Raw genomic sequence first — 56,157 nt, forward strand, 5'->3', positions numbered from 1 at the left:
GAAAGTCCATCTCCCATAGACTCAATTAATGGCAAATAATTCTAATTTTTAAAAATGATTTCCTTTTTCTCTGTAATAATAAAACAGTACCTTGTACTTGATCCCAACTAAGATATAACTTAACTTATTGGGGGCAGAACAATCCAATTGGGTATATTCAATATTTAAATGATTTTCAGTAGGCTTACTGTAAGTTATGGAGATCCATATTATGGAAAGATCTCGTATCTGGAAAACCCCAGGTCCTGAGCATTCTGAATAACAGGTCCCATACCTGTATATATTATAATAATGTTTCTGAAGCAAACGTGCATTTTTTTTATCAGTGCAGAACAGCAGTACATTACATTATTTAAATACATATAAATGAACATGGTGTTAAATGAACGTGCCATAAAAGCATTTACACAGAAAGTTTCCTTGCTTGAACTCTAAGCTCCAAATTTAGCACCATTTATTAAAAAAACATGATCACTTTAATTATAAATACCTCCAGGTGTTGAATTCAGCCAAATAGTAAATCCTCCCCCAAAGATCCTTTCAAATACTGGAACAAATCTGAACTGTAACGTACGTGTTCATATTGGAGTAAAAACCAAAAGCAAACCACAACCTCTAAACAGAGTCAGACTGGGCCATGGGGAGAGACATCCCAGTGGCTCCCGGCTCTAATGGGCCCCACCATCCTAGATCTATGCTCGAATGTCATCTGCCCAGTGGCAAGATTTAAACTATGAGGTGAGACTGTCGAGGTTGAGGTTGTTTTCTCTGGAAAAGAGGCGCTTGCGAGGGGACATGATTACTCTGTACAAGTACATTAGAGGGGATTATAGGCAGATGGGGGATGTTCTTTTTTCCCATAAAAATAATCAACGCACCAGAGGCCCCCCCTTTAAATTAGAGGAACGGAGCTTCCATTTGAAGCAGTGTAGGTGGTTTTTCACAGTGAGGGCAGTGAGGTTATGGAATGCCCTTCCTAGAGATGTGGTAATGGCAGATTCTGTTAATGCCTTTAAGAGGGGCCTAGATGAGTTCTTGAACAATCAGAATATCCAAGGCTATTGTGTTACTAATATCTACAGTTAGTACTAGTGGTTGTATTTATAGTTTATGTATGTGAGTGTATAGATTGGTAGGTGTGGGTTAGGTGTGCTGGGTTTACTTGGAAGGGTTGAACTTGATGGACACTGGTCTTTTTTCAACCCTATGTAACTATGTAACTCATGTGACAGATGTTATTGATGGCTGTGGTCAGGACAGTCAGTGGCGCTTATGGCTCTTGAGGTCAGGTCCTCCTGTAGGACCAAACTGACATTGCCTGTTGCCTTTATTTTTATATTGCTTAGAATTCTAAGGGCTCTAAGGGTTTGTATTTAATTTGGCTATAAACTAAGAATTATTTGATTCAGCCAATTCCTGGATTTGTTTCATCCCCAGTCAAGTCAAATGAATAATTTTCAAACTTGTTGTTAATGGCCCTTTAAGAAATCCTACCTCTTATTTATTTGTGAAAACACCCGTCAGCATTATTTCCATACTTTCAGTATTATTTACAAGGCAATTTTATTTCCATAATTTAACAGAGATGTAGGTAAGTGGCAACATTGTGTAGATCCAAGGATGTAATCCAACTTGCCTAAGGCACAGAGAAAGCCCAATGGTTAAAACATATTTGCTTTAGAAAAATGCAGCTGGAGGAAGGTGCTAAACTGTATGAAAGAGTGCCAGATTAACTTAACCCCTACGCTCTTGCAATGACTGGAGCATATTAAAAACACATGTTTTAGTTACTTACATGCTCCTTTCTCTACTCTGCTTTTAACCCATGTCATTTTATTAGTTGAAAGATGAAAGGGTTGAAAAATCATTTCCATTATTAAAGGGCATGTAACAAAAAAATGAAATGCATTTATATGCATTTAGGCCTAATGTGCTGTTCCCCTTCACTGGTGAAAAGTGTGTGTTTGCTTCAGAAGCAGGTTATATAAATAAGCTACAATGGAGACATGTGGGCTGCCACTCAAGGGCTATAGGGCTCACCTTGTAGAAGAGAAAACAGATACACTGTGGCACTTAGGTGGAAATTATTTCACTCGTGGTGTTCTGCACACCTAGGGGCACATTTACTAATCCACGAATCCGAATGGGAAAAATTCGAATTGGAAACGAACATTTTGCGACTTTTTCGTATTTTTTGTGATTTTTTCGTCGCCGTTACGACTTTTTCGTAAATTGTCACGACTTTTTCGTAGCCGTTACGACTTGCGCGTATATTGTCGTGACTTTTTCGTATTGAGCGCTCGTAAACGGCGGGCAAAACTTTCAGACTTTGTATGATTTTGGAAGCCTCCCATAGGACTCAATGGCACTCTGCAGCTCCAACCTGGCCCAAGGAAAGTCACGATACTGAAGCTTGAATGAATCCGAAACTTTTGTACTTGGCGCGATGGCTACGAAAAAGTCGCAACAATTCGCGCAAGTTGTAACGCTACGAAAAAGTTGCGACAATTTACGAAAAAGTCGTAACGGCTACAAAAAAGTTGCGACAATTTACGAAAAAGTCGTTACGGCTACGAAAAAGTCACGACAATTTACGAAAAAGTCGTAACGGCTACGAAAAAGTTGCGACAATTTACAAAAAAAATCGCAAAATACCAATCATTACGGAAAAAACGTATTCCGACGCTTTTCGTACGTTTGTGGATTAGTAAATGTGCCCCCTAGAGTATGAAAACTTGTATCTTATAAATTGGACTGTTGCTTCCAAGAAGTATTTTATTTAGTTTTGTACAAAACAGTATAACATTTTTACTTTATGGTGTAAAAGTCTCTTAAAGGGGTTATCCATGTTTTTGTTAACATTGTTTAACAAGTACATATTGGCAAAATACATATTTTGTTAATAGGGACTTTTTAACAGAAATCACCAGTTTTATTTATGTCTTAAATATGTTGGGTACTGTGCTGAGTGGAGGAGGTGGGTCGCTGACCCCTGCCTACATAACTCCCTTGCAGAGATTTGCAGATGCTTCTGTGCATTTCTTCCTCATTTGCATTGCATGAATCGCATTGGCAGCAAATTGTTCATACAATGGTAATTAGCCAGAAGGAAGAGCCACTTGCTTACATAATGCATCCCACAATAGTAGACTATAGGGAAAAAACAGTATACGGTTTCTGTGCTACTCCACCACAGGCATTGTTTTAATCTGACAATGTTTTCTGCACTTTAGGAAATTGCTGCAGGTCTCGCTGCAGTACAGAAACCTGTGTTCCCACAATGAATACATTGCTGTCTGAGTTTGGCAGCACTGTATTCATAAGGGGTGGATGGGGAGACATATAGCCTGTATAGCAGGCCTTGAAGTGTGCCCCTTAGAGCTTTTGCACTTGTTTTTGGGGTCTCTGAGATGACCCCCTATTAAACCAGTCTTTAACATTTAAATTTTTTGAAATGTTTACAAGTTGAATGAGAATGTAACTTCGGTAGGGTGTTACTGACTCCACTTGTATATTCTCTCCATGGCAAAGTACCACTTGGGCTGCAGGTACAGGTTCAAAAGGGCCCACAGCTCAGTCATAAAGGGGAAATTACATACTGGGATACTAGAGTTTTGCCACTATCAGTCATTTTTCCAATACCTGGGATGAAATTGTGTGCTCATCTAATGACAGGCTTTTTGCCAGCCCCTATCCTCCTGATGTAGCTAGCTTGTTCCTTTCGGGATATAATCACCATGTAGCCATGGTAAAAGGGCTGGTCTGGTAAGCAAAGTGAACACCTGTGATATGTTCCATTACCTTTATCCATGAGCAAAATGATTTTTAGGAATAATATCAGTCAAAGAAACATGGGGGAATAATTTTGCTGTACCCCCTCACTTCCTGTTTTTGGACAGGTCCATTTTCCTGAGCAGGGCATAGAGGGAAAGATGCTTTCCTTAAAAGAAACAGATGTTGCAATTTCATATATCATTTTCTCTATCAAGGTATGGAAGCTCTTATATATATGTCTGCAACTGTTACATCATTCCTTTTTTCAGATAATGACGCTATATTTTTTAGAATTAGTGGCCCTTTAACCGATTAGAAGAAAGTGCATTCCTTTCCTTGTTAAAGAGTCTCCATTATTAGGATCATAAACATGTGAATCTGGTTTGTGGTCATTTCAGCAAATTGTGTTTAGTGATTTCTCAGATAACAGAGCTTCATATTTCTGTGGAATTCCCATTTGCTGGGGAACTGCTGCTGCTCTCCTGATTGATATACGAGGGCAATGGCACGTTTCCATTTGACATTCTCTTTACCTCACTCTTCTATTTAAACGTCTGCTCCAAGTTCCCTTTCCCCCCCCCTGTGTTTGGAAGAAAGAAATAAATAAAAGGAAAGCAAAGTGACGGAGAGAAAGGAACAACAGCATTGCCCGGATATTCCAGCTTCTTGCTTTGCAGAACTTAACATGGGAAAGGAGACTGTGGATGCACACTTCTGAGGTAGGTGGCAGAGAGAATCCATTCACTACAGTGGCAGAGAAGTAAAGTTGTACAACAGCTGGGGGCCACAAATTCCATTTCACTAACATGGTATCAGCAGGCTGCTAAGTAAAAAATATTTAATTGTTATTCCTTTCAGGTATAAACAGGGATTAGTAACGTATCACTTTCATCGTGATAGACTGTATTTGTTTTAATTATTATAGTCTATGAATTAGTGGGGAGACATGATATTTGCTTTATGCACATGGATTTATTATATTATGGATATATGCTCTGTATGTTGCTTTTGTACATTTTTTTAAAGTTAACTATTGGTTGCTGATGTGGCTACCGCCATCTGTCATTTAACTGCTTGAATACTAGTGGTTTAAATAAAGGAGTTAAGGAATAGCTGTTATAACTACAAGCTGACTGTGGTCCTGCTTATCTGCCTGAATATCTTGGATGACACTAACAATAGGCAACACTTTATTTTAAGCTAAGCGTGTCATATTGAGCGGCATCACTTTTAATTTATACAATAATATTTATATTAATGTTAGGGGAGCTTGTCATGGATTCATCTGCACTGGTTATGGATTAGAGGGGATTTCACATATGTCTGTGATTGGCTGCCGGCTACGAGGAAATCTACAGTGTTTGTCTTGGCAGTACCTCAGAGGAGTATATTTAGTAGTGGTCTTTAGTTCATGCAGCACAACAAATGCTGAAGTGTGAAGTGGCCAGTCAGTGTATTTCAGATAGGGATGCTGAATTCCAGGTATTAGACAGTCCATGCAGAGAGGATGCATAGTATGGAAGACATCTGAATTCTGTTCCTCTTTCCCAGAATGTCACTAGCGTGATGCAGTGTGTAGGAGGAGAAAACAGCACTCTGATTAAAAATACAACTGGACAAAGTATGGGAGTACGAAACCTTTTCCGAACACTTTCTTAAAAAAAAACAAAAAAACAAAAGACGGTAAGATACTGCTACTTTTGTACATTTTTTAGAATAATTCAACATACTAATGACAATTGTTTAACAAATGCCACTATAATTTACAGAATCAGGCGCTGACTTTAATTAAAGCAACATTTTAGCTTGCCACTGAAATCTGCATGTTTTGGGAAATTAACATTTTAATGATGAGTTGTGCTAAATTTAGCTTGATATGACCATTAATATACTTACTGTTTGGTTTTAGCCCAGCTTAACCCATTGATAAGATTTTGTGTGCTTATCTAAATGGTCCATAAAAATAATCCCGGCTGTGACCTGTGTCATTTAGAAGAATTCCAATACGTTACAGCATAACCTGAACATGTCCTTAGAGATGTATGTATATGGTATCTCATACCAGAATTTTCAAAAAATGGCATAAGTCTGTTGATGTGAATCTGTTTAGGCTTCCCGACTGCAAAAATAGAGTACAGTTTTTACAGTAGAAATTGTAATGGATTTGGTGATACAGTACTCAGGCTTAATATAAAATATACAGCATAATATAATGGTAAAAAGCAAAAATGTTTTTAAAAGTCATACACACACACATCTATATATATATATATATATATATATATTTATATATAAAACATAACACATATATATAGTTATTACATAAGAAGACCATGTAGCTATATTTATCTTAGTTATATGCTGCTTTGAATTCAATTGTCTTCTCAAACACAGACAAAGGCATTAGCAATAAAACACTGGCACTGTTGGTGATAAATATTTCGGACTTTCCATTGGATGCATAAATTCTGATAATACCAAGATAAAAGACCAGCTGTAGATAGATTATTCCTGCCTCCCTGTGGGTGAGCAGCTCTCCTGGATTTTCCACAGATCTCCAAATGAGTGTTGTCAGAGCTCGCTGTCTGGTCTGATTCTGATCAGCTGTTATTTCCTTTTTATGTGTGTGAGTGTGTGGAACATATTAACATTTCTGTATAAACATGCGCTATGTTTGGAATCCCTCTCATGCCCCACCTCTAACTTATCAGAACAATAAAGAAAGGTTATGAGCCCTGTGAGCAGCTGTCTGTCTGTACGTGCTCGACATTGAACTGGTTCACTAATGGGCAGCACTTCAATCGCTTCCACTCTAGCTGTGTACTTAATAGGCCTGCATGGTTTGTCTCATTCCCCACTCAACATATCTTAATATCCTGTTAAAATATATAGTGGAATACTCTCTTATGTACAAATATACAGGTTCATTTTGTCCTATATGTGAATCAGGGTGGGGTGTGTGTATGGGGGGGGGGGGTCTGTTCAATGTGCAATCTTCTATTTGTTCTTATTCCATTCGTATCATTTACTGACAATTTCTAGATGTAATTCAGCAACAAATTGTAATCTACACCCTCTCAGAAATGAGATATAGATAAGGTATATATATCTGTCAGTAGTTTTAGGGGCAAGGATTTAGCTTCCATTCTGTCCTGATGAAGGTCCACCCTGAAGCTTTTATCTATAGGTAAAATAAAATCAGTCATGTCATGTGATTTATGGTTTCCTTCTGTTGTTACCAGGACTAAAACTTACCCCCTCTATTTCCTTTAATGGCACTGAGTGCAGCAACAATTTTGTTAAAAGTAATAATATAATTTCTTACTTCACAGTCATGATGCTTACATTCCCTAACAAGATCTGACATTAAGCGAAGCAAGGACTGTAGCAATGCAAAAGAACGCCACTGTATATAATAAAATGCACAGCAGTAGCTTAATCCCCTTGGCAGTGCAATTACATTTCTAAGTAAATGAACATGTCGTTGCATTTTCTAGATTGTAAATTTCAGTCATGAAAGATTTCAAAGTAGAGTTTCCTGCAGATGTTTCAGATTTGGGGATCGATGCAACTGGAAACCGGTGGGCTTTGCCTTACAAAGTGAATAAGGATAATTGTGTTATTCATTCAGTAAGAGTGCATCTCTTATTGTTTCATACCTAGGGTATAGCATGCTTGCATGTTAGCAAGAAACCAGGCAATATGCAAAGTAGCTTGTATAATTTTGCTACAGGTATGGGATCCGTTATCTGGAAACCTGTTATCCACAAAGTTCTAAATTCCAGGAAGGTCACTCCTATAGACTTTATAAATAAATAAATAATTGTAATTTTTAAAAATGATTTCCTTTTTCTCCGTAATAATAAAACAGAAACTTGTACTTGATTGTAACTAAGCTATAATTAATCCTCACTGAAGGCAAAACAATCCTGATGGGTTTAATTAAAGTTTAAATGATTTCTTAGTAGACTTAAGGTATGGAGCTCTAAATAACAGAAAGATCCCTTGTCCAAAAACCCAAGGTCCTGAGCATTCTGGATAAAAGATCCCATACCTACTAATATTGTGGTTAAATTGAAACTTTTGTTTGCTGACTTATTACATGTATGGTTTTCATAGCATAAAGTACTGTTCTAAAAATGTCCCCATAAGTCTTGAGTAAATTTGTCTGTTTTGCCCTTCTGTATGTCAGTTTAATAACATACTAAATTATAAAAATAATTTAGTGGTACATATATTGTGCAGTTACATAGCTATGCTGACAAACTGTGCTACTGTGCAGGTGAGTCAGGAATATTCACATTGTGTGTATTTGCTTGGATGACAATACTCAGCATTAAGCATGAAGTTTAAAAACAAATGAGAAAGGGTTCTTACACACAAGTGCATTCTCCTGCAATGGCTTATTATGTGCTCCACCTCAAGGGTTCTCTATGTGGCCTGTATCCATGGCACTGAACTGCCGAATGCAGGTGATACTCTGAATGTTGTGTCTTACCTGGGTTCAGTGTGGTGTAATGGTTAAGTGTAAATTAAGTGCCTTATGTGATTGCAAAATTTGGTCCAGTTCTGGTAACCCACAGCAACAGAAGGCGCTCACCTGTAATTTATTACCCTTACAGTTTTATGCTTTTATTAATGGGGCTACTAGCAACCAGAAACACCTTTAAATATCATAATCCTTAATCTTTTGCAACTTTAATTTAAGAGAATGCCCACTTGCACCCTACAGATTGCAGATAGTTCCTAACCTATGCCCCACTGTTTTTATGTGCTGTAACAAAGTTCATCTCATTGTGAAAACTTACCCTGAAAATTTCTCAACAGTACATAAATCAAGCTTTTTTTGTGCTAATAACTAATTTTCACCCCAGATATGCCCTCCTCCACAGTAACATTCAGCTTGAGCACCAGCTCTGCACCTGGACCATCCTTCAGCCCACACACAAACTGTGGTATTTACTTCATTAGCAATGCAGTGCCAACATAAACCAAAGGTCAATTATCTGCATGAATTTCCAGCTGCTGTTGAATTGTTCCCCCCCCCCCCTGTCCTCAGCACAGGATGATGTAGGTTGTTGTCCAGGAACAGCTGGGGAACTACAGGTTGATGGTCTCTACCATAGATCATGCCTCCACTAGATATTCTATGCAGTGATCTTTGATCAGTTGGTTCTTATTCATTCATATAAATTATGACCATTTCACTGGATAGCTATTTTGATTTACATAGGTTAAATTCCACTACTAAAATAATATAGTTTTTGCATCAAAGCATGGACTTTAATGTAGTGTAGCTTATGTTGAAATAAAGCCAGGTTGAATTACAAAGTCCTGCTTAGCAAATGTAACTTAGAATAGGACACAACATTCTTTTTCTGTATCTATTTGAAGGTGCATTTTATTTGCTCAAGTTTAATACACTGTATATTGATAACTACATTTAAAGTGAACTAACAGAAACACAATAAAAAGCATTTGACTGTTTCTTCATTAGAGAGTAAATTCACTCAACCGTGTTAGCAGATTTTTCGTCCTCTTATATTAACTCTATATAGTCATGGTTAAAGGTAACTTCTAGTTGTCAGAGACATAAACAGTAAAAATGAGGCTGCAGAAGAAATGCGCTAACCAAGAAGCATATGTTTGTAAATTACACACAGTGTATTTGGTTTAGTGGTAGAGATGATTGTTCTCATTACTTCAGGAAGTTAGGCCTTATAATGAGCCCATTACTTGGCCAGAGCCATCTTCATTTGTGGTGGAGCCAGGAGCAAAACAGACTGCCCAGGACCTCCTTGTTTGTATGCTGTAGCCTATGGTTCATTTAGCTGTTAAAATAAATCTTGTAGCTCCTGCCTACAACACTTTGGGCCTATTTATTATGCTGTGTTCACTGACAAAATGGCCTAAAAAGCTGTGTAAAATAAATGGTGAATTTTGCTGTCATTTTATGTAAGTTCTAGTGGAAGAAAAAACGTGTAAATAAATTACATCAAATTACAACAAATGTTGTGTCCGTTTTTACACTGCTTAATAAATAGGGCCATTTATGTGCAAGTGCAAGTTGGGCATCACAAAGCGACCATAATCTCTATGGTCCTAAGGGACTTTATGGTCACCCATAGTAATTTTGTGTTATAGCCTGCTAGCTTCTTAGACTTTCTAATCTTCTAGAAATAATTTATTATATAAGTTTTATGAATTGCTATGACCACATTCCAATATTAATACATTAGTGTAGTGCTATTAGAGTATCTGTATAAAGTTTCAATGTCGAAATCACAGAAACAACTTGTAATTATTAGCTTCAGATGCATATAGTAAAGATGCACTGAAAAAAGAAGGATTTTTTCCCATCGCACCTTCACCAGTCACATCCACAGCTAATAACAGACTATCCTCCATATGTAGTAAAGTGTGCAGTAAATCAAAGCAAGCTATAAGATGTGACCGGTCAATGCTACCTGCTGATTGGTTGCTAATGCTATTGATTGCACCTTTTATTACATGACACTGTAAGTGCCAATTGCAGATTGTGTGTGTGTGGTTCCTTTTTGTTGAATTATTGAAGTTTTTTTGTAGATCATTCCCAGCAAGACTAGGAGTCTACCTGGGGGCCCCTCTGTCTTGTGTGAACATCTAAGAAGCACAAGTAAAGGAATCCACAAGCATAGGTGAGATCTGAGGCTGCAGTACAGGATAACAAGGCAGCCCGCAGCCTCACCTTATAAGGCACCCCTGCAGGTCTAGTTAGGAGACTGGAAACTGCATCAAGCTATATTTTCTAGCCCATATTCCTCAAAATGAATATGTTTTATAAAAAAATAATTGATTTCAACAGTCCATATTTTATTGAACACTCTTTGCCATTACTTACTGTGCAGAAGGTTTCTATGAATGCAGTCTCTAAATACTCTTGAAAGAGCTGCTTCATGATAAATGTTGTTATGTGGTAGATGATCCCTCTGTAGAGATCTTTGAAATTTCCAAACTACTTCCACTTCTTAATTGATGTTCTGCCTAAGGAGTCCATAAATATTAGTAGATGATGGGTGTCAAAAATAGCACTTAACCTCTTTTGAACCCTTGGTCAAATGACATCTGAGCAACAGGCTTTTCTTACTTGTCTTACGGTTCCAGTGAGGCCTATTATTGTCCCTAATTTATTGCAGAAGTTGCAATTCTTAACTATTTTTGAGTTTAAAGTTATGTATATCTATGATATTACATACCTTTATAGCCAGCAAAGAATTGAATCTTCTACAGAGTTTCCAAGGTGCCTTTCTGTCAATACAAAACAATTATACTGAAAAGCAACTTGATTTATAAAATAAAATTACCAGGCAGAATCTTATGATATTGGGAAATGTTTAACTCTTGTTAATTTATTTATAAAGGGCATATAAGCCAAAAAATGCAATAAAAATAAAATGACGTCATTGCACATGTGTAAAGTTTCAGGTAAGTATACAACTATTGATGAGTGAATCTGTCCCGTTTTGTTTTACCGGATTTTTTGATGCGCCAAACTTTCTCGTGGCGCATTTTGTTACCTGTTTCTCAAAAAAAATCCGGCAACAGCGAAACACTGAAATTCCCTGCGAATCCATGCCTGGCGAATTATTTCACCCATCACTATATACAACATAAGTCAGATAATGTGAAATAATACTCCCAAACTATACGATTTTTAGATATCTTGTTCTGAATTCTAGAAGAAAGTGCTGGTAGCCTTAAATATATATCTATGCCTGAGTTCTAGGCATATAGCAATCCAGAACCAAAAAACATCACGCTCTTTTACTGAAGCAATGACTGCACGTCACTGGTCCTTTCTTTGCATTAAAGCTTCTTATATCTCTATTGGTAGGAAGAGGTCTATATTATTTTGATTCAACACTTTTAGGCAAAAAATCTGCTCTGCTGTTCAGGAAGTGGCCCTAGTGCATTTTTTCAGTCAGCTCTGTTGCAAAGCAAGTTCACAATGCTAACTTGTGTCTCCATTTACTGCCATTTATTCAGCTGCCTAAGGTTAATGGCACATTTAGGGACATATTTATTAGCATTGGAGACAAACATCACCGGTGATGTTGCCCATAGCAACCAATCAGATTTTTGCTTTTGTTTTCTAACATTAAGGTGACCGTTAAAATCTAGTTGCTCATTGGTTGCTATGGGCAACATCACTGGTGATATTTGTCTCCAGTGTTAATAAATACACCTCTTAGGGGTATATTTATCATGCTGTGTAAAAAGTGGAGTAAAACATTACCGGTGATGTTGCTGATAGCAGACAATCAGATGCTTTGCTTTAGTTTTCTAACTATTGAAATCTTATTGCTGATTGGTTGCCCTGGGCAACATCACCGGTAATGTTTCACTCCACTTTTTACACAACATGATAAATATACCCCTAAAGGTGCCCATACACTATAAGATCCGCTCGCTTGGCGATGTCGCCAAGCAAGCGGATCTTCACCCGATATCCCCACCTACGGGTGGGCGATATCGGGTAGCAAGGCCCTGGGGCCAAACAATCGGATTACATTTGAGCTTATGGGGCAGTCGGTTCGGGGACCGCATCAACGAGCCGATGCGGTCCCCGATCCGACAGGATTTTCTAACCTGGCCGATCGAGATCTGGCCAATTTCAGGCCAGATATCGGTCGGCCAGGCCGCTCTGTTCTGCCCATACACGGGCCGATTAGCTGCCGAATCGGTCCAAGGGACTGATATCAGCAGCTATAGTCGGCCTGTGTATGGGCACCTTTAGTGTAAACCTGTCTGCAGAGATGAGAGCAAACTGCTGTCTTCTACCTCATGTTCCGTGTGAACTGGCAGGCACAGCATTAGGGTTGCCACCTCTGCCTGCTTTCTTAGCCGGGCAGGGCGCAGGGGTGGGGCATCACGGGGGAAGGGGCGGGGTTGTGCTGTCGGGGCTATGACACTGAGTGCGTCAATGTTACTAAGTTCTGTCTGGTTTTCATAATTTGGGAAACTGGGTAGGAGGTATTGACTCGGACAGCCCTTCCGAAAACCGCGCTGTCCGGGTCAAAACCGGACAGGTGACAACCTTACATAGCATCCGTCTGTAAGAAGGTGAAAAATAATTCAATGAAAATATTTACAGCAACATGTACTTTTTTAGCAGGTTGGGAGGCTACAGGGAGGCTACATAGGGAAGTAGGTAATGTAACTTTGTCTTTGGCCTAACAAATGCAGGACAGATCTCTGAATCCAGTCCAGGTGGGGTAACTGCGCCTTGTTAGGGGTTACCTATGGATAGGAGATAACAAGGGTAACCTGTGGGCCAGGCATGAAGTTAGGGGAGATGATTTTACAGCAATTAGGAAACAATAGCATTCAGGGGTAGGTTAGTAAGAACCTATGGTGACTGCTCCAGGCAGGGGGAGATTTTTGTGCACTGTAGTGTTGTACATGCCACAGAAGTAGTGGGGAATGGCTGCCTGGCAGAAATTTGCTCTGTGTGCCCTGACAGACATATGACATCAAGGCATTTTAGTCTAAATTTTTAGGTGGGTTATGTATAAAAATAAGTGGGAGGGGTTCCTGGACTTTTGAGTTTTCAGTTTTCTTCTTGCTTCTTGGTAGAGTAGGGTGGATGGTAGGTCCCAGTAAAGAAATGCCCTGTGGAAAGTTTTTCATCTCAGGAAAGCAAAATTGGCATAGAACAAGGTCTAGTTAGACTGAGGGCTTGCTCCTGTGACTTAGCTTAGAGCAGGCAGTAGAGCAAGAGGCTCCACCAATTAAAGCAAATGGTTAATACCATAAGCATTCCACTGAGCATAGGGACTCAAAGTGTGTCTAGATACTTCTAGGTAAATAATACATTTAAAATGGTTTATCAGGTAGCTGTTCTATCAAGACAGTTCATCTTGCTCTTAAATGTCACCCCTTTACTACACATTGAACTAATGTTCTCAGCAAAAGCTGCTATGAAAGAGATATTTCTGTTCCTGCGCTCCTGCTTGATAACATTCAGTCTGGCTATTCTTTCTTTTCTGACAGTGTGAATAACTGTTCTGTGGAAAATAAAGTCTAAAGGAAAAATGATTTAACAGTAGGGTGATGCTATTAGCACAAGATAAAGACTTTAATTATGGAAAGAAATGGAATTGCTTGGTCATAGATACTGATAAGCATAAGTGTTTTTGCAATGTGAAAGGCAATGTAAAAGGCAAGATGTTTTTTATGCAACTTTTCAGCACAGCCTGCAGCTTGCACTGATGAGATCAAAGGAGATTTATAAGGATGTCTGCAAGTTTGGATATATGGCTTTGAATGAAGCTCTGCCCATAATTCCTTGAGTAAAGATTAAAACCTCTCATTTTTTGGCTTTAAGACAGTGTTATGTGTGTAGTGTCCAGGAGAAGGCAGTATGTAGAAACGTGCCTGCATGATTATTTTTTGTGACTTTTTCGTACTTTGCACAACTTTTTCGTACATTTGTGCAGTTTTTTCGTACTTTGCGACAAAATTTGTGCGACAAAATCGTATTGTCGCGCCGAGTACGAAAGTTTTGGATTCATTCAAGCTTCGGTATCATGACTTTCTTGGGCCAGGTTGGAGCTGCAGAGTGCCATTGAGCCCTATGGGAGGCTTTCCTTGGGCCAGGTTGGAGCTGCAGAGTGCCATTGAGCCCTATGGGAGACTTTCCTTGGGCCAGGTTGGAGTTGCAGAGTGCCATTGAGCCCTATGGGAGACTTTCCTTGGGCCAGGTTGGAGCTGCAGAGTGCCATTGAGCCCTATGGGAGACTTTCCTTGGGCCAGGTTGGAGCTGCAGAGTGCCTTTGAGTCCCATGGGAGACTTTCCTTGGGCCAGGTTGGAGCTGCAGGGTGCCATTGAGCCCTATGGGAGACTTTCCTTGGGCCAGGTTGGAGCTGCAGGGTGCCATTGAGCCCTATGGGAGACTTTCCTTGGGCCAGGTTGGAGCTGCAGAGTGCCATTGAGCCCTATGGGAGACTTTCCTTGGGCCAGGTTGGAGCTGCAGAGTGCCATTGAGCCCTATGGGAGACTTTCCTTGGGCCAGGTTGGAGCTGCAGAGTGCCATTGATTCCTATGGGAGACTTTCCTTGGGCCAGGTTGGAGCTGCAGAGTGCCATTGAGTCCTATGGGAGGCTTCCAAAATCATGCACAGAAGGATCAAAGTCGGAAAGGTTTTCCCGCCGTTTTCGATCGTTCAATAAGAAAATGTTGTGACTTTCTTTTTTTGTAAAATAAAATTTAACAGGTTTGATCTGTCGAGTACCAATGAGTCCTATGGAGGCTTAGAATAGTAGAGGAATAGAATATAGCATTTTATTAATACAGCAATGATCGAGTTTAATTCAAATTTATACCATGTTGAGTTCATACGACTTTCAATGCCAGAAAAAAAACGAATTTTAGTAAATGAGCCCCATAAACTACTGACTGTGGGAGTAAGCTTATTATATATTAACATCACAGGAGCAGGTTTTTAGGGTAAGAACCCATGGAGAGCGAGTTACAGCTGCTATTGCAGGCGAGTAACAGCTCAACAAAAAAAATCACCCTTTGCATCGCTTTGGGAATGCAAAGTCACGCAAAGTTTTCCCCTGCAGGAAACTTCACGTTATTATTACTTTTTATTACTTTACTTTCTATTTAGGGTCTCCTCTATTCATATCCCTGTCTGTATTTGAAACCACTGCCTGGTTGCTAGGTTGAATTGAACCCTAGCAACCAGCTGCTGAAATTTCACAACTGTAGAGCTGCTAAGCAAAAAGCTGAAACTAGCATTCTGTACATGGTATTAAAAGTTAATTTAACAGTGAACAACCCCTTTAACATTTATTGAATATGCTCAGTTTAGCCTCTCATGACCAGTGTACAGACACATATGGTGCCCTTCCCAGTTACAACAGATCAGTACTCAGCAAAAAAAAAAGAATTTAATCAGAACCATATTATTTAAGCTCTCTGATAATCTGACAAATGACCAGTGCCACATATTGCCCATAGTCATGTATCTATCTTTTACCTTCATATTTATAATTATTTCACTATAGGAGGTGCTTGAAATGGCTTCTGATTGCTTAAGATATCAATATTTCCAGCTCTATTAATCATTTTCAGAGTCCTTTTTTAAGGTCCAGAGTTCCATAAAGGTCACACTACACTCTGCCCCTGTCTCTCTGCACCTTGTTCCATTTGAGCATGATAAACTCCAGTTATTTTTCCAAGCTGACACTGACCTACTTCTGTACAATTATCTGTATTAAATTACATCTGTCACACACATGCACACAGTTTTTTTAAAGGAGCATGTTTTTTCAAAAATACTTTATGTTTAAAGTGCCAGGAATGTGATATCTCGGCCTCTTATTGGTTGAATTATCAGCACATGGAGCTTTGAGTCTGCTAGTTACTTTTACTGTGCAACAAAATCTACGGCTGGAACCGCTTCATGCACACAGCTTTATAAGAATGGGTTGACATCATGAGAAGAAATGCATAAAATACCATTTTATTTTTAGAACTGGAGCAAACTTTTTCAATGTGCAGTGAATGACATTTACCCTCTCCAAACCTTTCGCTTCAGCACCGATACAGTTATATTTGTGTTTGATTTATCATTTGTGAGTAGAGCATAGTTAGCCCCTTAAGACCACATAACCCTTCACCTCTTCTGCTTTGTGTCTATAAAATACATTATAGCATCTGACAACCATTTTTATGTATATGATGATGATAATAGTTATATCAGTTTTTTTAGACATATTTCATATAGGGTCAAGATTTTAAGACTTTTGGGGTAAAGTTTCTTTTGTTTGGTGCATTTATTTAAGCTCCCCTTATCAATATGTGTAAAAAAAAATCTTTTCCAAACTGTAACTTGATTGTGCTTCATGCTTTTCTACTGATTTGGGCCCTGTAGGGTAACAGTGATATAGTTTAAGAAATAATATCATTAATATTATCTAAGGGAACAGCGCCTATTAGTGATAAGTAAGAGTTAAACTGGCCCATTTTGCTGTGCTGAAACAAACAAAATTACATTGTGGTTAAGGTGTTATTGTCAGGCTGGTCCTGAGGATGCACCGAGTTTTGTGTCAGATGCCATTGTAATGCCTTGACGCAGGGATGTCAGATGTTTCAATCTTAATGCAGGCATATTGGATGCGTTGATTTTGACATAGGGATATTGGATTTGTCAATGTTGGCATAGAGACATCAATTGTGAAACAATAATGTCAGGCTGTGTTTTTAGCATGCCAAAATTTTAGTAGGGATTTTACTAGTAGGTATTACCAGGCTAAAAGTTCTGTCATCCCTAGTGCCTTTGCTTTCCATATGTATTTCTATTTCCACCAGTTATAGCTGCCCATGAGGGAAGGGCCATGGTGCAAGAAAACTAACCAGGCACCCAAAATGTTAGTATGTAACCTTTTGAAAGAAGTCTATACACTTAGTTTTACAGATATTGGGCCCGATTCACTAAAGTCCGAAATAAGGAGTGCTATTTATAGAATGCGTTAAAAATCTTATCACTTCTTATTTTTCGCTTGATTCACTAAAAGGACACTTGTCATAATTAAGAAGCGATGTTCTTGGCGTTATTTATCTTGCAACGACATATTTTCAAGCAACGTGCTGCGTAATATGTTGTGCGCTGCGTAATATATTGCTTGAAAATATGTCGTCGCAAGATAAATAACGCCAAGAACATCGCTTTTTAATTATGACAAGTGTCCTTTTAGTGAATCGAGCGAAAAATAAGAAGTGATAAGATTTTTAACGCATTCTATAAATAGCACTCCTTATTTCGGACTTTAGTGAATCGGGCCCTATGTCTCTTTGAATACTACTAAAATGTAACTACAAACATAGCATGCAAGGCAGGTGCATCGGCATTCACTGCAAGATGCAAAGCAGTCAGTATGGACAGTATGGGATCAGGTACATTTCTAAGCAGTGTCAATGTGTGCTCTAATTTGATTCCAACCTGGCATTTGCACTAGCATTCGTAAGAAAAAGCTCTCCACAGTTTAACTTGCCTCACTGAAACAGGTATGTGCTACAAGTAGCTGTCTGGTACTGCTCAAGTTTAACTGGAATAGTCCAGTTTATTATGAACACAAGTGATGGATTTATACTGACTTTAATTGCATTGTGAACAGAGTTCTTACTCATTGTGCAGTATTTTACGCTTCTGCATTCATAATTTAAAAGGAGCAATGTACTGTATATTGTTTTCTCATAGAATTGTATTCTGATTTATGCTGTATTATAAAGTTAATAACAGTTGTTATTCCTCTACGGAATACTTGTCAGTTGTGATTTTGCTAGAGCATTTAAGTTGATTCTGAACTTCTAAGTAATGCATCAAAATCACACTCGCTCATGCAAAAATATGGAAAATATAATATATCTGGGAAACAGTGTGCAAAGTGCAAAAAGCAGACACAATGCTGCATTTTTAGTACTTTGCACCCTGCCTTCTGGCTTGATGTCCTTGTAAATGAACCCTAGACAATAGTAATGGGAAGATGTGTTCCTCAACAGAGATAGCTGCTAAAAATCAGAGACCTACAATAACCTTGAAAATGATACAAAAAATGAACTGAAGCTAATGTGACCAAATATTGGTAAAGCCACATGCTAGGAGCTTCAAAATCAGTAGTTGATATGTCAGCAAGGGCTGTTATTTCAGACATGTTCTATGGTCTGATATGTTAACATTTACTCTGTTACAAGTTATGTCCAAATTTTTAGGACCTTCTATATTTTCTTAAATGTTAAAGAAGAGGTAGAACTGTTCAGCCCACCTACATGGGCTTTCAGGAGTCTCTAGGAGAGCAAATAAGCATTATCCCCAAATCTTGCCCTAATTTGTCTTCAGACTGTGTTCCCCTTATTCAGCCACCACAAGAGGGCCAGCCCCCATCAGATATGGAGCCACCACCTTACATGATAGCATTGTATCGTCATAATGTATAAATTGCAGTGACATGACAAAGGGGGCCCGGGACCCACCACAAGCTTTTCTCCCAGGCTTCTGTCCCCCAGCAGAACTCTTCATAAAAAAAATGTGGGTCACCTTGGCGGCCATGGTGTCTGCTTCCTCTGTACGTTGGTAACAATAAACAGTGTTACTTTATTCCATAGTGGTTTGAGGAACCCTGACATGAATTTGCAAATCTTTCATTCTACATACTGCAATAGCTAAACATTCCTGGTGTTTATTGATAGGTTAAGTAGTAGGAAAAACATTCTTCTCCATCTTTCAATGAACTTGTAGCTTTCTTCCTGAAGCGTGGTCTAATACAAGCTTCTCCCTATAGATGAAGGCTGCAGAGAAGTGCTGTAATTTGTACTTTAAGCATGGTTACAAGAATGGTTAAATGTTACATATGGCAGCATTCCAAGAAGGACTAAAAGGTGGTAATGTGTATGCTCTCTTATTATACTACCCCCTTTATAGCATCAGCCTGATATACAATCAGGTACATTCTCTGAACATATTTGCAAACCTCATAAGATATCAACTTTGTTATATATTCTCACTTTATATAGTGACGATATTGGTCTGTGTTTTAAGCAGGTAGTATAACAAGTGAGCAATGAAATAAAACATCAGGTCTAGTTACCCATAGCAGCTAATGATAGATAGTTTTCACTGGTCGCCACATATATTTGATTTCTATGGGTTACAAGACCTTCAGTGTTGCCCCTCACCCAAGGTGTTTTAAAGACAAATGGGCCACACTTCTGATTATCTTGTTTTAATATATAGTTTTTCTTTATTCACTTTTAGACCATATAGATATGGTATCCTTGTATGTTTGGAATGGGTGGATTGTGGATTTCAAAACATACATTTCAGGTTTTCCAAAATGCTTTGTGGGAACAGAAAATATGAATGCTCTGATTGAGAAACATAAGCTAAAGCTCCCTAGCATAAACAGAGTAATAAAATACAGTGTATTTTAAGCAGACAAGCCTCTGCTGCTCATCATTCTTCACATTGTAAATACAAGTCTAATATTTATCAAAACCATTCTCTTGCACATTACACAGGGAAAGAAATCTTATCCATGTGAAAAAACAAATATTTCTCCTTTAAATGACAGGCATGTGTTGGGCTGCCTTTTTGTCCTTCAGTTTATCAGTTGATAAGACTCTATAAAATATATTTATATTTTAAAAGTTTATGGGGGATTTTTCCATATACAAAGAACATAATAAAGCAAGAAGCAGTATACTGAGGATGCTACAGATGCTACATCTAGATGTTCTTTGCTGTGTCAGTAGATGATAAGAATGACTGTAAATCAGAATATTAGATATAAAACATTTGCTATTAAAAAGTGCCAGGGGGCACGAGAGTGTGGGAGACTGGCAATGCACACACACCAGAGCCAGAATGCAGTCTGGGAAAATGATCATGATTAATATTGTTGCAGAAAATACAAAGATAGAAGGGTTCATTTATGAATGAAGGGGGCAAGGTGCAAACTGTAAAAACAGACACAAAAGCCCTATGCTTCTGTCAGACACCAATTGTTTCCTTTATCATGGATACAGGCTGCCACCTTATTGTCTATGGCACACTAGTAGCCCAAAGTGTAGGGAAGCAGGGGCATGACAGAGCCATAGGGCAGACGTAGCCACTCCCAGTTAGCGGGGATTGGTGGATTTGAAGTTGCAGGGAGTAGCATCAGCAAGGGTATAAATAGTAAGAAACCGTTCCCGCTTCTCAATCCATTTTAGGCAGCACAGTAAAACACCCACTCTCCGAAGGCGGTGATTGAGTTTGGCGAAAACAATGGTTAGGTTAGGAAGGGGGTTTAACAGTTAATTGGGGCTGGCATGCCTGGAACCTCAGGGGTAAGTAAGTGGATCAGGAGGTGAGTGTTGTTGGGTAGGTGGTTCCGGGCTAGAATGGCAGCTGGCGGCGCCAGTTGCGCTGCGCAGTTATTGGGTTGTTACGGTGTATGGTTCTTTAAGAGTTGGTTGTTTGTTATACAAACATTTGTGTTATGTTAGACTGTGTTTATGAGATGTTTCTTGTATGATATTTGTTCTCCAAGAACTGGTGTCTGTGTTTATTGGGGATGGTAAATAAAGGAGGTAAAAGGGGGTTTGGTTGGGTGAGGGGCAGGGCAAGATCCAACGATGCTCATGTCATGTTCATTCACCTGTTCATTCTATGTCCTACCATATTATGACCATTCTGTCCTGTAGCCCACCCCAAAAATATAAACCCTGCTCACCCCACATGATTATGAACAAGTAATCATACAGGTTGCCCTCTCTGTGCATTGTTCTGTTGCCCCAATATCTACATATTTAATATGACTCAAATCAAAGTGAGTTAAATTTTATAACTGACTGCATTATCCTATGTGCAAGGGGAGCACAAAACCCAATAGAGTGAATATTATAACCAGGATTTTTATAGTACCCCAGGAAATAATGCTTCTCAATGTAACAGGGCTGACTTATTCTGAGTTTTTTGCCATCTGTATGTGAGATGATTAAAAAAAAACTACATCAAGTGACCACCACACATTAAACCGTAGGTTTAGAACTACATTTGTAGCACTTATTATTGATATATTGAATCAATTGAACTTAAAAATGAAACCTTAAAAATGAACATAGCTAGAAATGCCATGTTTTATATACCGAGCTTAGTGCATCATGGTTCAGGCTTCAGAGTTGTGTCACCATCTTGGAATTTGTTGGGAGTGTCAGTGACACTGCACATGCTCAATGTTCTCTAGGCAGCTGTTGAAAAGCAAAGCTTAGGGGTCAGAAGTAATAAAGCAGGAAATTTTAGTATTTGCCTGTAATATAAGCTGATGCTACAGGACTGATGATAAATGGGCTGGATTTGAAACTGCCATGTAATGAGAATCTGATTTAATTAATAATCAGCCTTGTTTCATGAAATTTATATTCTATATACAGTATTATTGTTGGCCCCAGCACAGAGCATGCGAATCAGCAGAAAAGAAGATGGGTATGTTTGGAGGCATAGATCTTCCCTGCTAAAGGGCTGCTGTTGCCTTGGTCAGCATTTTTACCCTACTTCTTTGTTAAACTTTATTTGTCCTTACACAAAAAGAAAGATGTTTTTACTTTCAACCAATTACAAACTATTTCTTCCTCCCACTATTTTTATAAAGACATTCTTTGTCTTTCTCTGGTCTGTAATTCTAGTAAAAGGACATTATACTGTGAAATACCATATTAATTCAACTATAATGGTATTGCTTTTGAAAAAGCAAAACTAAACATCTCTTCAGATCAAAAATGATGAAAGAAATCATAGATAATGATATTTTGGGGGGATTTTAGGGGGTCATTTATGACAACAACTGCAGTCAGTTGCATGAAAAATCCAGTTCTTTAAAGGTACTTGCATAAACAGGCTCTGTCTGCACCATTGTGTAGTTGCTGCTGACTTCCTCCTGCCTCCTGTTCCAAATTAAATGGAACCTATACCTTTAGAATTAATACTTAATTAATCATAAATAAATATTGTTGTTTTACATGTTTTCCCTTGAGCCACCATTTTGTGATGGTCTGTGTGCTCCCATAGAGATCACCTGACCAGATATAGTGCAGATCTAACTGTAACAAGAAGAAGTGTGGGAGTACAAGACAAAACTTTGTCCATTAATTGACCTAACGTGTGTGTGCCCTTGGTTTGTTTGTGTGCACTGTGAATTGTATGATCCCAGAGGAGCCCTTTGTACTTAAAATGGCAATTTTCTATTTAGGATTACCAAAAGGCACATACTAATGTATGTTTTTATGAAAATGGTTTATTTAGATGAAGCAGGATTTTATGTATGAGCTGTTTTATGCGATACATTTTTATATTGACACAGCAGACTTGTACAAAACTAACACCAACCACACTTAGATTTGGATTCTCACCAGCACTCCTCCATCTTCAGTTCTCCCACGGTGCTTTATGTTCCCTGGATGTTTAGCTTAACATCACTTTATAGCAAAACCATGACAGAACCCACATATATCTTTTATGCTCCTTAACTTGTCAGGGGGAAGGAGGGTTAACCCCCCCCACCAAAATGTTGAATCCGCTTCACAAGTCAAACTCAGGCTTGAAATAAGGAGCATGGAGCCTAAAAGATATATGTGAGTGCTGTTTTCATTCTTTCGTTTCCACAGTTGTGTCAGACACAACTCATTCTGGAAACAGCAGTGATACTGGCATTATGGGAAATAAACCCTTCATTGTGGGTAAAAAACATGGCAATTGTGTTCAAACTTGGACTTTGCACACTGCACCTGTGATCATAAATGACCTCTTTAAAGTGCCGTTTACTTACTTGGAGCAGTTTTCAAAGTGTAGATGCAATTCACCTTGTATTTTTCCCTGCAATGCAACATTTTCCCCCAAAATTCCAATGTACCTGAAGCCATGCTAGTGGTGTCTGTCACAATTGTGACCAATGCCTTATGACAAACACATTGTTCATGCACATGAATTAAGCTTAAGTTGCAATTTCTTTGCTGCAAGTTTGCTGCAACTATTGACACACCCAGGTCTGAAACCTAGAACTGCCATCAATTGTTCCCCCATTGCTCCTGTAAGTTATTGTACAGCCCCCCTAATTACCACACTGCACATAATAATCTCTAGTGCCAATTCATTGTATGGCTGGCAGTTCCCTTTCTATTGCACACGATAGACCTTCTCAGTGCTTTTGTAACACAGCAACAGAGCTCTTGTGCCCCTAGAGAATATTTTACACAAACATTGTTTCTTCAATTTATATCATGCCAAAAAGACACGCAATGCACTCACCGGAGGTCTCAGCACAAAATTTATAAAGAATTGATATAAGGGTAATGGAAGGTAGATACAGAATACAGAATCCCAAGGGCAAACCCCTATATAGCACTGATGTCTGCCCACTGCAAAAAATAAAAAAATAAAAACAGCGAAGACTCAATCAAATAGAATAACAGTTAACTCAGTAACAGAGTTTATTTTCATAAAATACTGACACATGCGAATTTACCTGGTTAAAACTCTAGGATCCATTGTTGACAAGTCGTTGTGAAGAACTGCCAGTAGACAACTGTAATGCATTATTTAATAGCATCATTATTGTAGTTCCAGCTCGCGCATGACCCAAAGTTCTGTGTTGATGTAGTTTAATTTATTTGCACACCCACATGATCGTCTCAGATTTCAAATCCCTTTTGCCAAATGCTAATAAAAAACATTTTATGGGCTAACAAAGCATATGGGGAAAATTACAAGAAATATTAATATAACTTACGAGGGGTTTAGTGTTGAAGTGAATATATTTGAGTTTAATATTTCCCACAGTTGTGCAAATGTGAACACCCAGATTTGCAGTTCTTTAACTCTTAGGGGGAAATTTGTGCTAAAAGTCCCAAAGTTTGCATCTTGTTTAGTTACCAAAAGCCCACTTCGGCTTTGGCCCACATGAGAACCTAAGCTCAAGAGACCCCTTCATCACTAACTGGCTTGATTGCTAATAACATTGGATACCTCACCACCCTAACGCCTTGCTAATAACATTATGGCATTAGCCCTGCCCACCTATGCATAAACTATCCCCAAATCTGGGGCAGCAGGGCCCACTAGAGCCTCAGTGAGACCACATCCAATTGTTTGCTTTGAATAACTAGACAAAGTGCAAACTTTGCAACCTAGCCCCATAGACTAACACTCCCACATATTGTACACTGTTGTTCTATTTATTTATTTTAGGGGTCGCTGCTATGGCCAGGTTTTTCCACAACACTCTCACTTTTCCAGCTACTTTACATCCTGTGCTTGTTGTTTTATCCTAAACAAGTGCCATGAATCAGGATGCTGTCTGTCTAGGTAACCAAAGTTTAGGGTTCATTTCTGGGATCTGATAGTGAGTTAAAGTTAAATACTCTTTATAGTTGTATTCATTCATATTTTAAGTTTGACATATCAAAGGCCAGTATCATGTTCTTTGGGGATGTGTCTGGCAAAGGTAGCTGCAAAGAAACCTTTGCTAGTGTGAGTTTCTTTATGTCTTTGAACTGGTCCCCTGAAACATTGTGATAGCATTGTGCATATGCTGAGTGCACTAATTGGAGCTCAGCATGTAGATGTGCTGAGTGGATGGTGCTTAAAGGAGAAGGAAAGGTAAAAACTAAGTAAGCTTAATCAGAAAAGGCTATGTAAATACAGCCATAAACATTTACAAAACTGCTGCTTTGAGCCCTCAGTGAAAAGAAACACCACATTTCTCTCATTTTATTCTGTATACATGATCTTCTGTGCAGGGCTGGAACTAGGGGTAGGCAGAAGTGGCACCTGCCTAGGGCGCAACGATTAGGGGGTGGTAGGCAGGAGCTTCTCCTCTCCTGCCTACCCCTAGTCCGCACTTGCTTGTCATTACACAGTGGGGGCAATGAGCACTCGCACCCCGTACCCCCCCCAAGGGCGCTTGACAGAACTGCCAAAGCACACGCCGGGGGGGGGAAGGTGCTGGGACGAGGTGGCCGCCTAGGTTGCCTAGGGCGCCCCGTTGGCTTGGCCCGCCCCTGCTTCTGTGTCAGACTTCCTTCTCTCAGAAAAATCCTTCAGAGCATGGCACGAGCCTGCTCAGTTTGCTCCTCTCTCTTTTCTCCCCTCTCTGCTCTCTCGCCACCCCGTTCTGCTCTTCCCTCTCCCATTCCCATCTCTGCTGTGTAATCTGTGCTGAAAGCTCTTCTGTGCCTGCAAGCTGCTGCCTGGCAGTGCAGTGAGATCAAGCTAAAATGGCAGCTGCTATCTTAAAAAAAACAGAGGAAGATGCTATGGCTGTTTACTCAGGTATTGCAGAATAAATATACTGTTCCTGCACAATTGTGACTAATCTATTGGCAGTTAAATGCCAATAGAATAAAAATGCCTTTTCTAATCCCTTTTTTTACCTTGGCATAAAAATCAATGCAAAAATCCTAGTTGAATGGTTAAAAAACCCTGTTACCAGGAGTTATGCACAATAACCATTTAGAGGTACCCAGAAGAGACAAGCATCTGTTGCAACCTGAAAAACCTTTAATTTAATGCAGAAAGAGGAGACTTCCAGCCACCCAATGTTACAACAGAAATTTGGTATAACTAAGGAAGGTTTCTATAAATATCCTCAGCTCAGACAATACACCATATCCTCTTGCCATTTATATCAATTTTAATATGACTGTTAAACTGCCTGGAGCTCCAAAAGGATTAGCTAAATGCTACAAATCATAAAGCTTTAATTAAAAAAAAATCAATTCTTAAATTGGAAAGAGACTTAAATGAATCCTTCCACCCTCCCTGAGTGGATTACAGCATTCATATTTCTAGAAAACTATTTTAAATGTATAACTTACTATGAAAACTATATAGGTGGTGCCAGGTACCTAATGTATGATGTCCTGTTGTTACACCTTTAAGAGATATTATTCAGGCTCATCTCCATGCTACTTAATAAGCTTCTCTGTCACACACCAGATTGTAGTCTTCTTAAACTGAATATTAACACTCTTTCAAAATGCATCAGGGGAGTAACAATCCACAATGTATTAGCTACTAGAAAAAGAATTGCCAGACACAGGAAACAGGAGGATCCAGAAGTCTATTCAGAACCAGATTGATCACCCTGTACCTATAAAGCAACAATAGCAAAAACCACAGATGTCTGCAACAGGTTTTTGATCAACCAGTAACTGTGGCTACATCACTTTCCCTGTTAAAACTCTGTGCCCAAAACTTAATCCCAAAATTAACTCATCCGATCTGGATAGAAGGGCCAGTGCCCAACAGCAAATTGCTTTAATGAAATACATAAATACACTTTTTATCCTGTTGATAACCTGCTTCTACACATTCCTAAAGTATTACTGCTACAGATATTACATGACTACCTCAAAGTCAGTCTTGCACTGCATTAGGTGGGGACATCCTGAAGGTCAGTTAAGGTGAGATTTAGGGTGAAGAATTGCAACGCCATTTTTTTATGCACACAATTTTTTTTTGATGCGGGTGACAATTTTTTGATGCACAGCGCAGTTTTGTCAACCATTTTGTGAAAAAATCCGCCAATGGTGAAACACTGAAATTCGTCGCAAATCCATGCCTGGCTAATTATTTCGCCCATCACTAGTAGGAAAATACTTTTAATAGATTTGTCCTTTACTGTAGTGGCAACACATGAGTCCTAGGTCCTAGGCGTATGTATGTAACTATTTAGCCCAATGTGGGAGTTGATGCAAATGGCAGAATATCCTTTTCAGACATTGATACCCGGGGTTAATTTAAAGCAGGTATGTACCTGTGTTTTATTCACAACAGGGAATGTTTTAATGTCACACACAACATAAACAAACAAACTAAAGTTTATTGTTCTAAAACTCAACCAGACCGGTGCTCTTTGTGCCTCAGCCACTATTATTGGAACTTAATCAAGTAAATGAATATATTTCTCTCAGACTCAATCATAACTTACACGGCCTACATAGTTTCAATTTGCATACATACTATAAATATTGTATTATACTAAAGTCTTATTTGTGACAGAAGTGGAAGATGTGGAAGAGAAAACAAAAGTTTACCAGCCTGTACAAGAAATTCTGTTATGAATTACTTATGTTCATGGAATACTTTATACTGACCAGGTTCATCTTTCATATTTCAAATAAGGAGAGTACAAACAGTGATAAAGGAGTAACCTGTTTTACATGTACCTCATTTACATGTGTATATTGATGCCATTTATAAAAGTTACTGATTATAAGTTATTGATTATAAGACCCAAGGTTCCCACAGAAGGTCGCATTAATAGCTGCACCAGAATTACGCATGTTTTCCGTTATTAACACTGCATGCATTGATGTGCTGAAAGAGATGGCATTCCCTCTTATAATAACAACCAAGACTGGTGCATGATCTATTTTGTACAGATATGCACAGGCAATTTATGTTTGTTTTGCAACATTGTTCTCAATTGCTGCTGATGCAGCTAAGTGCATGGCTAAATTAATGCTGGAATTCTTAGGAAAAAAAAAAAATAGAGCACTAAAAAATATGGCAGTTTGCACTTAACTTTGCACTCTGCACTGTGGTTGTAAATGAGGCTTTCATAAGTTCTTGAAAAAATCCAATTTATGGATTATATGTCATATAGTAAGTAATATAGACTGTAGGGTATCTAATCCTATGTATTGCTAATACATTTAATTATATTCACAATAGTTATGGCAGATTTCTTTTGGTACATTTTTTCACCTACCTTAAAACAGAACAATTGGTTCATATTCATTACAGCTGGGGGAGGTTCATTTAGACCAATATTCATGTGATTCTGGTGGATAAAAGATTAAAAGTTAAAAAAATTATATATGGAAAATTACGGAGAGTCACAGAAGAGCTGCATCTCTGTTTTTTCAATCATTTGGTCAGTTGACCCAGATGAACTGAACATGCAATACATGTGTTTGCCTTCTCATACTCTATGGGGGAGATTTACTAATCCACGAATGGTCCGAAGGCGTCCGAATGCGTTTTTTTCATAATGATCGGTATTTTTGCAGCTTTTCCTTCGCCGTTGCGACTTTTTCGTATTGGTTTTTCCGCCGTTTACAATCGCTCAATACGAAAAAAGCACGACGGCGACAAAATAGTGGCACAAAATACGATAAAGTCACAGCAGCGACGAAAAAGTCGCAACAAATACAAAAAATTTTTCGTTTCCAATCCAAATTTTTCCCTTTCAGGATTCGGATTCGTGGATTAGTAAATCTCCCCCTAAGTGTAAATTTAGCCTCTGGGCAGAGCAGTCAAATCAGTTCTGGCAACATTTAAACAAGCTGAAAAGTCTTCAGTAAATGTGACAACTCATTGAACACCATGAAAATTTTCCTGACAGTTAGGAAAGTGATAATAAACTGCAATAAAATTTAAACTGCTGCAGGTCCATCAGGTATTCCCAATTTGAATTTTGATAAATCTGGCCCTTTAGTTGGGATTTGGCAAAAGGAGGTGATAATTATGATTGAGTGAATCCTGGCACTTTCAAAAGCATAAGATTATGTCCATCCATATATGAAAAATTCTAAAGAAAACAAAGGTTTGAAGATGCAGTATAAGATAAAATATTGAAGCCTTTGAACATTAGTGTTGGCGGAGAACAAACTCAAAGAATGAATGACCAGACTGAAACTGCCTTTTTTTAACATAAAAATACCCTATCTGTAAATAAAACATTATGGGTCAGACTCAGTTCAATGAGAAAAGGTTATCTCATGGTAGATTCTTATCTGGTCAGTGTGATTCCCTTTTAAGAAAATTGCAAATGTAATAGCCATTTACTTAATTCAAATATTTTTTCTTTTGTTTTTCTTCATTTCTCCACAGATTAAAAGTAGCTCCAAAGCATGTGGAACAATGGAAGCCTGGAAGTTAATGGAAGATTTTTATGTAAACCTGAGAGGAAGACTGGGATTAAGTATTTAATCAACTAAGGTCCAAGACTTGCCATTTCTCCAAAGTATTTCAGTAAACGATGGGAAATCATGTCCTTCTGGCATGGATTTCTGCTCTGTCTCTGTTAGTCATTTTGATCAATGCAGACAAAAAAGGCAAAGCTTTCCTGGCAGAATCAGATCCCGATCGTTGTATGAGGCATCATTATGTCGATTCTATTAATCACCCGCAACATAAATGCACTGCAAAGGTACAGTGAGTCCAATTTAGCCATAAAAGTTCATTCATTTTAGCAAGTAATGTTTAATACTTCTCCCTGTCTGAATGTTTTATTACAGTATAAATAAGAAGCCTTGGAGGAGATAAAGAATTATTGTATGCATTTTTCAGTTTGAAATAACTTTAAGTGGAAAAAAATCAGCACTAGATTAATGGCTCTTTTGCGTCTGCAGCTGAGAAATAATTATGGCTCTATTTTATGAATGTCTTAAAATATAAAGACTTTAATTTATGATTGGTAATAAAATAGTGAACATAACATTTTTACAGAGTGTTCCCAAATTATGGAAAGCATAAAAATGACTTGTCTTTTTTCTGTTCCAAGTACATAAAATTGGTACTTATTGTCACTATTAATGTCTTGAGTTTGCACAATGGTATATAAAAACTAATACACTATGTAAAGCCACAGTGAACTCAGAGTTGTGGTTAGTAAGGTTTTTTAGTTTATAGATAGGTTCCTCTGAGGATGCCCTTACCCGGTTGCTTTAAACAATTCGGACGTTTTCATCTGAACTGTTTTATGACAGACTGACTGTGTCCTTTATTAAGAGATTATACTGGTCATACTCTGACAGTTGTTCTGTCAGCTTGTCAGAATGTATTTATGTTTTATTCAATCATTTTCAATGTGCAGTGACAGTAACAATTTGGCACGCAGACCTGAAGCCTCTCCCCTAATAGTGGCAAAGGTTGCATCCTATACAGAGGTGGGTTATGAGGGTGGGAAATTAGATTAGCATTGGAAAAAAAAAAGATTTATTTTAATGTATGAAAAGTTCTAGTCATTTTCCTGCTTGTATATTTCCATGTTGGCTTTCTTCCAATCATGTGATTCCAGCTCAAAATGGCTATGGTGCACACAACATTTATACAAAGCTTTACTTGTGGCTGCACAATATTGTTTTAACTTTTGACTTTATCACAGTACATGTGTGAATGCACACACATTTTTGAGGAGACATTGATTAAAAATTGCTTGGGGATCCATGACATAAAAAAATCACTTGCCCCATGTCCTCATACCTTTATATGTCAATATATATATAGATTATGATGAGCTCAACCCCTTATTTAACTGTGAAAGACCCTCAACTGCTATCTGGGTCACACAAAATGTATAAAAGAGGGGGGGGGGGGAAATGCATGCACGAATGCATGCACGAATTAGAAAAAACTCTATTAAATATAAACAATAACTAAATAAGAGTCCCATTTATTAAAACTTGTGAAGTATTTGAGTATTCTGAATTCTTATTTTTAAGATTTGTTTTTAAAAATCTAAAAATTAAATGAACACATTAGCAGATAACACTTTCAACATTCATGCTATGTTTTTTAAAAGTGGAATTTTAAAGAATGAGTGGAACAATCAATGGAACAATGAAAACAATCAAGTTTTCCTGATTTACTTTACCCCCATGTTCCTTCTACAATGACTAATACAAACTTGTATAGTTGGCTTCTCTTCTATTGAGTTTTACTTGAACAGATCATATATTAGTGTCTATTTTATGCAGGACGTTTCCTGTTCAACTGAATGGGAAACGGGTGCTGACTGGTACTTTGATCACCAAGATTCTAAAAAAAGTCACTGCTATCATACACACCTGTGTACCATATGCCTGGGAATAAAACTGTATCCGACTATAATAGTATGAATAAGAAGCTATCTACTGCCATTTTATTGTGTTTGCAATATGCATCTAACATATATCATTCCCCCATACCATTGCAGAGCTGTTGTCTTATTCTTATTTATGTCTAAGCAAAGGATCTGTGCTGAGAAGTTAAATGCTTAATGTTACAGCACAGAATGATTGCAGTTTTGAGACAGGCAGTAGACTGATAACAATCTACACATTTTTGTTGTCCCTGTGGACTCTGGTCTGGTGTCTAATAAAGCTTTTTTTATTAGACTGACAAGACTGATGCCAATCTTGATAAACAAAGAATTTTGTTTATTAAAGGGCCAAGATTTGGTTATTATGTATGCACATGTTGTCTGGGAGAAGGTAGTTGTCAGAAGATGAAAGAAATTCTTGCTTGGTACACCGAAAAAAAGTGATTACTCAGTGTCTAAATTCATACGACATGGGGCACACACATTTTTCTAGATGATGATTTCTTTTTAAATGTCTTTTATATAAATCGTGTAGCATCGATAACTTCTCGAATACACATGGGCGCAGATGCAGAATTTGAACCTTGCTTACCATTCCTAAATTCTACTTGGGTTTTGGTCTAATGCATTGTCTTCAAGAATGAAATCAATGATGCCCCAGAATTTTGTGTGTTAGTCCCACAATCAGATCTTAGTAACTTTACGGGTCCGCGTAGTGAGACAGATCTTCTGAAGGCATTAATAAAGCAAGAAGAGTCCATAGACTCTATAACTTCAGTATGCACTGCAAGAATGATCAATCATTTTATTGTTAGCGACCACAAGTCTTGTGTGTGACTATAGACCAGGAGCCAAAAACATCTATGCCAACATTAGTAAAGGGTGTTTCGGTACTTAGTCTGTCAGCCGGGAGATATGCCATCTGTTGTTGTTGGTTATGCCAGTCTGTGTTTTCAGAAGTAAGCTGTCTTAGCAGTATCTTACCTTGAAGGGTAAAGGGTGCTGTGGAACCCAGAGGATCATAAATACTGTTTACCACAGACATAACTCCTCGTTTCGTCAAAGGGCTGTCATAGGCTGCTACTTGGAATGTGAACATGTCTTGCTTGACATCCCAAAGCCATGCAAGGCTGCATTGCATGAGGGACATGTTAGACCCTAGCTCAAATGCCCTAGCTCATAGTCATCAGAGTGAAAGGCTCTCATTACCTTATCACTATTTTCACAATTTTGTGAAGTCTGGGGTTGGCAGTGGCAAGCATTTCCTGAGTTCTGGTGAGAAGATCGATTGCTTCTTCTTCCGTAGGCAAAGATTTTAACCTGTCATCCACATAAAAGATTCTTTCAACAAACTGACGTGCATCAGATCCAAACTCTCTTCTTTCACCATTTTGAGCGTTTTTTCTCAAGCCATACATTGCTACTGCAGGTGAAGGGCTGTTACCGAACACATGCACTTTTTGTAGAGAGCACTGTTTCTATTTTTGTGATGATACTAAATTGTGCAAAAATATAAGTTCCATGCCACTTTGTGAAGCGATTTGATTACATTGGAAAACTGGGCAGCAAAATGGAAAATGATGTTCAGTGTTGACAAGTGCAAAGTTATGCACTTTGGTAGAAATAATATAAATTCAAGTTATACACTAAATGGTGTTGGGGTATTCTTAAAAGAAAATGAGCTGGAGAGAGTGCAGAGATGCACAACTAAACTGGTAAAGGGGATGGAAGATTTAAACTATAAATAAGCCTGTGAAGGTTGGGGTTCTTTTCTCTGGAAAAAAGGAGCTTGCAAGGGGACATGATTACTCTGTACAAATACATTAGAGGGGATTATAGGCAGATAGGGGGTGTTCTTTTTTCCCATAAAAACACTCCAGAGGTCACCCCATTAGATTGGAGAAACGGAACTTCCATTTCAAGCAGTGTAGGTGGTTTTCACGGTGAGGGCAGTGAGGTTGTGGAATGCCCTTCCCAGAGATGTTGTGATAGCAGATTCTGTTAATGCCTTTAAGAGGGGCCTGGATAAGTTCTTGAACAAGCATAGTATCTAAGGCTATTGTGATACTAATATCTACAGTTAGTATTGATGTTGGTATATATGGTTTGTATGTAAGTGTATAGATAGGTCAGTATAGGTTTGTGTGTGAGTTTAATTGGAAGGGTTGAACTTGATGGACTCTGGGTCAACCCAATGTAACTATGTAACTATATGCTGTCTCTGTTTAGAATTAGCTCATTGAATGAATTTGCTTCTTTCTGTGCCCCTGTAGTGTTGTACCGCTGTTAGAAGTTGGTATTAGTGATGAGCAAATTTTTTCGCCAGGCATGGATTCGCAGCGAATTCACGCATTTCGCCATTGGCGAATTGTTTAGAGAAACTTCAGTAAAAATTTGCAGTGGAAAACTTAGTTGTGCAAATTTTTTTTTGTTGCGCGTCATTTTTGGCGCGGTCGCATCAAAACAGGGCGTGGTCACGCCAAATAAGCATGGGCGACAAAAAAATACACGCGGACGACAAAAAAAATAGACGATGGCAACAAAAAAAATCACACACCACATGCGTTTTGTGAATGTTTTGCCGTTTCACAAATTTTCTTGCCGTTTCGCGAATTTTATGGCGAAGCGGGACAGATTCACTCATCACTAGTTGGTATATTGGTATATTTAAAACACAATTGCTAGTAGCTCTCATAGGTAGCAATTAATTGTGCCTTCAAGTTGCAGTGGATCAAAGGCAGGTTGAGAAACAGCAGACGCAGTTAACAGTCTTAGGGCTCTGGCACACGGGGAGATTAGTCGCCCGCGGCAAAACTCCGTTTGCCGGCGACTAATCTCCCCGAGTTGCCTTCCCCTGCCATCCCGCCGGCGACTTACATGTTCACTGGTGGGATGGCGGGTCGTGGCAACTCGGGGAGATTAGTCGCCCGCGAACAGGGAGTTTTGTCGCAGGCGACTAATCTCCCCGTGTGCCAGAGCCCTTAGACCACAAGTGGTTAATACTAGACAGCAATTCTTTATCAATCTAAAAACTTTTTTGAGCCTACCAAGTCAATTTGGTTGTGTGCTTTGGTTTTACACTGGGTTCAGGGTTGGATGGATCAGCTTCCACAGAATGTATAGAGCTGTGTTGAGACATTGTGCTTCAAGTCCTTCAGCACCAGAGAAATGTATCAATTCAGATTTGTATGATGTACCAATTCATTTGTATGATGTGCAGACTGATTTGTATGATAAAATTCCAATAAACAGTCACTGCAGTGTTGGTAACTTGAAAGCTGCTGTTTGCTATGCTTTAGTTTAGTTTAGCTGCCATATACAGACATGACAGTGGCTATGGTGCTGCACCACACTCTTTAAATTGCTGTATTACTCACATTATATTCCACAGCGATCAATAGATATTTTGACTGTTCTGCCTTTCCATTCTAAGCACTGAAAGTGTGATCTCTATTACTAATCAAGTTGTCTTGAGATAACAACAACCTCAGTAGTGTTGGCAGACAGTTGACTCAATCAGAATGGCACCTTCATCATTGAGAAGTTTATTCCAAACTGATCATGGCAACAGTGAACACCCAGAAAGGTCAAAAGATCATAATATGACCCACTCCAGCAAATATATATAGGTACTAAAATGGAGTCTAGAAGATACTGCTGGGGGGTGGAGTTAAAAACACAGACAGAAAATGAGGAAACTACAGGGGAGAGATGGGAACAAATGAAATGAAAGGCAAACCATGAAACAACAATACACGTGTAACAAGACAGTCTAATAAATTGTCTTCAAGAATGAAATCAATGATGCCCAATAATGTTGTGTGTAAATGCTACACAGAATAAAGAAATTAATGAATAATGGTCCCTTTATGGTCAGAATCTGGCTCAGTACAAGGGTATACCTAGGCAGGCATAATAAATATGCACAACAAAGAAAGAATTTGCGAAAGCTCAGTCCATGCTGTAGCATTCAGCGGCTGATATTTTTTTTTAGCATTCAGACTAAACTACACAAACCAAGCAATATACAGCCTTTATTTGCACACAAAGAGAACAAATAAATAGTAGGCAGTGCTCAAGTTCAGACTGTGTGAATCTCTTTAAATAAGTATTAGTACTACACTTTGGCAAATAGTATGTAAGCTCACTAATATTTATGACTTCACCCTATACTGGCTATGGATTAATACACTGAGAAATCATACATTGTTGAACTCCTTTATGAAGTGTTCTATTTACAACCTTAAAAAGCTATGGACACTTTTATTACTCACTGATTTGCAAGACAACACCTAAAATGATCCAACAATCACTCTAATATGAATTTGATAATATGAGATCCCATGTGTGACAGGTGCATACTATATTGATGTCCACTGACTGGCAAAACAATCACAGCAAGGTTTTAGACCACATGACTCTTAGTGATTTTCTGTAATTATAATAACATCACCTATGCTAGGTAAAAGAGGAAGGTTGTGGGCAGAAAGCCTGATTGATAAGTGGATGTTAATGCAAGGCTAAATCATTGATTAAAACGATTAAGCTATGCATAGTTTTCATGACACCAGATAATATTCTGTATATTATAAATCACTACAGATTGAGCTCTGCATATTATTCATTACACCTGATATTGCTCTGCATATTACAAAAATACAACTAACAGATAAAGTACAGTAGCCCAATGACCCGTAGTGTAACGTCTTCCGTCTTCCACTCATCGCCCTCTCGGATCCTGATGAGATTATAGGCCCCACGGAGATCCAACTTAGAGAAAATCTTGGCCCCTTTAAGTTGGTCAAAAAGTTCAGAAATAAGGGGTAAAGGGTATCTGTTCTTAACAGTTATTTTATTGAGACCCCGGTAGTCAATACAGGGGCGGAGTCCACCGTCCTTCTTTTCGACAAAAAAGAAGCCAGCTCCTGCTGGGGAGGTAGAAGGACGGATAAATCCAAGCTGGAGATTCTCAGAGATATACTCCTTCATGGCAGCCGTCTCTGCAGGGGATAAGGGATAGGTCCGCCCACGGGGTGGCATGGTTCCAGGAAGGAGATCAATAGGGCAGTCATACCGTCGATGCGGGGGAAGAAACTCTGCTGACTTTTTACAAAAAACATCAGAGAAGTCCCTGTAGACGGAGGGCAGAGCTGAAAGACTCGTAGAGAAGACTGTAACCTGCTGGAGTGGTTGAGGAATTAAACAACGTCTTTGGCAGTACTGACTCCAACGGGAGATTTGACCCGATGACCAGTCAATGGAGGGGTTATGGAGTCGTAGCCATGGCAACCCCAGCACAACAGGAGACGAAGGACATGGAATGATCAGGAATGACATCTTTTCCAGATGTAGTGCTCCAATCTGGACAGATAGTTCACCGGTGGTTAAAGTGATGGTGTCTGTGGAGAGAGGTCTGTCATCGATGGCGAAGACCCGAATAGGAGGAGTCACTGGAAAGAGGGAAATGCCAACCTTTTTTGCGAATGCCAAGTCCATAAAGTTTCCTGCAGCTCCGGAATCAAGGAAGGCTGAGACTGGAATTGCCTGGGAGGACAACCGGATCTGCACAGGAACATGAAATTGGTGAGATTGTTCCGCTGACTTAGGAACAATACTACCAGCAAAAGAAACAACAGTCTTACTTGAAGCAGGAGTATTCCCCAGCTTGACAGGGCAGGAAACCGCTAAGTGGGATTGTTCGCCGCAGTACAGACATAGGCCGGAAAGGCGTCTCCGAAGCTTCTCTTGTGCAGATAGTCGAGCCTTCCCAAGTTGCATGGGTTCCTCCGAAGGGGAAGTGGTAAACTGCGGAGAAGACGGGGGTATCATAGGGTTCTGGAAGCGCGGAGCCAGGACTGGATGAGACTTTTTACTCCGCTCTTTATCAGCCTGATGTTCTTTAAGGCGAGCGTCCACCTTAATAGCGAGAGCAATCAAATCTTCAAGGGAGTCAGGTAGATCTCTGGATACCAGGTCATCCTTCAGATGGGACGATAGGCCTTGGTAGAAGACTGCCTTATAAGCCTCCTTATTCCAAGAAGTTTCCGCCATGAGGGTTCTAAAGTCTATGGCATACTCACTGGCACCGAGACTGCCCTGGCGGATTTGCAGCAGGCGTGAAGAGGCAGTAGCGACCCGACCAGGGGCATCAAAGATGGTTCTGAACATCTGTAGAAATTCCTTCACATCAAATGTCAGGGGTGACTGACTCTCCCAGAGAGAAGTTGCCCATTCCAGTGGTTTGCCCTCCAGACGAGACATAACGTAGCCCACCTTCGCTCGCTCACAGGAGAATTGGGAAGGTTGGAACTCAAACTGAATCTGGCATTGAGTCACGAATCCCCAGCAGGCCTGCAGATTGCCACTGTAGCGCGGAGGAGGAGGTATTCGTGGCTCACGAGCTGGCGACATCGCTGGCAGAGGAACCACCACAGCAGGAGGAATTTCCGTGACAGCGGGAGTAGCGGGCAAACGGGACAAAATGGAATCAAGTACTTGCCCAATTCTGACTTGCTGGGATTCATACGCCTCCATACGGAACGCCAGCCCGCGAAGGGCTCTTCCGACGTCCGGTACCGCTTCCTCGGGATCCATGGCCCGAGTATAATGTCAGCGGGGGCCTCCGGCACCCACGGGAAGGGTGAAGTCAGGATCAAGGAGGAAGGCCGCTTCCAGCGAGTCCGAGCGAAGTACAGATGCAGGGTAATCCAATAGCGAGGTCAGGTTCAGGCAAAGGTCACTTAAGGCAGGCAGCAAGTTTCAAGGTCAGGAACAGGCAATTAAACAGCAACAGGAAAGCAGATGAGACAAATAGAGACCCAGGAACACAATAGGTATATTGAGCTATACTCGGGCATTGAACCTGGGTCTCTGGCGTCCTTTTAAGTTTGAATTTGGCGCCATAGCGCGTGACGTCATCGCGCCGGCGTCCTTGCGCCCACGTGGGCGCCGCCATCTTGGATCCGCCACGCTGAGAAGGAGGACGCCGCCGCACACCAGGTAGGGAGCGCTTCGTGACAGGCAGCCTCTCCCGTGGGGGACTATTTCTAATATCTTGTCCCCCTCCCATGACATGAGAAAATGATTGGGTGATAAAATTTTATAAATCAACCAGTCTGCCATTACTCTTACACAGCAGGGCTCAGTCAGCTCACACCAGAATTGTGTCCCAATTTATATAAATATGTTGCCTGCAGGTTATGCATTTTTTCTTAATCTTTTCCACCCAGAAAAGAACTGAAAGCATAATGGGAATATAATCATTCTTACTAACTTAGTGGACTAAAATGTTAATGTGTTATGCTGATTATATCAGGTACCTATCTAATTTAAGAAGATTCCAAAATATTGATGACATTTTTTTTTTTAAGTAATGTCTTTACTCAAGACAATTTTGTAAAGACAAAATAATTCAGGAGAAGTTTCCCAAGTTCAACTTGAAGAAAGTAAACTAATCAGCCTTGCTATTCACACAGACTAAACATTTAGTATAATATATATATAATGGAAAAGGAATAAAATAGCTCCAGCACACAGAGGCTATCAATGGCAGCATGCCTTGCCAACTGCCCTCAAGGTAGGTAAATACATGAATAGGCTGTAAAAACAATGTGTGAGAGATTTTGTAGCTAATGGTTGTTATGGCATATGGGACTTTGCACGGCTGTGGGGCTTGTATTTGATCAGGCAGATGTGGCTGCCCGCTAGCAACACAGATGAAATTAATTTTGCACACAGAACATCTAAAAGTAAATAAACATGCAATTACATCAACTGCATGAAACACATTTTTTTATGTAAAATACACTGGAAATCTAGCAGAATGGATAAAGCTCACCAATCATATAACCCTTGTTTCTTATGATGTTATCTGCCTTGCTTCAGGGGCTTTGTTGTTTGTATAACAAGGAGGCAAATTGTGGTGCACAAGCACTCTACCATATATTATTATATTTAGCAGTTTTGTTAAATATGTGGAATAAATGGAAGCATAACATTTGGGATATTGTGTTAAAGATGTTCATGGTTGAATATCTTATGGCCTCCAATCTGCTCAGTAGCTCTATAGACTTCTTCATATAACATAATGTTAGTGTAAACAGGACAAGGTGCCTGGCACATAGGCTGAACTTTGTGAGTGCCTTGTACTTTCCCCAGGTAAGGGGTGTCCAAGTAGATGCCCACATTCAGCCTAGATACCACTCCTTACAGTGCACCATGTAAATGTTTAAACCATGAGCCAATGTTAATGTGGGCATTTGAAAAAGTTATTTTCCTAGTGTTTTAACTGAAAAAAACCCAAGTTATTTCTTGGGCTAAGCAGAGAAAACTAAAGCTACTCCATGTTTTATCCTTGAGAGATAGATAATTAATTTGCCAGTGCACAGGTAATTCCCTGTATAATGGACCAGGTAGTTATTTTTGAATTCCTGACTTGGGGGCAAGTTTTGGTTGGATAAAACAAGATTTACTACCAAATAAAGCCTCCTGTAAGCTGATAGTGTGCATAGAGGCCCCTAATAGCCAATCTTAGCACTTATTTGGCACCTCCATTAACTTTTATGGCACTTGTGTTGCTCTCCAAGTCTTTTTACATTTGACTGTGGCTCACAAGCAAGTAAGATTGGGGACCCCTGCTCTAGATAAACTAGCTTGCTTTGGTGGTATAGCAACATGTTTTGGAGGCATCTAGTGGTATAGCTTTATTTATTTATTATTTATTTATGCTGAGCATATGTCTCAGACTGTAAAACTGACCATAGTTCTAAAAGAGGGGTGGCATGGCTATAACTGTTGGCCATTGTTTCTTAATGTTAAGCGAGTTCTTTGTTTAGAACTTCTCAGTCATCTCCGTTGTCTCTGAAATCACCTCATACACTACCCCAAACACTTCAAAATAGTTACACTTTGCCATTCTGTATTACGCTGCCACCACATTTGCCATGAGCTAAAATTATATTAATCCCATTTTCCTACATAGCATCCCTAGTTCACTTAATGAGTGCATCAGTGCCTGCATGTTTTCCATTTGTCTGGATTTCCTTTAAAAAAAAAAACAACAAATGAAGAGATCAACATTTACGATTTCTTGGAAGACGACAGCCACAAGTTATTTCTTTGGTGATTGCATCAGTAATATTTACCAAAATACTGCGAAAACTGAATGAAATGTTGAAACTCTATCCCTGTTTAGTTGGTTACAAGCTCTTCATGGGAATGCAATACCACAATCTGTTGTAACGAGAACATTCATTACATGTTAACAAAATTGCCTTAATTGGTGCCACATTAAATTTGTAAAATAGCACTAGAAACCCTTAGGATGCAACAGCTAATTGTAGCCCTGGCTGAAGATAAAGGCAAGCAACTGTCACAATAAGACAACTATATTATTTTGAAAATGAATTTAAAGGGAAATTCCACCTAAAATCTTGTTTTTCTGGATAATGAAACAATATGTTACTCTGAGCAACTTTGTAATACACATATTAATTACATTTTTTCTAATGGTTTTAAAGTTAATTTGTTAATGTAATTGCTATTGAAAATGGTATCTATCTGACTGTTTATAGTGTCTACAAAGTGAGTTTTAACATCTGCTACATTGCTTCAAGAGTTAGACCCAGAGAACTGAAAGGATAAATAAACAATGCTTTCAAGTGCAATTGCATCTACAAATATTCTTAAAGGGAAACTATACACCCAGAATGAATACTTAACTAACAGATAGTTTATATTATGTTAAGTGACCTATTAAACCGGAATATATATATAAATATATCAGTAAATATTGCCCTTTTACATCCTTTCCCTTGAGCCACCATTTAGTGATGGGCTGTGTGCTCCCTCAGAGATCACCTGACCAGAAATAATGCAGCTCTAACTGTAACAGGAAGTACAGGCCATTCATTGGCTGATGGGGCCTAGCATGTACGTGTGCTTTGCTTGTTTGTGGGCACTGTAAATCCTATGATCCCAGGGGTCGGCCCTTAATTATTAAAATTGCAATTTTCTATTTAAGAGTACCCCAACAGCACATACTACTAAAAAAATATATTTATATGAAAATGGTTTATTTAAATGAAGCAGGGTTTTACATATGAGCTTGGTTATGCAATATATTTTTATAGAGACCTACATTGTTTGGGGGTATAATTTTCCTTTAAAATTGCATTTTATTTTATTAAACCTTTTTATGGATGGATTTCCCCTTTAATCTAAATAAAATCCCAATAGTAGGGTATAACAAAGAACATCATCAATATGAACGTGGCCATACATACACAGTTTCCAACAAGACATTGATTACAGAATATTATTGGATTCAATTACCTTTTATTGTCATTGCATTAAGTCTATTGGGTTCCAGTCCATAACACAGAGGCTATTCTCATTATATGCTATTAATTTAATTTTGGAAAGCAAGAAATTGCCTTTGTTAAATGTTCATACATAGATGTTCTTTATAGTTAAGGGGCATGTGGCATCTGCAGAAATAGTTTTTATCACTGGTTGTTTTACACAAAATAACATTTCCAAATATATTTTTTTACACTTACTACTTCTCAACTCCAATATGTAGTTTGTAATTTACTGTATGTAAAAACATTTAAAAAGTACAATACATGTTTTCCTTTTTAGCTGATGTTAAATGGCAATGAAAAAGTGTTTGTTTTATTTTTACAGTCAAGCCTTTATTTTATATCATGTTCAATTTCCTGACATTTTTTCCATTGATACAGCTTTCCAGTTAAATTGGGAATGTAACATAACAAAACAGATAACATGAAAGGACTGCCCAATCTGCTGTTTTAGAATAAACAATGGAATTTTCTGTTTGTTTTAATAACAGAAGAGCCTGTTGTGAAATGGCGGCAGTATGTTTGTGAGATATTCTGAACTAGCCCGGATGCATTACCTGCTACTGTATTTGCTAAAGTATTCATATAAAAGCAGGTATTCACATGCCTCAAGCTATGCACATAGTACTGCCTTAAGTTAAAAGTTCAAAGCTTTAACCCTCACATCAAGAATAATGGTCGGAGACATATAAATTACTCCTTTATGTCCATGTGGCCAACATAGCCAACCCAGGATTCTAACCCTTACTAACTCTCCTCGGCGGGTCTTTGGATGCTCATCTAGCTAGCCCTGTTCCTATCTATCACACCCAGTGTGACCTATAATGAAGTATATCTTAAAGGTGAAGGAAAGGTAAAAATCACTGGGTGGTGCCAAATGTTAGGCATCCCCCAGTGACTTTAAACGCTTACCTTTTACCATAGACTGGTGCCCCTGTTAGGAAAAAAACTGCACCAGCCCGGGGTAGCTGCGAGCGTGGTCTCTGAATCCGCATGTGTAGTAGAGTAAAAATGTTTTTGTTAAAGTTCGCCTTTTCACTCTAATGAGCATGTGCAAGCGGGCAAAGACAGAAAAAGGAAGAGGGGACACTTGCAGGTATCCCGGGCTGGTGCGGTTTTCTCCTAAAAGGAGAACCTGGATACGTTTTTGAACAAGCAGAATATCCAAGGCTATTGTGATACTAATATCTACAGTTAGTATTAGTTGTATATATAGTTTATGTATGTGAGTGTATAGATTGGAAAGTATAGGTTTTGTGTGCTGAGTTTACTTGGAAGGGTTGAACTTGATGGACTATGGTCTTTTTTCAACCCTATGTAACTATGTAACCAGCCTGGGGTAAAAGGTAAGCGATTTTAAGTCACTGGGGGTGCCTAACATTTTGGCACCCCTCAGTGACTTAGCCTTTCCTTCTCCTTTAACACTTCTAGGCCATACTTACCTAGGTTCTATCTGACCTGCATGCTCAGGTGGAAATTCTTTCTGAAAAGGACCCAGAGCCTGAGGACCCAGATGTGTGCTCTAGCTTATATATTATAGAATCTCACACATACTGGACAGTTTCTGAACTGCCAGAGGCATGCTTAAACCTAGGAACAAGAACTTAGGTCCCTTCTATAACTAAGGGTCCCCTTAATTGTCTAGTCCCCTACAATTTCTATATATCCAAACTTGCAGACAATCTTTTTTTAAATCTCCTAACCAATGACCTAATTTACAATGTTTACGAAAAGGTGAAAAGCACTAAATCTTAGTGCCTTGCTTAATGTCCCTAAGGTCTTACTCTGTATACAGTGCCGCTTACAGAGTGGGTATATGTGGGTGAAACTTAGGTGTCTCCGGCAAAATGTGTTTTACCCTAAGACCTCACTATGTATGAAACACTGCTTACAGAACCAGTGGTGCATAGGTGCCCACTGCAGTGCATAAATTATACACATGATAGGTATTGAATGGAAATGCACGGTGCTCAGGAGCCCTAATCCTTGTCCATCACAGGGTTAAGTATAAGGCTCCATTGAGTGGACAGGTGCAGAGCTGGAATCTACAGTTGTAAAGTCTCAAGTGCCAAAACTACAATTTGTGCTCCTTTCCACTTGAGTGCACATCAGTCCTATAATCTGATAGCTGGTTAAGCTGAAAGAAATGTGCTTTTAAAAAGTTATTTGCTAATGTAGTGATATGTTGGGGTTTTCTCTGGAATCTTTATGTATCTTTGAACAACAGAAAATTGTGAACCCATATTTCTCCCATTTTATATTCACTTTGCCATTTGAACTTAGATCTGAGAAAGCTTACAGGAGAAATACATACAACTCTGTTTTTAAAGGGCACATACTAAATTAATTTGATATTAAAGATTCTGATGATAAGTTTTCCGTTTCCTGATGCCTCAGAACTGGACCATTCTTGAAAAGTGAGCAATTGAAAATTCCTCCCATGTAGAGTGTGTGCTGCTTCATAGATTTCTAGGCTGCCCTACTGACCTGATGTTATTGAAGCATAGAGAGGTTAAACAGTTTCCTGGTCATAAATACTGTATGTCAGTCATCAAAATGAGTCAAACTTTCCAGACAGAGGTTATGTTCATGTGTAGGGGTTAGAAAATCAGTCATAATTTAAACAGCAGATACTGCAGATTATTTTCCGACTCCAAATAAAATGTGAATTACTGTTATTATAGTACCATTTTGGCATTTCTGTTTAACATGGTTATGACTATGGTCTTAACCAGCAAAATAAAATACAATGGTATCCATTGTAAAGGGTTATATAACAATAGGGTGGGAGAAGGAAAATCCCAATCACTTTGGAAGTGCCAAATATTAGCCCCCCTCAGTGATTGTAATCACTTACCTAACACCCTGGCCCAGGGCTTCTTTTAGCAGAAAAGTGCCCTGAAGTGGGGTTTATTGTGGTGAGCACAACAGTGATATCCTGTTCTTCTGCTCCCTCCTTTCTTCAGGGCCAACGCACGTGGGGTAAAGTAAAAAAGCCAGCTTTTTTGTTAAAGTTCGTCTTTTAACTGCACGTGCGCACCCGTGCGAAAAAAAAAAAACAGGAAGAGTATCGCTCCAAGGTGCTCATACAGCAGACAAATAATGCAACTATATTAAATGTTAACCATGTTTCATAGGTGCTTTTCAGGGACTTTAAGAAAAAGTAACAATAAAATTTTTTAAGTAAAAATCAATTCTACCCTGCTCCAATAATTGCCCTATCCTTCTCAGTGCTTATTATTCTGAATTCTTTATTAGAAAATACCTTGTAAAACGTTGCATCCCATCACTTCAAATACAGCGATACGGCGATCCAAAGAGATGCAGAATCCACTATGTGACGATCGACATCTCCTCCTAGCCCGACTCTGGAAGTCCGAAGTCAATTGTTTGCCTGTACAGAAGGAAGGCTAGGAGGAGATGTCGATCGTCGCATAGTGGATTCTGCATCTCTTTGGATCACCGTATTTGAAGTGACGGGATGCAATGTTTTACAAGGTATTTTCTAATAAAGAGTTCAGAATAATAAGCGCTGGGAAGAATAGGGCAATTATTGGAGCAGGGCAAGCAGGTTATTTATATAAAATTTTGGCATGGGGCTAGACATATTCATAGTTTCCCAGGTGCCCTCAGCCATTTGACTTATTTTCTTATAAACTTCAGTCAATCTCTACTGCTGCACTGTAAGTTGGAGTGATATCACTGCCCCTGCCGTTCCCCAAGCTGAACAAAGGGAAAGTATGAAGATAACAGCTCCCTTATACCTGTATTGCTAAAAAATGCTTCTATGCCCCACCTAGTGGCAGATATGATAGCAGCACCCAATAGTAAAAATCCAAGCCCGACTCACCCAGTTGACTGAGCTACAATAGGTTATCTGAAAGCAGTTCTAATGTGTAGCCCTGGCTCCCTCTAAAAGCCCAGAATCAGGCACAATGCACTGTGATTCCACCTACACACCAATATTACAGCTAAAAACATTTGGTTTTTGGTTAAAGAATGACATATTAAATGGTAGAATGAATTATTTGTAGTGTACACAGTGTAATTAAGTAATAAAAATACATCATAAAAATCATGACAGAATTTTATTTGTGCATGTGGTGCCTTTGCTTAATATGTATTGTTCTTCTGCTTTCCTATAGATGGTACTGCTAGCTCGCTGTGAAGGACGCTGCAGCCAGACTTCTCGCTCAGATCCACTTGTTTCCTTCAGTACAGTATTGAAGCAGCCATTTCGCTCCACCTGTCATTGCTGCCGGCCTCAGACTTCTAAGCTAAAAGCAATTCGCTTGCGTTGTTCTGGGGGCAGAAGGATGACTGCCACGTATCGTTACATACTTTCTTGTCACTGTGAAGAGTGCAATTCATAGAGACATAAAGACAACAAGTCAAGGTCTGAAGACAGTTCACAGAATATTTGTAATATATTTTTTATGCGTTGATTACAGTTTTGTGGAGACTCTAAAAGGAAATCTGCAGATGCCTGCCATTTGGTTATGAGGAATGAATATCTGTTGTTTATTTTTTATCATTTTTTTATATATATATAATTTACGTATTTTAAAGCATCAGACTTTATACATTTCGCTCTGTATAAGAAGATGAAAAACAATATTTTGTGTCTTTCTGCTACCAGCTAAAACACAGACATGGAACTCTCAGAAGATATTGTTTATTCCATTCCCTGTTTTAATATTGTCTTGTAGTACATGATGGAATAGTGCAAACTAAAGGCAAGGTCTGTTCATCACCATTGATATAAGTGTAGAATGATGGGCTGACAACAGAATAATAAAATATATTATTTAAATCTATAGACATGTTTTCTTTAATGCTATATCCAATCATTGGGCATGCATTTCATATTTTATTATAGTATTACATTTCATGTCACTTTTGAATCAAATTTCTTTATTATAATTGCAAAAGTGTTATTTTTTTATTTTCAAGATATTAGCAGTTGGCAGTAAGTAATACCTTGCTTCTTACAGAACAGCTCTGAGCTATAGTATTCACCAGCCATTTACCAGAAAATGACATGACTGCCAGGTAACTGCTTTCTTGTTACCTTCCCATTGTTCTGCTGATTGGCTGCTTGCAGCTCAGCAGTAAAGTGTGAGAAGCTCTATTAACTGATGTGTTTTAAAAACGCATCAGTATTCCTGTAAAGCTGGAAGCTGGCTACTGGAGGAGGAAGAGGACTGTGCGAGTCCTGAGTATTTTAGGAGCTGGTTGTTTTCTCTTTGTCATTAGCCAAAGACACATTATGCTATGTACCACTGGTCTCAGATAGCCCTTTAGATGTTAAGCCACACATTATACTAACGTAGGTATTTCAGGGCTAAACTGCTGTGTCTAAATCAGTGATCCCCATCCAGTAGCTTGTGAGTAGCAATGGGTGAAATAATTTGCCAGGCATGGATTTGTGGCGAATTTCAAACAAATTTCACTGTGGAAAAATTTGGCGTAAAAAATTGTCAAGTAAAATTGTCGCTTATTTTTAAATTCTTGGCTTAAAAATCAGGTGTGCTGTAAAACGGAGCCTCATTTAGGCTGCCAGTCTACATAGAGGGCTACCAAATAACCAATTGTAGCCCCTATTTGGCACCCCCAAGAAAACATTTCATGGTCATTTAAAATGTTGCGTATGCCACTGTAGATTATTATGTATTTATACAGTGCTCTATGGCTCTGTACTGCAGAGGGCTGTAACTGGCCCTTTTGATCTTTGATGATTCAGTAGGCTAATTCCAGGTATTTCAGAGCAACCCCTCTAGGTTTAAGACCATGTTGGGTGCAGTATGTACCAATGCAATTGTAATTTATGTCCCTTTAGATATTACACCATTCAGTTTGCTAATTGTAGGAGCTTTCGACCGAGATCACTATCTCTAGGGCTATTACAGTTTTGATACAATTGCGGTGGAGTTCTCACCCTTTATGTTTTAAGCCATTCATTTTTCAATTCTAGGGGGTTATCCAGGCATCACTTTAGGGCTCTGGCACACGGGGAGATTAGTCGCCCGCAACAAATCTCCCTGTTCGTGGGCGACTAATCTCCCCGAAATTCCATCCCACTGGCGAAAATGGAAATCGCCCGGTGGGATATCACACCTGCACACAGGTTTTGTAATACAATACCAAAGATGTCCGTAAATATACAAAACTTTACATACATGCAATACAATATGCCACTTCTATGGAGGAATTGGACAGCATATACCTGCATGTTTCAAGAAAAATGTTGTAGATATTGTCTGAGCAGAACAAATGTGCCACTTAACAAGAATCGCAGAGAAGGGTTATGTTAATGTTAATACGTTTTTACTTTTATTTAATTTATTTTTTAAAGCAGTCTACTTTCATGGAAGGCAGTTACTAACGGGATTATTGTAACCAGATTTTATACCAAATATAGAATTTAAATATTTTATTCAATTTTATGCTCTCACCGAACCCTCAAGAAGTTAAGAGAAACAAGTGTATTCTGAACAGCTACAAAGGTGACATTGTTATTATAATGAGTGACACCAATGCCAAAATCAAATGTAATAACGCTTATTTAAAAGCTATAATGGGACAACATTGCATTGGTACAATAAATGAGAATGAAGGATTATTAACCAATGTTTGCCCCAGTAACAAGCACTTTATAGATGGAGCACTCTTCCCCCATATTACTACATATGTGCTTTCAAAACCAAACTGATCACATAGTCCTAGCTGTAAGCTGTAAGATAGAAACCATTCAGAACAGACCAAAATACAATCTAGAAAAATGACAATTCCATGAAACCTGGATTATGAACTCTAGGCTGCTAGACGGAGCTTTCTTCTGGCTCCTTGGTAAGGGAATTGTGACACAATGGAGAAAGGGGGCAAAGAAGATGATAAAGAATTAAGCCTTAATGCTTGCCATTTAAATGTGTCCATTGCAGTTATTTTAAGGAAGGGGAATACCTGAGTTAAGAACCAGTGCTAACTGTACAGACTGCTAGGATAAAAGGTTCAAAGCACCCTATAACCTCTTAATTTATTTTCTATTTGCATTTCTAATTTCTCTTATAAAGCGCAAGTATGAGGTATATATTGTATGAACAAAATATGGCCACCATGGGCATGCCATTTACATTCCTGCCCCTCAAAACAGCTGCTGAATGCTGGAATCCAGGTATGGCTTGAAGGTCACAGGACTCTGAAGCATTCAACGAATCAAGTAGGTGGGTGGAATGGAATGTACTATGTGTGCAAGACATATGTCTGCCTTTCTATAAAAATGTACCATGAAATTCACCATCTCCATGCACAGCAGCCATAAACACAAACTCACTGTAACTGGTGTAACCAGAAGCTTTTAATAAAGAACTAAAGCAATAAATATGGGGCCATAAGTGGAGTTATTAAGTACATCAGGGGTTAAGGTATGCCAGTATTTCTAATTAGACAATCACAAGCTACCGTTATTTAGACATAACCGTCCTCTGCCTTTAACCCAAATCATATCTCATTATATTGATGATGATTATCAGACTGCTAAGACTGCAGATTACAGAGTGCATGCATTCTTCTCAATGACATGGATATTTCATGTTTATTTAACACTTTTTCCATTAGTCACAAAGCTGAGGGCCTGTATGGGTTTCTTATGCTCTCTTTTCTGTAGGCTGAATAACTTTGTCTTTTTGTGTGTGTGTGTGAGTTTTTTTTTATTAACATCTGGTTTTGTTTTCAAATGTTCCAGCTGTCCACCTCCTTTAGTTATAATGACGCCTTCCAATTCATAAGCTTATTAGACACAAATTCAATTTTTACACATCAACCCACTAAAAGTTTGTAAAACGTCTGGATTAAAGGGCAATACTTTTTCATTTAGTGATACTACACACCAGTGAAAGAAATCAGTTCTTGGAACAATAGCATAACGCAGGGTGAGAGAACATTTTGGGTTTGCATTATTTAAAAACACATTCATTTTTTATCTACAGGTTCCTTGTGTATTTGTTTGGTTGATTAAATGAGACCTGCCAGTGACTTTCCACCAACTGCATCCAGCAAGAGACTAAAGAGCAAACATAAGAGCTAGGCAGGTGTATGTATGTATGTATGTATGTATATTTTTATTTATAAAGCGCTACTTATGTACGCAGCGCTGTACAGTAGAATACATTAATACAAACAGGGGGTTAATTAGATAATAGATAAATACAAAGTATAACAATAAATACAAATAAATACAAGATACAGTAACAGTTGTAATAAGTTAAGAGTCAAAGGCAACAAGAGGATGGAGGTCCCTGCCCCGTAGAGCTTACAATCTATATGGGAGGGTAACTTACAGACACAATTAGGCAAATATAAGTGCTGTAGGTCACAGTGGGTGACATTACAATATAAGTGCTGATTCCCAGATCAGGTGCTGGGCGAGTGCTCCAAAAGGTAGTCTTTTAGTTTGGTTTTAAAAAGACTGGGGGAGGGTCCAGCATGGGACCAGTTGAACATCCCCAAGTATCCGTTAACAATATGTAAATACTAATGGATGACGGGGCAGTCGCAGATATGTGACTCTGTTAGTTTTATCAATATCTAAGAGATTAATTAAGCATTAAGCATCAATATCCCAAATATTACTATATTTCTTTATCAGGCAGGGCTCCTATCCTTTGTGTTTGGCCCTCTTGGAAGGACTCATCCCATAATTTGGGAAATGCTGACCTAGGATGTCAGGGCTCTAATTAATACTAGGATTTAGGGCACTTCCTCTCAAAGGAGCCCAAAGTGCAGTAGCCCTTACACATCAGCAGACCACAACTATTTTTCTGTAGGAGGATTTCCTCACTGGACTGTAAGCAATACTGGAGTTTTCGGAAATTTACGGAATTCATAAGCAGTTTAAATCTTTATAGCAGACATTTTCAGCCTTTTTGAGCCTGGAGATTCTGCTGCAGAAATGCCTATTATAGTATTATGACATCTCTCTGTACAGAGAAACCCTATCATGAGTTAATAAAATCCTCCCCACAAAATACGTATTATTTTCCTTCCTCACAGTGTGGGTAGAGACCAGGGACCCCACAATTATTTCTAACTGAAACTGATGCTGCTCAATCCTTCCTTCTGCCCCAGCACTGGTTTTGAATACATTAGAATATCCATCCTGTTGTGGAACATAACCAATTTTGTTTAGTCAGCATCTTGATATCTGTCTTATCTGGCTGTAGGGCACTTTGGCCTTAATAACAAGTTGATTACCAGAGGCTTTATTAGCTTGGAGGTGGGACAATCATTTAGTAGAATTTGGCCCTTAGTGAAACATGAATACATTTGGACTGACATCAGGGTTTTGTGGAGTTTATTGATGCAAAGTGCCACTTTCTGCCAAGAAATAAGGCCAAGAATAATACTTTTCAGTTCAACAGGAGAAGATGGTGAGGAATATGTTTTCCCCAGATGTTTTCACCTATCCCTATTTACCTTTATACAAAAACATCAGAGGAGAATTACAGGTGCCTAAAATCCTGCTAAAGAGTAATAACAACCCAGTGACGACATGTAAAGTGTAAAGCATCCCCAGCCAGTAGGTTGTGCTATATAGATATTATATTTGCATTAATATATAGGCCAGGTCTTTTAAGAATGAACTAAATCTATTTGGACACACACTGGTCAATGTACGCGTAAGTGAACATTCAAAATGGCAGTCAGAAATAACTGTCAGCTATATGTTCAATTTCTTGACAGTGTTGGCATCAGCACTCTATGTTGTTCTAGTAGTAAAGAAATATGTTGCTTTTCCTATTGCACTCATGAGAATCCACACTGCAAATTATCCACACATCATTTATGCTATCCAGCTGTGCATATTTCACTTTTGTATTACTTCCATTCATAACTGGTTTCAAACATGTCCTTTTCTTGCCCTTTGTTGTTGGGGCGGAACGCCACCCAAAAATGTTTTTTATTTAATAAAAAAAAATATTGTAACTTTCCAATGTACATAAGTTGCAGTGATGCAATCACAGTTGAAAGCAGTGTTTGTTTGTTTCTGCAGCAATGTAACAGAAGCCAGCTCTCCTTCCTCCAACACTCCAGTTCCCACAATGCCTTGCATGTCTCTTCTTAGGTCTATTAATCAACTGCCAACTCCAGTGTTTCAGGAGTCAGAAGCCGCAGAGGAGACTTTCATTAGGTTCCCCTTTACATTGAATACAAATTAAACAAGTATAAGTACATTTAAAATGTTTTAAAATAACTAAAATAAAGGGTGGCTTCTCATTTACAGTATTATAGACAACAACCAACAGCTACATAAACAAAAAGCATCACTAGGAAGGAATAATACTTTCTGCAATTACCCTTAGCTGTCCAGAAGAGAGCACCAAACACCAATATTTTAAAACTATGATGCATCGGATCCGTAGCAGAGCTGTCTGTGCATTGGATGTTATGTGTACAAATATGCTCTTGGAATAACCTAAAGATCCATTTATACCTGATAAAAAAGACAAAACGCAGAGATCAAAATAGATAAACCAATACACCAAAGGTGACTCTTCCAAGAAATAGCATCTACAAAATCATGCAGTTTGCAAACTGATTGTTAGTAAATGTCTAAACCTTTCCTTCTCTTCATATTAGGACCATGAAAAACTTTTTAAGCATTAACATGGTGAAGCTGGCAGGGTGGAAATAGTTAAAGGGAAGGTCCACCTACAGAGATAGTCTTTTGCAGAGATACTTTTTACAGAGATACTTTTGCTGGCTGGAGAAACATACAGTAGAGATGTAGCGAACTGTTCGCAGGCGAACTAATTCGCGCGAACATCGGGTGTTCGCGTTCGCGCAAATTCGCAGACTTTTGCCGATGTTCGCCACTTTGGGTTCGCCACGTTTTTTTTTTGGTGCCGCGTTTTTTCGCCTTGGTTTTTCCGCCGCGTTTTTTCGCTTCGTTTTATCGCCTATGCATATACATAGGAATCGCTTGCGTTATTTTTTGGCGTTTTTTTTGGTGTTTTTTTACAAGTATTTTTCAGAGAAGTTTTTGCCCTTGATCCCCCTCCTGCATGCCACTGTCCAGTTTTGGCGAAAGTCCGCGAACGGGTTCGCGAACATTTTCGGCGATGTTCGCTACATCACTAACATACAGTAGTTTGTGGTGATGCCATGAAATGCAATGTGTAAGGTGTGTAAGGTGTGCCCCCAGTGTTGGCACCATCTGCTAATGTCAGTGAATCCATGTTATACCACTGGGGCTACACTTGACACCAGGGATCACATCATTGTGTTGTGGACTAGAGCACAATTTAAATATAAGAGGTTCATAGATACCAATGACTGCATCTCTTCATTAGGTCACCCTGCCTAGTGCCTGTGACTGTTGCTAATTGGAGTTCATGATTAGTATTTTAAGTGTAGCCCCAGTGGTATGGCATGGGTTCACTGACATCAGCAGATTGTGCCATGATTAGTATTTTAGTTGTGAAATATTGTATTTCTGAAAGACTGTAACATGGTTGTGGCACCGCCAATGCTTAGTGGCATATGAAATAAGACAAAACAATACTACAGTGAAATTAATTCATGTTTGTGCAAGCCAGTGCTGAACTTGTACCATGGCAGCAGCATGAGATATGAGATAACTTGATGTACAGACTCTTTTGGCACATGATGAGGCTTTAACCATGGAATACAACTATTTTAGTGATGTTGGAGCTTGGGCTTAAGTTGACAGTGCCGGAGCAACAGGGTTTAACAGTACGTGTAGTCAAAACTAATATAGCTAATTTGTTCTGAGAATAATCCCTTCTGGCCCTGGAGACCCTGTTATCCAGAAAGTTCAGGATCTGGGGGTTTCCAGATAAGAGGTCTTTCTGTAAATTGGATTTTCATACTTTCATAAATCATTTAAAAACACTAAATAAACCCAATAGGATTGTTTTGCCACCAATATGGATTCATGTAGTTTAGTTACCATCATGCCCAAGCTACAGTTTTATTATTACAGAGAAAAAGCAAATTAGGATACCTAATTTGGAGCTTTCTGATTAACAGGTAATAGATCCAATACCTACACCTTTGTTCAATAAGCACTGTGCTGTATCTCACGAGGGAATATACCAAACATCATCTGAAAACAAAGCAGAGCTTTAATACATAACCAGTTAAGCATTTGTTTATTCCATTTCTTTAAAACAATGAACATTCACCAGACAAGACACATTTAGATGCATATCTTACCTTTAGGTATACTCCGGAAACCTGATTAATGTGCAATAACCAGTATCAGACACTGATGATAAAACAAAGCAGAACATCTCCATTTCAGCATGGTGCCAGCAACTCTGAATAACCATTTGAACCATCCCAAAAGTGAGTCAAATAAGATAAGCATGGCATTAAGTGTAAGTCCTTTAAAGACAGAAAACAGATGTTTCATTTGCTGTACTGTATATTCTGCAACATCATTAGACCATCACCGTCCAAAGTCTCTGTAAAATTAAGAATCCCATTAGCTATAGGACAGTTTACCTTTATAAAACTAAACTAACTGAATACATTAGTTGCTGGCATTTCTCAATAGCAGCAGTTTTAGCACCATTTAAACGTTTCCTGATTTGAAGCTCTGCCAGCAAATAATGTATTGAACCAATAACCTGATTTAGTAACCTTATTAGTTTCATCATGACCAATTGGCCCATGAACTGACAGGTTATATTATGGTATCTGAGCCATTCACAAATAATACTTTCTTTTTTTCTTCTTTACTATCAATTCATTAATAAAAATATGACAATATAAAGTAAACATCTGCCTTCGTAAGGCATGCCGTAGTCTGAATGCTCTTACAATAGAGAAGACCCTGCCATGATTATAGTAAAATGTCAGGACCTGCCTGTACTCGAACTCTGGACTCTATATTAGGCAGGTTCTGCATTACTCCGCTGAGCCACTTGAAACCTTGGCCATCCAGCCCTAAACATTATATTCACCCCTCTTTGCTCCATTTTTCAGACTTGTCGCCTCCTCCTCCCTTAGTAAGCCCAGGTGGTTGCAATTGGACAATTATCGGGCTTTTTAAGCCAGTTAGAAGCAACCTTGTTCATTAAGCCTTTTTGTGATCCTGTGTCCGTACCTGCCTGGTTCCTGCACCCGTACCTGCCCGTGTTCCTGTGACCATACCTGCTTGACTCCTGCCTGGTTCCGTTCCTCGTCTCCTGTCCCTGACTTCTGTTGGATCTCCCGGTATTTGACCTCGGCCTGTTTATTTGACTGCTCTCTGTCTTCAGCCTGCCCCTGACCACTGCCTGTTATTCGGACCCTCCTTGCCTACTGCCAGTCCTTAACGGACTTGTATTGTTTTGCCGCCTGCCTCTGACCACTGGCCTGTTTTATGGACTTGTATTTCTCGCTGAATCCTTAATAAATGTCTCTGCATCTCAATATGCCTTCTGCCTATATACAACAGTACCCGTTGTATCCATATTACACAGCATATAGGCTCCTACCTGCCAGCCACCCACCTGTGGCTGCTCCTGACAGTAAAACCTCTTTTTCTTCAGATGTCCTTTTGTCACCTGTGCCATGCTATTAAAGAAATGTTCAATAGACAAAGGTTAATATTGATCTTGTATGTGTTTGTACAAACAGTCATGCAGATTAATTTGAGCACCATTAGTAGAAGCAGCCTGTTTGCTTCATGCCAAGATCTGTTTTGTACTCTGTTATATATATAAAGATTATAGCTCAATAGGATTAGGCCTGAAGACACAAGTAGGCAAGCATCCCATGTAGCTTTCATGTATCCAGTTATGACTCTGAGGCATAAGGACTACAGATGGTATAGATTAAGTGAAAAGGGTGGTATGACGGACTAAGTTGCATATAAGGTTATAAGCTGATGATAAAGATACATGAAAACAGAAAGACATTTTGCAATAAATCTGATGAGGGAAGTATAAGTGCATAACACCTTTATAATAGAAGAAATAAGAGCAGTTGGGGATGTTAGAGAACCATTTACACAAATTAAAGGATAATATCTATGTCTATATCTCCTGTAATAGTTCCACAGGCAGACACTGACAAGCTCCTAATAGTTCCCCACTGCCAGCTATCACCTGGAATCACAGGTGTACTTACAGATCAGGCTTTTGTCGCTTGGATAGCCAGCACGCCTGACCTACACATGTACCCATGAGTCTTGGAGACTGCTGTTAAAATAAGTGGAAAGTGATTCTGAGATGTAGATCTATTAATCACCCTGGAGACAAATGCCTGGATTTGTATTGTGTGCCATTGCCATAGCAGAAGTTATTTATTGCAGTGACAGTGTTTGCTATGAGCTCTGCTGTGTTCAGCCATCTTTTATCTGTTCTTTTATCTGTTGTTACAGTTACAGGTAGATAAAAGTAAAACATTTTCTAAAGAATATGGCCCCAGTTTAAGTTCTTTTTTTAGTCAGTGTAGGAAGTTCTTGCAGATAATCTTGCAGAGTCATTTATGCAAGTCAGAGGGAAAAGGTTACAATTTTAATCCAAAGATGTGATATCACATTCCATACACACCTCAAGTACAGGTTACATGCCTGTGGCATCCCACTGTGTCACAATATCATACACTGATAGTGATT

The 56,157-nt window shown here is 38.9% G+C and overlaps 1 protein-coding gene across 1 annotated transcript; it reads left to right on the forward strand.

Annotated features, from left to right (window-relative positions):
• Positions 1 to 4,236: 4,236 nt before the first annotated feature.
• On the forward strand, positions 4,237 to 46,345 carry ndp (Norrie disease (pseudoglioma)). The gene is made up of 4 exons (XM_002932791.4): positions 4,237 to 4,493; positions 5,326 to 5,457; positions 29,196 to 29,514; positions 45,674 to 46,345. Exons 3-4 carry the CDS (start codon positions 29,344 to 29,346, stop codon positions 45,899 to 45,901), a joined length of 399 nt encoding a protein of 132 aa, XP_002932837.1. The 5' UTR covers positions 4,237 to 4,493; positions 5,326 to 5,457; positions 29,196 to 29,343; the 3' UTR covers positions 45,902 to 46,345.
• Positions 46,346 to 56,157: the final 9,812 nt, after the last annotated feature.

Source organism: Xenopus tropicalis, chromosome 2, assembly GCF_000004195.4.
Source record: "Xenopus tropicalis strain Nigerian chromosome 2, UCB_Xtro_10.0, whole genome shotgun sequence".
In the NCBI taxonomy this organism is placed as follows: domain Eukaryota; kingdom Metazoa; phylum Chordata; class Amphibia; order Anura; family Pipidae; genus Xenopus; species Xenopus tropicalis.

Excerpts from the sequence above, each read along its gene's own strand:
- ndp (XM_002932791.4), top strand. The coding sequence starts at position 29,344 with ATGGGAAATCATGTCCTTCTGGCATGGATTTCTGCTCTGTCTCTGTTA. Across the intron at positions 29,515-45,673 it reads AACATAAATGCACTGCAAAG|ATGGTACTGCTAGCTCGCTG; the intron begins GTACAGTGAGTC and ends GCTTTCCTATAG.